General features: G+C 44.3%; 1 protein-coding gene across 1 annotated transcript; it reads right to left on the bottom strand.

Moving 5' to 3' along the window:
• Positions 1 to 15,611: 15,611 nt before the first annotated feature.
• LOC147445838 (Vacuolar sorting protein 39) lies at positions 15,612 to 66,843 on the bottom strand. Its single transcript, XM_086525214.1, has 15 exons — positions 65,274 to 66,843; positions 64,882 to 65,163; positions 33,624 to 33,844; positions 33,338 to 33,479; positions 32,956 to 33,231; positions 32,782 to 32,854; positions 32,057 to 32,105; positions 31,811 to 31,968; positions 31,631 to 31,734; positions 31,494 to 31,549; positions 31,349 to 31,417; positions 31,157 to 31,268; positions 16,528 to 16,617; positions 16,268 to 16,438; positions 15,612 to 16,140 (listed from the first exon to the last, which is right to left on the bottom strand). The coding sequence occupies exons 1-15, from the start codon at positions 66,657 to 66,659 to the stop codon at positions 16,057 to 16,059; spliced, it is 3,273 nt and encodes a 1,090-aa protein (XP_086381340.1). The 5' UTR covers positions 66,660 to 66,843; the 3' UTR covers positions 15,612 to 16,056.
• Positions 66,844 to 72,089: the final 5,246 nt, after the last annotated feature.

Genomic DNA, 72,089 nt, shown 5'->3' with positions numbered 1-72,089 from the left:
GGGAGAAGTAGCAGTGGAAAACACAAGCCACTCCACGTAAGTACCTGTACCAATCCAATCCCCTGCATCTTCCTAAGGGCAAGAGAACCTCAAGGAGGGAAGATCTGCAATGTCGAGGGAGATCCGTCCGTTGTGCCAAAACCTATATCTGAGGCCACGTCTCAATGTTGAAGAAGAAAGATCAAGGGTGAGAAGAGGATCTGAATAACCGCGCCAGATAGAACGCCAAATGATCACGAAGTAGGGTGTAAGTGACGGGAGAGGCAAGGAAAACCCGAAGGGATGTTGAAGGGGCAAAGTAGAGGTGTTGTCCAAAACTTGAACACGTAGCAAAAGGGAGCTCGAAACACCGCGAGAATGTAGGGGTTTGAGCAAAATGCTGGTGATGGAATCACCGGATGCCGAGAGTGGAAGCGCCGGCAAAGTCACGTGATGGTTCAACTTCAAGAGGGAAGACCAAGGGGCAAGGAGCAGGGCGGCTTCGGCTGTCCAAGATCGGCAAGTAGGAAGGCTTGAAATGAAAAATGTTGGTCAAGCTGCTACTGCTGCCAAAAACGCTAGATCCAAAGGCTATCTCCTACACAAAATGCAGGGCCTTGTGGTTGAAAAAATGCTGGTGCAGATGGAGAAAATGCTAGGCCAATGCTGGCTAAAAAACTCTAATGCAAGGAGGAGCAAGAAGGTGACGATGAGACAGAGGGAGGGAGGGCAAGAGCAAAGGCTTGCAGAAGATGATGCCCCCCACTAAAAACGTTAGGGCTGCCAAAAAAAACGCTAGATCCCAAAAAACGTTGATGGGAAAGAAGCACTTCTTTGCGATGGAAATCTTCGCAGTGTCCTCCTAGGTGTAGGCGATGGCAGATCCAAGCCTAGAGCTCTGATACCATGTCAAGAGTGTACAGTGGAAGGTGAGAGAGAGAAAGAGAATGACACGAGCGAGAGAGAGAGAGAGAGAGAGAGAGAGAGAGAGAGAGAGAGAGAGAGAGAGAGAGAGAGAGAGAGAGAGAGAGAGAGAGAGAGAGAGAGAGAGAGAGAGAGAGAGAGAGAGGAGACATGACATGAGACAAATGGTGGAAAGATTGGCAACCCAACAAGTCCAGATGGTGAACTCTATACAAGACAAGACAATGATAAAGAGGGTGCCCCCCCTCCTATGTATGGGAGAATAGGGGTTGGTCATGCAATAATCCTCAATATAGCCCAATGACCAAAAAATATGACCCTCCAATATAAATGGGGGAATATGTGACAGTTCTAAAGTGGGAAATGTGCTGAGCAACCCTAAGTGTGCCTGAGATCCCTGTCCAGCAGGTGTACAGGTGGCCAACGTACAACCAAGGGCCAATGCACGTAATGTGTGTGAGCATCCTGTAGGCAGTGTGTGAAGCATCTAGAGATGAAGAAAATCTAGTAGTAGCTTGATATACAAGCTTGACTTGTCCCCAATGGTCCTCCATGTAGTACTAGGTACACTCCTCAAGAGTATCCACTTAGTAGGTGATACACAAGTCTATGTCATCTTCGCAGCCCACATAAGTACTAGATGGCTCACAACTCTGGAATGCCGAGGCTACGGTCCTAGCACTGGAGGGGGTAATGGTGTGGTTTGGATAAGATTTTTGGTTCTAAGGACCATATGCTGTGATGGTTTCTCAATGGGTGGGACATGCATTGATGCATGAAATCGATGCAAGTTTATCCATGCTAAAGGTGGTCTATTTCTATTATGCATTTAAGCACTAGGCAATCCTTAGCTTGATGGCCATACCTACCACACACATTGCAAGTTCCGTTAAACTTTAAAGGTAGGGCATTAACTGGTGCCATGTGGTCCCAAGAAAACAGAGCACCATTGTTGCTCCCTTCTTGGATACATATGATTATTTTGGGAGTATGATTACCCCAAAGGATTTCTTGGATAGCCTTGGTGAGATTGGCCAAAGTCATCTAAGATATCTTTGGCTCTTTCACGATTGGCTTTAGGGTCACTAGCTCATGCCCAATTTCTTGCAAGTTGGTGGATTTTGGCTCAACAGACACTCTTTCACCTTCATTCATTAAATTGTCTTCCAATTGGATTGCATTGGTGGTGATTGCTTCCCAAGTAGTGATACCTCTAATGACTAGGCCATTATAGATATCCTCATGTCGCAGTCCCCTAATGAATCTATTAAGAAGTTTGTCATTGTTGAAATGCTTGTTTGGATTACAATGAGAATTCAAATGCTTCAATCAACTAATAAAGTCTCTCACTGACTCACCTTTCTTCCGTTGGGCTTTCTGGAGCTGAGATGCTACACCCCAAAGCACTCCCTCTCGTATGTACTCTTTCAAGAAGAATCTCCTAAGAGTAGGATAGTGTGTGCGCTCTTCATTTCTTAGGATTCTATACCAATCCCCCATCTTCCCACTTAGAGTCAAGCTTAAAGCCTTGCACTTATGTAGTTCATTGTTCTCTTCCAGGGAATCACATACGTGTTCAAATACCTCAATATGCTTTCTAACATCTCTGTCTCCATTGAATTTTTGTGTGATCTTGGCCACTTGTATTGCCTTACTTCTAGGCTCTCTATCAGTTGTGCTACACATATTTTTCAAAATAGATCGACCGATAGCTTGAGCAAACGTTGCCAGGTCACCCAAATGAGTAAGTATAGTGGGCAGAGGTGCTCTTAGGACTGCATGTGGAATGGGAGTTGGCGTTGGGTTTGGCATATGGGCAATCCTTGGGCTCCAAGCTTGGTACAATGTTGCGCCATGTGGTGGCCCAAAGTTCATATGTGTGGCCCTAGGCATAGCAGACACATGATGTGACATGTTAATGCTAGCTAGTATGAATCCACTAGAATAGGGGCTTGGATTGGGTGGTCGTGGAGCATAAGTTGTTGAAACAAATGGGGGTGTAGGAGCTACATGGGCATGAGGGCCCAACATGTATATATGATTGATATACACTTGTGGGTATTGCTATAGCCATTTTGCTCCTAGGTAGTGGTGCTTTACTAACGAATGAGGTCCTGGGTGTACTTTTTGTCATGCTCATTACTAGGATAGACACAGTAGTCGTAGTGTCTTCGAGGGAAAGATGAACTTTATTTGAAAAGGTAAAACTATTGCTTGTGGGCTCAGAATGTATCAAGACTCTAGGCAAAACAACATATAAAGGATCCATGGGACTTACTGAGGGAGTCTCCATTCGTGATAATGTCCCCTGTTTTGCCTTTTTTGTATCCAAGAATTTGATAGGACCCATCGCATATATCGTTCAACCTCTTGTACTTTAGCAAGACTCCTACCATCAGATAGTGGAACTTCAGAGGGTGATGGCTTGGTAGGGTCTTTAGTGAATGCAAGTGTAGGATATAGACATGGAAACTCTTGGGGAGTATAGGGTCTGTTAGAAAATAAGACGTAGCTAAATAGATTTTTTTTTAGTAGATTACTTAATGGAGAGAGATAGATTTCACACACAAGAGATTATAGAGTAGAGAGAGAGAGAGAGAGTACACACGATATACGTGGTTCACCCAATGTGGGCTACATCCACGGGAAAGCAGCCACTCAATGGCTTTAGCACTTCAAAAGAAGAAGTAGTTTACAAAGGGATTAAACCCTTGATAGAGCTCCCGCCTTGCTTCACACTCACCACCTCACACTCACCTTGTTGAATCAACTTCACACTATGAAATGTGTGTAGAAATGGCCTCCTTTTATAGGCCAGAAGGGCTGCCCTCTCTTATGAGAGACAGCCATGTGTAGCCGCTCTTGTACGAATAAGTCCAAATCGGACCCTCCGATCCGCCCATGTGTGGCCGCCCTTGAGAAGACAAGTCCACTTTTGAATTCGGCCACCGGCCATTGAATTCGGCCACCAGCCACCGGCGATTGACTTCCGACCACTGGCCATCGGCCATTGACTACCGGCCACCGGCCACCGGCCAACCGACTGGTTGTTTTCTGACCACTTTCCGGCCGCCCTCCGGCCATAATATTCCGGCGAAAAGGAATATTCCTGTCCGTGAAAATTTTGGTTTCCGGTGAGTGATTTTCCTTCACGCACAATGGCTTCTCCTCATAATGGGGGCCTTACAAATGTGCGCTTTTACCATAGAAAATTACAAGGGTAAATCAGGTTCCATACTTAACAATCTCCCACTTGGAGACTGATCTCCAAACCAAACCTATGACTGCTTTCCATTCTGGCTTCTTATCCTTGAATGCCGATTGAAGATGAGCAAAAGCTCTTAACTTCTCCTTGTTGACCACCTTTGTAAACATGTCTGCAGGATTTTCACTTGTATGCACCTTTCCTAGCTTTAGCTGTCCCTCTTCCAAAAGAGTGCGTATGAAGTGATATCTCACCTCAATGTGCTTTGTCCTTGAATGAAAGGCCGAGTTCTTTGCAAGATGGATAGTGCTTTGGCTATCACTGTACAAGACACAATTGTCTTGTTTGAATCCAAGCTCTTCTAAGAATCTGTGAAGCCACAAAATTTCTTTGCTTGCCTCCGTCATTGCTATATACTCTGCTTCCGTGGTAGAAAGTGAAACCACTTTTTGCAGCTTTGAAGCCCAGCTTACTATTGTGCCTCCAACCGTGAACACATAGCCAGTAGTGCTCCTTCGAGTATCTTTGTCACCTGCCATATCTGCATCAGCATACCCTTCTAGAAAAATATTAGTTCCTCCAAAATACAAAGCATTTGTTGTTGTCTCTTTTAGATACCTAAGTATCCACTTCACAGCTTGCCAATGCTCTTTACCTGGGTTGTCCATGAACCTACTCACAACTCCCACTGCATGTGCAATGTCAAGCCTTGTCCAGACCATAGCATACATTAGAGAACCTACCGCTGCAGCATATGGAACTTTAGACATATAGGCTATCTCCTCTTGTGTCTTTGGACACATATCCTTCGTTAGTTTAAAATGACCAGCCAAAGGTGTAGAAACTGGTTTTGCATTTTGCATTGCAAACCTTTCTAGTACCTTCTTGATGTAATCTTCTTGAGATAGCTTTATTGTCTTCTTCGTCCTGTCCCTTGATATTTTCATACCAAGTATCCTCTTTGCAGCACCTAAATCTTTCATTGAAAAAGATTTGGATGGCTCCTCTTTTAGGTCTTTGATGTCCTGCATGTTAGCACTTGCAATCAACATGTCATCAACATACAACATTAGGATGATGAATTTCCCATCTCCCAAATTCTTCGTGTAGACGCAGTGATCCGAGTTGCATCTTGTGAATCCATGATCCAACGTCCATCGATCAAACTTCAAGTACCATTGTCTTAATGCTTGCTTTAAACCATGCAAGCTCTTCTTTAATCTGTAAACCATTTTCTCCTTACCTTTTACTTCATACCCCTTTGGTTGAAGCATGTAGATTTCCTCCTCTAAGTCACCATGAGGGAATGTCGTATTTACATCCATTTGCTCGAGATTTAGATCATGAGCAGCCACAAGGCTTAAGACAAGCCTAATTGAGTTCATTTTTACAACATGTGAAAATATTTCATTGAAGTCAATACCTTTCTTTTGAGAAAAACCTTTTACCAGAAGCCTAGACTTGTACCGTTTCTTCCCACCTTCTTCTTCCTTCAGCTTGTACACCCATTTGTTTTGAAGTGCCCGCTTACCTTTAGGCAACTCAACCAATTCCCATGTTTGGTTGCGATGTAGTGAGTCCATCTCCACTTGCATGCTCTTTGTCCATTCTTCTTTGGATTCATGTTGCATAGCTTCTTCGTATGATTCCGGCTCTCCAGAATCTGAGATCAAGAGATGGTTGAAGGAAGGAACAAACCTTTCTGGAGGTCTACTTGCTTTTGTAGATCTTCGGGGAATAGGTTGAGGCTCCTCATTTGGTTGACATTGTTGCACATTGTCACCGTTTGCAGTCCTTGAGTCTTCACCATCCTCAAGCTCCATGTACTCATCACCTTTCTTTTGTTTGTTTTCTTTCCAAGTAATCTTTGTACAAATTTGGTCGTTAAAAGTTACATCCCTACTCCTTAATATTTTACCATCTTCAGGATTCCATAGGCGGTACCCAAAGTCTCCTTCTCCATAGCCAATGAAGAAACACTTTTTGGACTTTGCATCTAGCTTTGATCTTAGGCTTCTATCTATGTGCATGAAAGCCTCACACACAAACACTTTGAGAAATGCATAATTCACCGGTTTACCTGTCCATGCCTCTTCTGAACTCCCCCATCCAATGCCGTTGAGGGTGACCGATTGATTAAGTACACAGACGTACTTACAGCTTCCGCCCAAAGCTCAAGCGGTAGGCCTGCATGTAGCCGCATGTTTCATGTTCGTTCCATGATTGTCATGTTCATCCTTTACGAAATCCCATTTTGTTGAGGTGTCCTTGGGGTTGTCCTTTGCCTCCGAATGCCATTACTAGCACAAAAGCTTTCAAAAGCTTGGCTGCAATATTCGCCTCCATTGTCGGATCTGAGGCATTTAACCTTGGTGCCTGTTTCATTCTCCACAAAGGCTTTCCACCTTTGAAATATGGAAAATACATCGGATTTATTCTTCATGACATAAACCCATGTTTTTCTAGTCGCATCGTCTATGAATGTTACATAGTACAATGAGCCACCAAGTGATGGTGTACTTGCAGGACCCCAAACATCAGAATAAACCAACTCAAGTTTTTTATTTTTTCTTTCATTTCTTGATTTTTGAAATTTTACCCTCTTTTGTTTACCATAAACACAATCTTCACAGAACTCTAAGTCCACTTCTTTCAAATCTGGTAGAAGCTTCTTTGTTTGAAGGATTTGCATTCCTTTGGCACTCATATGCCCAAGTCGGTAGTGCCACATCGCACTGTCAACTTCTGTAGTTGTTGCACAAGCTGAAGGTTGCGTGCTAACAGTACACAAGTAAAGAGTACCGACTTTTTCTCCCTTGGCAACCACCAAAGATCTCTTTGAGATCTTCCACCGTTTGTTTCCGAATGCAATGTTGTGACCTTCATCGTCCAATCGTTCTGTAGAGATCAATTTTTTGCGAAGAGAAGGAACATGCCTAACATCTTTAAGCTTCCATTCATTTCCGTTAGCAGTTTTGACAGAAATTGTACCTTTGCCGACAATCTCACAAGCTTCATCATCTCCCAAGTATACATACCCAAAATTACCTTTAGTGTAGTCTTGGAAATGTTGCTTGTGTGGTGTCGCATGGAATGAAACCCCGGAATCTACTATCCAGGAATTAGACACATTGTCTAATAAGAGAATTAGAGCATCTTGCTCTACTTTACCTGCCACATTGGCCTCCGATGTTGGCTTGTTGTCTTGAGACTCTGTCTCCTTCTTCTTTTTGGACCAGCAATCCTTCTTGACGTGGCCCTTCTTGCCGAAGTTCCAACATTCAAGAATTGACTTTGTGCGTGACTTGCTCCGCCTTGAACGATCACGACCCTTTTGGTTTTTGAACCTCTTCTTAGGCCTTCCTCTTGTTTCCACTGATAGTGCAGCACTTGATGATTCTCCTGTGCTTCTCCTTCGCATTTCCTCGCTTAGGAGAACACCCACAACATCATCAAACTTAAGAGTATTTGTGCCAGAGATAGAATTACTTACAGCCATCACAAGGCTGTCCCATCTATCCGGTAGAGATGATAATATAAGGAGAGCTCGCACTTCGTCATCGAAATTGATTTTCACTGATCGAAGTTGACTTATGTTTGTGTTAAAGTCATTTAGGTGTTCTGCAACTGAACCATTCTCTGCCATCTTTAGATTGAACAAGCGCTTCATAAGAAATACCTTATTGGATGCCGATGGTTTCTCGTAGAAGTCGTCAAGTGACTTCATCAAGTCCTCCGTGGTATTCATCTCCGAAACATTGAAGGCCACCGTTGACGCCAAGCTTAACCGGATTGTTCCCAGTGCCTTTCGAGCAAGGACGATCCATGCTTCATCTACCATTATTGCGGGCTTCTTCGCAAGACCGCCTAGTGGCAAATAGAGGTCCTTCTGGTAGAGATAGTCTTCAATATGCATCTTCCAATGTTGGTAGTTTTTGTCGTTGAACTTCTCAATATTGAGCTTCCCTTCCTCGGCCATAACTCCCACTCAATTCAACGAATCCTTTCCTTGAGATAATTTAGCTACGAGTAAACCTTGCTCTGATACCAGTTGTTAGAAAATAAGACATAGCTAAATAGATTTTTTTTTAGTAGATTACTTAATGGAGAGAGATAGATTTCACACACAAGAGATTATAGAGTAGAGAGAGAGAGAGAGAGTACACACGATATACGTGGTTCACCCAATGTGGGCTACGTCCACGGGAAAGCAGCCACTCAATGGCTTTAGCACTTCAAAAGAAGAAGTAGTTTACAAAGGGATTAAACCCTTGATAGAGCTCCCGCGTTGCTTCACTCTCACCACCTCACACTCACCTTGTTGCATCAACTTCACACTATGAAATGTGTGTAGAAATGGCTCCTTTTATAGGCCAAAAGGGTTGCCCTCTCTTATGAGAGACAGCCATATGTAGCCGCCCTTGTGCGAATAAGTCCAAATCGGACCCTCCAATCCGCCCATGTGTGGCCGCCCTTGAGAAGACAAGTGCGCTTTTGAATTTGGCCACCGGCCATTGACTTCCGACCACCGGCCATCGGGGTCTACATGAGAATTTAAAAGCGAATCTACCTCCCCATCACTTTCGTTTACTTCACTAGCTGTAGGCATCAAACGAGTGGCTCGACTAATGGTTTCCATTATGCGACTAAACACTCTAGCACTTGGTTGTGGGGAAGAGACAAGTACATTTCGGTTTGTATTTTTCGAGTATGGGTAGGGTGTCTCTCCATCATGTCAGAATCGGACGAAGAGTCACTAGCCACTGCAATGTGTGGGTCTTGGGTTGCACTACATTGGGTCCCAGCCAAAGGCCCAGAACCTAATGTGGGTGGATAATGGGTTCTTGTGTAATTTGAGTCACTCTCTAATTGCTCAGACTCTAGCACTCGTGCAGAGCGTAAATACATGTGATGTGTGTGTCCTAAAAGTGTTGACAAGTACTGGAAGAGGCCTTGCCACTAGCTATTTCGATCGTTTCTACTTGATTTTTCTCGTTTTTAAAACCCTTTTTTATGTGTGTGATGTTGAATGGGTCATGTGATAGCTCAAAACGAGCGTATCAATCGGAGGGATGTGGCGTGCTTTATAGCAAAAAAATTGGCTATCAAAACTCTTGTGACCTCCAAAATAGTCGATTTCTACTTGGGCGTGAAGGCATAAGAGGGAAAGCCTAAGGAAGATAGTGGAGCAAAAAAAGTGAAGCCTAGATCCCACATGCTTCCTTTTGCCCTTGAGAAATGGGGTATATATATAACATGAGACACACTATTCTTTCACTTGGAAGGAAGCTATGGAGGACCCTACTTCCTATATATAAATCAAGATCGAGACGGAGGCCGAGGCCAATGGGGCTCATTCTTTTTCTCGCCTAGGGTGTCGTTTTTTTTTGTCAATTCAAAAATCCCAGTCAATTGCAAGGCGTTTCTGTTTTTTGTTTGTTTTTTTGTTTTTTTTTTTAGTTGACCTCAACAAGAACATATATTTATAAAAAATTTGAAATTACCATGCCTTAACACAGATTTGCAGAAAAACAAAAAATAGCGGATCGTTGAAATACAAATAAACAGTGAACAAAAATGAAGCAGAGCAATAATTGACCAAAAATAGCAGATTGTCTGATATCATCGTATCCAGATCTGCACACACAGACAATACACAATCACTTCCCAACCTCTCTAACATGTAAAAAACATGACCTCAACACAACATGCAGACTGCGGTTGGAGCTTGGCGTAAAGCGGTTCCCCAGCAACGGCGCCAAAAATGTCAATTGCTGGGGACTTGCTAAACACCGTGTGCGAGCCACATGTCTACAAGCACACAGCCTACGCATACAAACAAGCTCTACGACTGCACATTGGCGAGTCACTCACCTCCTGCTGCTCGTCGAGGGAATCCGTGTGTGTGTGTTGAGAGGAAGAAGCTGTCGCGCTACTGATCGCCCTCCTCACTGTCACCGTACTCCTGCTGCTCTCTCTCTCTCTTACGCCCTCTCTCTCTCTCTCTCTCTCTCTCTCACACACACACACACACACACACACACATGCTCACAAACAGATAGAAGAAGAAGATAAGGCAAGAACAAGCTTCATACGACTAGTTGTAAAATCTTATCTATGGGTTGGGTCTGTCCCTTTCACATACGAATGCCCACATTTAGACAATTGACAATAAACAAGTTTGGTGTGCAGTTTAGTGCGCCTCTCATCAGTGATCATCAACCCTAGACTATAGACCTACGGGACCGACAAGCTCGGCCCATAACTGAATACAAATAATAATAAAAAGGATGACACGTAAACTTAACATATTGGAAGGCCTTCACAAATGAGAGGCATCGTGTTTGGGACTCACTTGAAAGCACCAAACATGGCCACAATGTTTTGATTCATTGCTTTCCTTGCCATTTTGATGTTGTATGGAGTTGGAAGCAAAGGTATTAGAATACCTTTTGCACACAATGCTAAAGTGATTGAGCGGTATATGGCTTTGTAGCCTCCTTGAGACTGATACCTACTAAATCACACACAACGAGCATCTTCCTTGGAATGACAATGTGTTATACCTCTAGTAAGAAATGTGCTCGTAAAAAATTTTGTAGCCTCTCATTGGATGGATTACAAACTAGCATTACTTAAGCAGATTCTCTATTGCATAACATCCAATTTTTGATCCACACAGAATTATATAATGCAATGATGTTGAATCAAATCAATCATCGTTTACCTTAGTAGCTCGAACTTGTTTTTTGCATGCCCCTCCATTTTTGGAAAAAAATTCTATTGCTTTGCACTTCCTCTGCCTTGCATGAAAGCCAATGGGAAGGTGTGTGAGGTGGTCTAAACCACCGTGAAGGTTGCAAGTGGAAAATTGGAGGCGAATGTTGTCTGCACCTAGTCAATTGTGTGGCTACAATCTTCGAGTTTCCTTCTTTACATATCCACCTCCTCCATGAGATCACCGATTCTTTATGTCATCCTTTTGTACTCGCCAATAGAAGAGGTTTGAAGTTGATCCAATGCTTGCATTTTCCTTCATTCTTGCAAGGCCTTCTAAGTAGATATGTACAATCTTTTACTATATCTAAGTAGTGAGAATGTGAATGTCCTTTGGCTTCTTGAGTTTGAAGATAGACATGAAGGGAGACAAAAAATTTGCTGAGGATGGAGGCCAAGAATGATGGTGGTGGGAATCAAGATGGTGTCGATCTGCTATCTATGGCTTCCAAAGTGAGAAAATGAAGCATTCTTCCATATAGAAATAGTGTAGGGCGTTTCAAAGTGAGTACAGAGAGAACACAAATCTGCAAACCCCTCAGAAGAAGGGGAAGAGTGATGAAAATTTCAAATCTAAAGGGGGAATAAAGAGAAAGATATGATTTGAGAGAATGTGCGACACCCATGAAAAACCAAAAGTACCTTTTAGGTGATTCAAGCCACATTCCTTCTCCATGTGCTTAAATGCAATTGTAAAATTACCTTTTATCTAGGCTCATTTTTGTTAAACAATAATGTATTTGCAGAACTATATCTTTAGGCTTGGTCAAAGCTAAGTTACGATTTGAGTATTAATTTTCATTAAACGTCCAAATAAAAGGGCCCATGAAGACTCTATGGAGGTCTTAAGGTACCAAAAACAAAGATAAATTTCTCAACCTATCTCAATTGTGGTAGACTGATTACCCGTTTCCTACACACTCAAGCTCAAGAAACACTAGAAAATTTACCAAATTATCTATGTAGTTCAAGTGCAATAAATTGGTTATATTTCCATTTTGAATAGGAGGTCTTGAGTTTGAGACTCATTAGAGATATTTAAGGTCTTCTAACATTGTTCCTATAATGTGAAAAAATCCCCGACCCCTCTCTTGCTCTCACTATCTATCTCCTCCCTCCCTCCCCCCCCCCCCCCCTCTCTCTCTCTCTCTCTCTCTTTGACGCACTAGAGGGGGGAGGTGCTTATCCCTTCCAAATATTAGCTATGAAACATGGTCGGGCAAGGGCTGTACCATTGGGCAAGATGCCACGCATAGGCATCACCATGGCCACCTAATTGATGCACCATGTGTTGGGACAACAGAGAGAACTCATTGCAACCAGCTAGGAACCTCCTCCTCAGGTGACCCACCCCACGAGGAGGATGTAGTCAAGTGTCCAAGGGCAAGATCCCTGGCAACGCGAACACTAGGTGAGAACAAGGTGTCCCTCTAGAGCTGACCCAACCGAGGATTTGAACCCACAACCCATAGGTTGAGAGGCCAAGTGAACAATGCAAAACCATGAGAATGACCTATATACAGGATTAGGGGTTATTCTAGAAGCTTGTTTGAAAGGTTTTATTAAAGGGTGTACACAAAAACATAAGCATGCATAACCACACCTTAGTAGATGAAAAATTCAACACTAGTAAGGCACTAATTAACTAGGAGGTTAGTGGTTCAAAAATGTTAGCTCAAGGATGTGCCCAATCTAGCGAATTGAATGATAATAAGGCATTGAGATGTAAATGCAATGACTAAGAGGTTAACTAAATATGACAGGATCAGGGAATGCCAATCCCTTATTTGTTCTACTACCAATTGTTGGGACTAGGGAGGATAATCAAGGAGCCGTTCATAATGACACAAAGAATGCAAACAATGCTTGCATTAACTTGAAAAGTGTGTATAAAGTAGCTCTTGCTGCACAGCCAGGGTCACTTTAAGTGGTTGTATTTCCCACTTTAAATAACAATTTTAAATGAAAATTGTTATAAAAGAACTAAAAAAAGCTCATATCGAACAGTTTTCACACCTTTCATGAATTTCAAGGTAAACCAATTTTCATTTGATGTTCTTGTTTTGGATTGTGTTCCGCTATTGGCCCTCTTCATGTAGCAACTTACACCAAGACTCCACCTAAACAAGTAAAGTCATTTTGAAATCAAGTTATGCAATGGTAAAGTGATACATAAATAATATCAGTTAATTTCACATAATTGTGCCTCATGCATGGTCGCACATGCACCAATTGTTTGTCTTTTATTCAACTATGCGGATTTTTGCATAGTTGCATAAGTACCATATTACTGGTAATTGATGCATGTGTGACCGCATCCTTAATAAAGACACTCTTTGGGAAGTCAATGCATGCTTGCATGACACAAGCCACATAACATGAAATTATTGTAATTATTGTATGGTAATCTTGTTTGACTTTGGTATGTGATTGGTCACATACCAATCACATATCAATTATTGTAATTACTGTATGGTAATCTTGTTTGACTTGTTTGGTATGTGATTGGTCACATGGATGACATGGGTGCAATAAGAAGGTGTTTGAAACCTTCAGTAAAGTAGGTTGTAAAAAATAGTTGTAAATAAAGATACTAGCTTACACTTAGGCTACACCTAAACAAGTATGTTCATTTTCGATTTGGGTTAGCTAAAGTAAGAGACACTCTTGGCGAAAGTCAATGCATGCTTGCATGATACATGACACATGGCACACAAAAATTTGTATGGTAACCATAATCTTTGACTTTGCTATGTGATTGGTGACATGGAAGTCGTGGATGGCATGGGTGCGATAAGGTGTTTGGAACCTTAAGTGAAGGGGATTGTGACAAATGGTTGTAAATGAAGGTATTGTTTATTTTGAATCCAGATTTTGCCATATAATTAATTGTAAGGAAATCTGCCATGTCGAGGGTAATCAAGAATAACCTTCTTGGTAGGGGTCCAAGATGAAGTGACATGGGTGGAGTACCTTCCTCGGAGGACACCCATAACATTACTATATCTTGCACATGCACGTTGAGATATAAGGATTCCACAAACCAATCTTAAGGTGTCAAAGACCTTCACTCTGGCCAATTCTACAAGTGTAATAGTTACACCGCTTATAGGTCACAAGTTGGGCTTACCCCAATAACTTCCCCTTTAGCCAAACTTGAAACTTCTACTTGGTCCTCGGTCTCTCCAAAGAGTGTAGGATCATCCTCCTCTTGAACTAATATGTGTGCATAGGATGGATTACCTTCTGTTTTAGACTAGATCCTCCCACTACTGATGTCCTCATTGGGTAAAAGACAACAAGACTCCTCACCATGCCTCTAATAGCGGTTGGTTATTTGGGAGGGAGCACTTCCCTGGGAGGTCTTTCATCCTAGTACTATTCTTGCACATGTCTGCTTAGCTACAAGCTGGTCTAGCCATCAAGACCCCCAAAACCTCAAGGTGTTGGGAACTCTAGTCTAGTCAACTCATGGAAGCCTCATAGTAAGGCACCACTTATATGTCAAAAGTTGGGCTTACTCCAAACAAAGAAGAGTAACAATTGCTGAGCTCGAGAATTGGAGTTACAACAGAATATTCCTTAAACCTGCAAGGTAACTAACACATACACAAAAGATCACATTGAGATAACTGCCTACGGGTCGGACCCAGATCGGACCCAGATTACAAGAAGGTACCCAAAGAGGGAATCACCACCCATGGGCCACACTACATCAAATCTTCTAAGCACACCACCCGAGGGCCACACTAGAGGTTGATGTGCATAGAAGATTTGATGTAGTGTCGCCCCTAGGTGGTGGCTCCCTCTTTGCGTACCATAATGAGATTGCTTGGTCTTCATTGGTTATTGTGCAAGGGAGGACAATGTACATTTATCCCAATGCACTACCCTACAATCGTTACCCCTTCTTGGCCCTTGCCAAGCAGTTTACTTTTGACACCCTTAAGTTATTTGATAGCTTAACACTAGAAACAAACTAGCAATCAGGTTTACAATCACCATTTCACATTTTGTTGCTAGGATCAACTCATGATATCATGCACACTTTCCATAATTAGGCATTTAGTGCAATTGATGGCTTAAGCCTAGCTTTTGCCTTTGTTTGTGTATCCCTCTAGTTGCACAAGCGTCCCATTCATCACAAGTAATGTCAAAACCATGTGATAGCCATAAGCTTTACCAAGCTAGGATGATGTGCTTTATGTGATGTGTAACCTCCCGTGACGTATCCCTTGATCTCAACCAAACCTTTCTAATGCACGCTCAAAATAGCGTAGGTCATCCTGGAAGATTTCAGTAACCACCACTCTGGGCAATTGGCCACCACAGCCAATAGCTATGGAAGAAACCCTTAGGAGTCTCCTTTCTGATGCACGTGCTCTAGGAATGCTTGAAATGCTTGGGGTATGAGTAACAGAGCTGATATATAGCCACCAAACCACTAGGGACCAATAGCATAGTAGCACACGCTTAACAATACAGTAGCTTAACCATTTGAGATGATATGCATAGATTCGCTATGAGCACACCGCAATGCAAGCACAGTTCAACAAACACCCGCACTTCTGTATACGACCTCACTAGAAATCATGTGACAAAGGCATCATCAACAATGTAGCCACTCCCTGCACAAAGGATACCAAACAACAAGAGAAAGGTGACACCACAATCAAGATAAAAAAAGGTCTAGTAGATGGCCTTTTTTAGGAGCAACAAGATGATCTTCAGAAAGCAAGATTCAGAACTTAACATTCATGACAACACCTGTGAGTTTTGACTCGGTTAAAGGATTGGGACTACCCTGTTTTCTGCAAAGTTATTAGACGTACACATAACACCCTGCAAAGGGGAAAAAGGTACCTTGCCTTTGAGATGGCAAGAAGAATGACGAGTAATTACAAAGTAAGATGTTGTAGACCCTACTCTACCTTTTCTTCATCAGTTCAAAGCTGCTTTTGACTGTCATACACAAACATGATTTGGAGCTAGTGGAGTTGCCACCGCATGTTTCCCTATCAGGGCGTTCCTGGAGAACTCCCATGACCAAAAATGATACCGCTAACTCGTTCGACAATGTAATTGAACTAGATATAGGATATACATGGCCTTGATATACATGAGCCTTGCAGCAAAGCCAAGAAACAAATGTGCAAACTGACTGATGACACTCAGCTACCGCAACTGGAATGAATATCCGTTTCAAAGTTGTGTCCTGTTACTGGATCCACAGTGCTTCCCGAATTCCGAAAGCACTACATTATACAGAGCAAAAAATTCACTTAGTGTTGAATGGGTATTTCTGAAACCCCAGAAACACGACAAGATGCAGTGCTGGATACAACAAAAGGGGGAGGGGGGGTGTGCAGGGCAGAGAAAGACCTTATAGCAAACAACTGAATCGTTTGGATATAAAGCAAAGAGCTTTGTTCCGAACCTCGCAAAGCATGAACCACACAAGCTTTGATCAGTTACCAGTGTATGCCTACTCCGCTGCTCTAGTCTTGAAAGTCGAGCCTTGAAGTTCTCAGCACGTGTCAGGTGCCTAACAATCTGCAAGCACAAAAATTTGACGTGCTAATGGACCTTCTATGCACTATCTTACAAAAAAATGTTCACACCCTTGATTTTGACTTGTTTACCTGTCCTTGGCGATGTTTGTGAGCTCCAGATCTGAACATCCGAGCAATGGTCTCGTAAGCAAGTTGAAGAGGCATATCTGGCGACAATGCCTAAACAAGTGCATGCCAGCTCTCTCTCTCTCTCTCTCTCTCTCTCTCTCTCTCTCTCTCTCTCTCTCTCTCTCTCTCTCTCTCTCTCTCTCTCTCTCTCTCTCTCTCTCTATATATATATATATATATATATATATATATATATATATATTTGCTCTTTTCAAGATGACGATTTTATAAAAGCATCAACTGCTTGTCATCCAAATGACTATAATATCATATTTCCATCGATGAAAACTAGAGCAAAGCTCTAAAGCCTGCCCTACCAAATGGAGTTGATGATTCAATGTTTCTTACTATCATAGACATCTACTTAAACTTGTCATCCATATAGGGGTGTTGAATTTGTGGAGGAAGTAAAAAAAAAAATGCCCGATATTAGAATCTAACATATCCCTGCCATTTTGATGCAAACTCGTGAAGCTAGGATGCAAAATGTGGATACGACGGTGACGACGACGACTGCGGAATCTGCTGTTTGCTGCGGGTATGCTGTCTTAAAAACGCGGGATCTGCTGCCCTTTCAATCGCTGGTTTGCTGCTGTTTGTTGATGAAGAAAACGCTGCTTGCTGCTGTTTTATTGCTGAATAAAAACGCTGGTTTTACTGCTGAGAAAACCTGATCCAAAAGGCTGAAATCGCTGATCTGCAGGGGCTGGAAACGCTGGTCTGAAGGGGCTGTAATCGCTGAAGCTTAGTGTTGAAAACGCAAGGCCATCAAAGCTAAAAACGCTGGCTATGATGCTTGAAAAACGCTGAAGTGGGGGGCCTTCAAAACGCTGGGCTTTGATGGTTCTTGCTTGAGAAGTTGCCAGTTGAGCAATGCTCCTGCTGCCTCTTCTGCCAGAAAGTGCTAGCGCTAGGTTTTTATACATACAAACTTAGCAAATTTGCCCTACCTAGTTCCCAACAAAAGTCACTTAAAAATAATAAGTGAAAAATGTCAAAAATAGGGAAAATAGGTTCTGTGCACTAAAAAATGCTCCTGATGGGTTCTGATGGAAATCTGATGATCATGCTATGTGCAACCAGAGGATATGCATCTAATCTAAGTGTCTGGACATGCACGGTCTGCGAACAGACTCACAAAAGTGCCAGATCACTTCCTAACCATGTCATGAAGTAGCTTGTCCACGTGCACATAGGGTTAGACTATCTGCTTGATCTTCCGCCGTCGTCTCCTTTTGCTTGACCCTGCCTGCTCTTTCCTCTCGTCTACTTTCTCTCTGCCCTTCCTAGCTATGGTTTCCCGCTCCGTCTTAGTCTCCCTCTCTCCTCTTGCTCTTTTGTTGGCCATAACATCGACCTCCTGCCTGTCAACCCCGATAATGTTAACTCTTTGCACTTCATCATTACCCGGTGGGGCCGGTGGTGCCTGAATTTCAATCGCTTGTTGCTCCCTTTGACCGTTGAACTGTGCTTGTCCTCAGCCTCGACCAAATAGAGGGTATATGCCACCTCTCTCCCTCGGTGGATAAGGACAATCTAGAGCATAATGGCCCTCTTCTCCGCAATTATAACACTTGCCCGGCAATTGCCTAGCCTTGCCTCTTCCTACCCTCGCATGTCCTCTGTCCATAACACTTAAACGCAACTCTTGCATTTGCTCACTCAAATCTTGAACAGTACGTACCCATTGTTGAGGAATTGCCGCCACTCCTCAGCAAGGTTGTCCACGTCCGTCGAATGGAACGTCCCGTCCGGGTTCCGTCCGATCAAAAAAAAGTGACCGTTGGCGGATTTTTTTGACTGTTTTTACAGCCGTTTTGTAGCGCCACGTGCTGGCAGTTTTTGAACGTTAAAAATTGAACATTGGGGGCCTTGGAGCCTTGGCCCTTGGGGCATCATAAGCCAATGTGCCATCCCACCCCCCCACCCCCCCCCCCCCCCCCCCCCCAACATCCACACACACACACACACACACACAAAGCCACATGGGCTATGGCCATGGCACATGGAATTTGAATTTTGAAGCATGCTCTCTCTTTAACCCTCTTCTCCCTCTCTCCTCAAAACCTATATAAGGTTGCCCACCCTCTCTTCTTCTCCATATATCCCTCAAGCTCTCTCATTCATCTCCTTCCCTACTCAAGCTCCCTCAAGCTCTCTCCATTCATCAAGGGCCAAGGCTTCAAGCTTTGGCACTCCATCAAGTCTTCAAGCTCTCCATTACTCCTTCAAGCTCCCTTCATCTCCTTCAAGCTCTCCATTGTTCCTTCAAGGCTCAAGCTTTCTTCATCTCCTTCAAGCTCTCCATTATTCCTTAAGCTCCCTTCATCTCCATCCATCTCCTTCAAGCTCTCCATTACTCTAAAGTTCTCTCATCACTCCCCATCCCTCAAGCTCTCCATAATGCCGCCCGCTCTTCATGAAGCCTTCAACAAGCATTGCCGCTACTTTGAAAGGGTGAAGAACAAGCAAAATGTTTGCAAAAGGTATTGCAAATATTGCCCGAAGACCATGACCTCAAGCTCCACCCGCCTTATCATCCACTTGACCAAGGTGGGAGGGGAAGCGGGTCCTTGTCCGAATATCCCCGACGACATTCTCCAAGAGTGCAAAGCAAAGTATCTCCCCTTGAAGACGCGCAAGGCGGTTGCAAAGGCATCGGAGGAGGTGGTTCCGCCCGACCATGATCTCTCCGATTCGGGAGAGGATGCTTCTCCATCAATGTCCGTTGCATCCGGCGGCGCTACCATGGCCTCCACCGAGGGTGGTAGCGTCTCAAAGAAGAGCAAAAGAAGTCATGGTGAGCGGCCTCCAAAGCAAGCCTCGACTCGATTTTTGTCACTTGTATCTCTCGAGCCTCGACTCTCTACTTATGTAATGAATTATGAAATCAAATGCAATCATGATCATCTTTTTTCGAACATTGCCGTTTCCAATGTCCATGGCCAAATCTTTAATGTTCTTACTTGTTAGACATCTCCTTTGAGTTGTATGTACTTAATACTAAGTAGTTACTCATAATAGAGTAAAAGCTCTGAAAAATATATGATTTATTTTTTTGCATCATACGTTACGTCAACGTACGTCTAATTTTTTTTAGTTCGATTAGTACCGCACGTCTTCGTACGTGACCGTACGTGTCAACTATGCTCCTCAGTTTGCTTGGTTATCCGCTTGAACTTCCTCCCTTGGACTTGGAGCAGGGTTAGGGGCCATCAACTCATACCCCAATGCGCCTTGCTCGATCTTCTTCTTTATTTTCCTACTTTTGGCTCGCGCAATAGCAACTGCCCCGTTGTAATTCTCCCGGCTTTCAAAATCCACTTTCTCACGAACCCTGGGATGCAAACATGCCATAAATTTTTCCAATTTAAAATACTCACCGCCACCTGCCAGCTGCATGGCTGCTGCACAATCCCTCCAATGTTCTTCAAAACGGGCGAGAAAAGCCCCGAACTCCTCATTCACATCCTACTTCAAATTCTTCAATCTTGTATCTAAATCAACAAGAGATACCTCTTTTTGAAAGTCCTGAAGAAACCAAGTCCGCAAAGCTGGCCACATGAACCTCGGTTCACCTTCCAGAGCATAAAACCAAGTTTTTACCCTCCCTCGCATCAGCAATGGAATCGTCTGCATCTTGTCATCCTTGGTAGGCAACGACAGCATATATAGCTCAAAGTCGGCCATCCACTCTTTCGGATCTTCTTCTCCGGCGAAAATCGGCCCATAACCTCTTGCTGCCATCTTTTCCCGATGAAAAGTCCGCTTCTTTGATCAAACCTGATTAGCAATCAGATGCTCCTCCGTGGGGGCACCAGAAGATGGATGGGGGGAAAGGGGAACACATCCAGCACACAAACAACACGCCTCTCTATAGCCCAGGATAATCATTGCACCCCGATCCACTAGAGTTCACCTTCAAAACTCGCACAATTGACAACAGACGACACCAGACTTCGCCCGTTTACGACCCTGCTACCGCACACACCGCTCTCTCTCTCTCTCTCTCTCTCTCACACACATAGAGGCCCAGGGAGGCACACGCATCTCAAACACCGGCACCAACTTGTTGGAACAGAGCAAAGAGAAGAAGGGGGAAAAGGGGAAGAAACTGCACAAAAAAATCAATATGGTTTGCTTCGATTGCGGCAAAGAACATCGTCTACAAACACCCTTGAAAAAAACTACAACCGACTCTTTCAGCACGAGCCTGAGGAGCGCAAAAAGACCCTATCACTTGATGGCTTCGCCTCCGTGAGACTCCCTCACTGAGGGCGGCACAAAAAACACTATTGTCGATGTCCTTGTTGGCTCTGACCTGCTTCTCCAAAACTCCTCCGAGCTTCCCCTTCAAGACGAGCTCCAGTCGAGCCCCGCCTTCCTACCCAAGAGAGTCTCAAAGCTTCTTCCCAAGCTCTCCAAAAGAACCTCTCCCCAATCTACAAAAATCTGCCCCCTTAGAGTTACAGCATGTGAGCGTCCTCCCTATTCTCGGCTCCACCCTCCTTTTTTTAGCTCCCAACCGCGTGTATCCTGCCCCTCTTTTTCGACTCCTTTGCTTGGGCACCAAGGCATGTGGGAGGGGCCCCTTGGATGTCACGGCGGCGTGACAACACCGCCGGAGACCCCCTCTTGCCTCCTTTATTCAAAAAGACCGCGGCCTCCGAAGGCCTGCGTGAGAACCCCGCTTGACACATCACCCCTGCGCAGGAGCAATGCCAACGATGGCCGACAGCGCATTAATAGCGCCCAAGTACGCCAAACATTTGACATCATCAACAACTGCGGAAGCAAGAAGACGGGCCGCCATAGCTGGAGACCCTCGAGCTCGTGCTCCACCCACTTCGATGCCTTAGGGGAGTGCGCCATCCAACCTATGTACCACGCGCCTCCAGCTCTCTGTTTTGTATATGGGGCTACCCCTCGCCACGTAGCGGCCCCTAAATCCTTGGCCCTTCACAACCTTCAAAAAAAAAAAAAAAAAAAACCCCACCTTGCATAATAAGAGCACTTCTTCCCCACCAACTTGCCACAAGGTGCCCAAAACTCCCGTGATCCGGGCGTAAAGCCCGCGTGAGAACCCTGGTTGCCACCTTCCTCCTCACAATTCCCCAAGTATTATGAGGCTTTCGAACCCGCTAACTCACTCAATCAAAACGAGGTAAAACCATTTAGCATCACACCGCCGCCACTTGGCTTCAACTTCAATTTGCAATAACTTGCCGTCTCGAACTCCGTTTGATGCACCGTCACTTCCTGCTAACTCCGTATCCCGCATAGAATGCATAGAACCCTTGACGAAGCTCCAAAATTATCAGATGGCACATCTCCTGAGACGGCAAACCCGGCACAAACCTGGCCCCCGGCAAAACTTCATCTAGCAATAACTTGGCATCCGTAACTCCAAATGACGATTTAAAAAGACCGACACACTTCACATGATGAGCACTTCGGGCCCGTGCACTCACATCAACTTTGACCACCTCTCCCCCATCGGCCACATCCGTCTCACATCTGCAATGCACTCCCGCTTTGAACTGCCATATCTTTTGCCCTGTAGCTCTGTTTGACGAGCCGTCTGGACTTGTTCCTTCAGCACTTCAAGCTCTATATTCCCAAGCGAAAAATTGGCGCATCGGACATCCTTCACCTGCCACCCTGTCAAGCCCTATCTGGAGCCCTTTTGGCCTAAAAAACCACATAAAGCATACATCTCCGTTGTCACTTGCCTGCACAAGCTCTTCCCATTATGCTCTAGCCCTCTGACATGCATCTATAAGCATACACATCACTGTCTATGTCCTCTGTTAGGATCGACACACTTTGGTTGTACCAACGTCCCAGTCGAATAGTGTACTGAAAGAAAGGGACACCTCGATGGTCGGCTGAGGAGAAAGGGTCCCTCCAAAACCACTCTACAGGATCCCACTGCATTCGTGCCAGTGGACAGCTCTCCCAAGCCCACAGCCTCCAATGGCCAGTCTCAAGAGTTGTTGGGTCAAGATCTATGACACACGTCCTCCCACAGATGCCCACCACTCGGATCCTCTAAAAACAGCACTCTGCCACCTATGGGGCCTCTATTGAGACTCGGTGTAAACGACCCTCACCCTATAGCTCGAAAAACAGGGAGGGTACAGTCTCTAAGCAAGCCCGAACTGCCATGAGAACCTCCAGTCGCATAAAGGCCCCCATCTATCTGGGCGCTGCTAACTCGAGAGGTGTGAGCCACTCAACTGGTACTCCTCTGTGATGTCCTGACACATGCTCTGCACCCCTCTCATGCCTTGTAGCTAGATGCTCTACAGCTCCTCTGACAAGCCTAAGAGTTGTAGCCAGTGACCTAAATTGCGTGCTGTACTTGCACAATGCTGTTACAATGATCCTAGATGATGAATGCTGATGGATACTTGACGGGGATGCTAGGGGGTACTGCGGTAGATACTTGGTACTTGAGAGGCTAAGTGCTGAATTCTGAAAAAGCTGATGCATGCAAGCTGAAATCTGCAACTTGATGCGATAAGGCTGAAAACTGATGCTGAAAAGCTGGTGCTTGTAGTTTGAAACGCTGACGATGCTGAGGTTTAAAACGCTGAAGTGCTGCTGGTCCTTATGCTTGAATAATCTGGTTGACAGGGCTGAAAACGCTGGACTGGTGCTTGAAAACGGTGAGGGGGCTGATGGTGTTGCGGGTGCTAGGTCTTGTGCTGCTGGTTCTTTTGCTTCTTGCTTGAAGTGTGACCCCCCAGGTTCACCTAAATAGTCAATCAAAGTTGGGTTGTAGCCCATCTTTGCAATCATAGCTGAGTCTCCACGACCTTGCAAAGATGGGCTACAAAGTCACTTATTAATATTAATGACTCAAGGGACTATTCACATGCTCATATGTTGGAATGACTGTACTATGCAAGAAAGGGTATGCAACTACGACTATGACCTGCCTGAACATGCACGTCTTGGTAGAGACTCACAAGTGCCAAGCTAGGTCCTACGCTAAACTAAGACTGATGCTAGACTGTAGCAGAAGCTTGTACACATGGCGCAAGTGCAGTGCACACGTGGTACGCATACTCGTACACCTCCATCGATATAAGCCTCTCCAATGCACTTCCTCTTATGCCATGCATCCGCAATAGGGCTTATATCGGGTAGCTCATTCAAAGATAGGACTCTCACAGACTCCCTAGCAGGCTCCTTCTTCATAGGGTTGACCACATACTTCCATTGCCTCTTTAACTTGGGACACATCTCCATGAGTGTTTAAAGGTAACATCAACCTTTCTGCTCACCAAATTATCCCTTAAACTATAATTCGGTTGCCCTTCTCCCAAAGGAAAATCGGATGCATTGTAATGTTGTGTAAGGTGCAACGGAATGAAGGTTGTATTTTCTCAAGATTAGTGATCTTTATTGCTCAAGGTTCCTTTTAGTTCTGAGGGAAAGAGAGAGCTTTCCGTCTTATGGAGAGTGCTATGATCACGAACAAAGTGAGTGGATATTGTGCGTGCAAGTGAATGAGACTGAGAGAAGGAGAGAGAAGAGATACGACACCCGAGAGGTTGTAAAACCCTCCTCCGAAGGCCCCACTCTCGTCGGCGAGAGTGGTCTACTTTGATTGCACAAAGGTGTACAATGCGTATGCAATGGACTGATGCAATGGGACTATGCCGATAACGACGACGACTTGATGGCTGAAATCTGAGATCTTCTAATCGCTGAATTTTGGGATTGTTTTGGTGGCTGAAAATGACTGTTTTGGCTGCGTTTTTATGGCTGAAAATGGGGGAACATCTGCAACCATCTTGGGGCTGATTGTGTCATAGGGTGAAAACACTGTGGTTCTGATGCGGTAAGGGGCTGAAACTGAAAACGCTGATGAGTCCTGCTGCTAGCCAAAAACGCTAGGCTGATCTGAATCTGCAACTCAAAAACGCTGATGGGCTGATGTGCAAAAACGCTAGCAATGCTGAGGAACCTGCTGGCGATCACAGGGATCTGCAAACACTAGGGTGTTGTTGTTGATGGCGCTAGCCTGCTGTGGAAGGGAGCGCCAATGATGGGGTGAGGATGCAAAAACGCTAGAGGGTCATGAGGGGGGGTACTGCTGAGAAGTTGCCTGTTGAGCGGGAAGCTCCTGCTGCCTCTTCTGCCAGAAAGTGCTAGCTTGGGTTTTCTTATATATTAACTTAGCAAAATTGCCCTACCTACTTTTGTTGGAAAGTCACTTAAAAATAATAAGTGAAAAATACCAAAAATAGGGAAAATAGACTAAATGCACTGGAAAATTCCCTTGACTGAATCTGATGGATTTTGAAGGGAATACTGATGATCATGCCGTGTGCAACCGGAGGATATGCATCTATGCTAAGTGACTGGGCATGCACGGTCTACGAATAGACTCACAAAAGTGCCAGATCACTGCTAAATCTAGACTGACTGGACTGACTGAACCCTGTTGTGGTGTAGCTTGTCCACGGACACATAGGGTTGGGATGTGTCACGTGACATCCCCTCCTTTTCAAAGTGAGGTACTCGTACCGAACTGTATGGCGTCGAGGAAGATCGCCAACAGCATCCGGAATCCTGGAAGGGACTCTTCGCCGGCCCACTCTGATGTGTGGGTCGGGCAGTACTTGAACTTCATAAAGGTCTGCAAGGCTTGCTTCTTTGGGCCGCGCCGAAAGCGACTCAAAGTCTTCTGTGGCTCCTTTGATGCTTCAACTTCGTCGAGTATCCTGCTTCTTTCGTCTTCAAGAATCTCCATGGCTGAAAATTCCTGAAACCGTCTCCAACACAAAACCATGAACATACCCATTCCATGTAAAGTGAAGGAAAAAAATCTTGTCTTCTCTAAAGACTGTGTATGCAATGTAGATGAACATAGAGACAAAGTGACAACCCGTTCATCAAACACATGCAAACAATGCGCTCGAATCTTTTCTGTTTGATCGAAATCAATCAACTATGGCAAATCACAATGAAAATGCCCATGTTTGGTGCTCATACTATCATGTGCTCGTTCGGAAACTGTGTCATGCCAAGGAAGAGACATGGAATGTGACTTCCTGACATACAAACTTTTCAGCTTTTTACGAAAAATCCGCATACATTCGTGCTCATCCATGATAGAAACGTGCTCAACATACAATATGTCATGCCTAGGAAAAGGGATCACATAACGATACTAACTAAAATACAGGAAACCGTCACGAATGAAACACTCGAACAATGCGTGCGTATCAATCATGCGAACACATAATACTTCCTGTGAGGGCTCTTTGGACCAAGGCTCCAGAGCCAAGATCGGTTCGTCCTGAATGATCAAATCGTCCTATGGGGGTTCTTTGGACCTCGACTCAAAAGTCAAGATCGGATCTTCGTGATTGATCGAATCTACAACGAGGTTAGCTTTGCTAGAAAAAGCATCCACTAACACATCATCCTTGTGAACAATCACATCATCTTCATGCAACGCATCATGCTTGTCTTTATCATCCAAATCATCATGCTTGTCTTTGTTATCCAAATCATCATGCAAATCATTATCCTTCAAATCATCATGCTTCTCATAATCATGCAAATTTTGTGTGTCATGCTGTGGAGACAAAGAGACTGAGAGAGTCTCTTCCTCCTGAATCCTTCCAATCTTGTCCTGCATATTAGCAATGAGAGATGGAGAATGAACAATGTCCACTCCATGAAAGACAGTAGGAGAATCACTTTTGGCATTGAGAGTTAAAGTGTTAGCCTCCCAATCAATGAGAGGGTTCAGTTCACGAAACCATTTCATGCCTAAAATCATATCACATCCTAAGAGAGGAGAAACAACAAATCTTCTAGTGAAGACAGTCTGTTGAATTGCAAACAACACATCAAGGCACTCCTTCGTGATGAGAGCGTCCATACGAGGACGAAAGCCAGAGACCTCGATAGGAGATCTCTTACTAACTTCGAGGCGGGCTCTCTCAACAAGAGAGGGACTGATCACATCATGCATACTACCTGGGTCAAACAATATGACAAAACGGTGCCCCGACGTACGACCATAACATTTAATGAGAGAATCATCAATGGGAGGGTCCTGAGAAACTTTGGGCACACCCGTGTTATCATTCATTGCATTGACAGATGTAGTGGGTGCTGTGGGTTCTTTAGATTCATTCGATTCAAGCTTAGGACGTGTTCTTTTTATGTGACCCTTAATGTGACAATGAAAACAACGACCTTCCTTAGAATAAGTGCTTTGTTCTTCCGAAGTGATGTATCCTCCTACAATTCCTTGTGCTACCTTTTCATCTAGAGTAAGCTTAGGTTTAGCAGTTGTGTTAACCTTACCCTTAGATTCATTGGAAGAATTCTTTGATGAGAGACTGTTGGAAGATTGGTTAGAAGAGTTATCATTCTTACCATTCTTACCGTTCTTACCGTTCTGCGGGTTCTGAGAAGTCTGCGAGGTACTTGTGGAAGTCTTGTTCTCCTTAGGCTTTCCCTTGTTGTGCTTCATCTCCTATGCGAGAGCAATCGCTACCGCCTTGTTGAGATCGATTGGATCGAATACCTCGACATCCTACTTGATATACTCGTCCAATCTAAAGAGAAAAGCCCTTTGTGCTCATCATCCGACATGCGTAATTGGGTACCTAGCTGCAAAACACGATTAGAAAAAGACATAACCGGCATACCATTTTGCTTGAGAGCGCACCAATCATCCTTCAATCGTGCGAGGTACTGAGGTGGCATAAACCGCGCCTTGAGCTTGTCTTGGAAATCAGCCCAACTAAAAGAGAGAGGCGTGAAATCGTCGGCTACCTCTAGGTGCGCAGCTAGCTGTGCCTCTTGCCATGCGTGGTACCAATTGATGGCATCACCGGCAAGGTACATAGCTGCTGTCAAAACTTTGTTGTTTCCTGTCTTCTTAGTTGTCGCAAAATAAGCATTAAATTGACCAAGAATGAATAACTGTAGCATCCATCTTACCGTCATACTTACTGAAAGTCAACTTTTCTGTAACTGGATGGTTGGAATCCGCGTCGTGGCTTGCGCCACTTGACGAACTCCCACGATCTTTGGGTGGTTCGGTCTTCGAGGCTAGCAATTGGGAAATAAATTCTTGATTGCGAATCTCCCTTTGAGCTTCTCACTCGGCGTCCCTTTCTGCTTTGCGTTCATCGCGCTCGCGTTCGAGAGCAAGTCGATTTTCTTCTTGTTGTGCGGCAAATCTTGCGTTTCTTTCGTCGCGCTCGCGGTCCTTGGCTGCTTGGTCTGCGGCCATTCTTGCAATTCTGTCGTCGCGCTCACAGTCCTGAGCAAGGCACTCGCGTTCTAAAGCAAGGCGCTTGTCTTCCTGTCTATCCATCATGGCCATCATCTGCTTGACCATTGCCTCCATAGGGGTCTGGTGCACTTGGTGGCGTAGATGGCGAAGGGGGAGGGTTGAAGAAATCATCTCCGGGTGGAGACGAGTCTTTATCGCCTCTCTCATGCTCATCACCTATATGCGAAGTATCCATTCCGCTTCGGGTGACGACCATGCACTATGATCTTGGGGTCTTAAGCTCGCGAGGAACTTGGTTCTTGAGGTTCTTGAGGTCCTTGATTCGTGAGAATCTTGGGTTCTGGAGGTTCTTGAGTCTTGAGGGTCTTGGGTTCTTGGGGTTCTTGAGGTTTTCTTTCGCTTGCAAATCGCGTTGGAGAAGGATCTTCTCTTCACCCGAGTTCTACTCCTTTCTGCGGGCGCACCCCTTAGCGGCCTTGCGCTCACACCAAGGTTGCTTTTTCCCACCTCACGTCAATTGACCGGCCCCTAAGTGCACGGTCCGCTCTCAATGAGTGAAAAGAAACACAGCCCTTCTTTCTTGGAATTCCTGTCACTCTTCAACAAAACACGATTAGGAATCGCCACGCCCAAGTAAACTTGGGTTTGTGCGATTGCAACAAGCAAAAAAATTCTTGTGGTTCTTTCCTTGAGTAATGCAGAACACTTCCAAAGCTCTGATACCAATGAGAGAGCTTTCCGTCTTATGGAGAGTGCTATGATCACGAACAAAGTGAGTGGATATTGTGCGTGCAAGTGAATGAGACTGAGAGAAGGAGAGAGAAGAGATACGACACCCAAGAGGTTGTAAAACCCTCCTCCGAAGGCCCCACTCTCGTCAGCGAGAGTGGTCTACTTTGGTTGCACAAAGGTGTACAATGCGTATGCAATGGATTGATGCAATGGGACTATGCCGATGACGACGATGGTGATGACGACGACGACTTGAGGGCTGAAATGTGAGATCTTCTAATCGCTGAATTTCGGGACTGTTTTGGTGGCTGAAAATGACTGTTTTGGCTGCGTTTTTATGGCTGAAAATGGGGGAACATCTGCAACCATCTTGGGGCTGATCTGCTACTGTGTCATAGGCTGAAAACACTGTGGTTCTGATGCGGTAAGGGGCTGAAACTGAAAACGCTGATGAGTCCTGCTGCTAGCCAAAAACGCTAGGCTGATCTGAATCTGCAACTCAAAAACGCTGATGGGCTGATGTGCAAAAACGCTAGCAATGCTGAGGAATCTGTTGGCGATCACAGGGATCTGCAAACGCTAGGGTGCTGCTGTTGATGGCGATGGCCTGCTGTGGAAGGGAGCGCCAATGATGGGGTGAGATGCAAAAACGCTAGAGGGTCATGAGGGGGGGTACTGCTGAGAAGCTGCCTGTTCAGCGGGAAGCTCCTGCTGCCTCTTCTGCCAGAAAGTGCTAACTTGGGTTTTCTTATATATTAACTTAGCAAAATTGCCCTACCTACTTTTGTTGGAAAGTCACTTAAAAATAATAAGTGAAAAATACCAAAAATAGGGAAAATAGGCTAAATGCACTGGAAAATTCCCTTGACTGAATCTGATGGATTCTGAAGGGAATGCTGATGATCATGCTGTGTGCAACCGGAGGATATGCATCTATGCTAAGTGACTGGGCATGCACGGTCTACGAATAGACTCACAAAAGTGCCAGATCACTGCTAAATCTAGACTGACTGGACTGACTGAACCTTGCTGTGGTGTAGCTTGTCCACGGAGACATAGGGTTGGGATGTGTCACGTGACATGTTGCTTGGGTTTTCTCTTCTTCTTCTCTTTACCTGTACCTGTTTCAACTAGTTTCCCTCTTTTATGGCTAGGACTTGCATCACTCATGTCATGATCTCTAGTAACCCTTACCTGCAGGCATGACCATAGCTCCTGAATTATCCTCGTTCACAATCAAAAGAATCGACGAAGGAGTATTAGAAGCAGAAGAGTTTTGTGAAGCTCCCTTGATTGCCTCTATTGAAAATGAAGTTGGCTTAGGGTTAGCCTCCGTCGTAGGTGATCGTTCCTCTTGTAAGAACAAGAAGAAAGCTGAGCTCTGATACACTGTAATCACCGCTAGTCGGATAAATTCCTCGAACAAGAAAATTGTAATCGAAAGAACTGAATGGATCAATGCAAGTCCCTCCAAAGAGTATTGGCCCTCAAGTCAAGGGCCCCTAGCGGTATTTCTTTCTTGATAAGAAATCAAGTTCACAACTAATGTGCGACCACGCACTCATAATATGAATCTTATAATGGCCTCTATCCTTTTATTTATGGGCACGTGGCCTTACAAAAAGAAACTTTTTTATGGGCACTTGACCTAAATGCCATCCTCAAGTAAACTGCTTTCAATTGCCCCAAAAAGCATAAAAGTTATCTGCTTTCAAGTACTTGTGCCCAAAGCTTTCACAGCGCAACACTGTCACTTCAACTACTGCCCGTACGACCCCAGCGCAACATTGTCACTACTTCAGCTGCTGTCCCTACAGCCCCGCGTTTTGCAGTGGAATTTGCAGCCGCCTCCACTCAAAGCTTGGTCCCTTGCACCACTTGCTCCATCTACTGCCATACCGGATGCCCCATATGTTGTGTGCCACTGGCCAGGTGCCATGTGTACAAGCTCGTCGCTCACTTCCTCTTTATGTGGCCGTCGCCGCCAATGTGCTGAGGCAGTGCCTCGTATGTTATGGCGGTTGTTCTCATGCTCAAGATTCTTTTTATTAGGTCACACAAAGGCTGCAATATCGTTTCCCTCTCTGTTGTTTTGAAAGACTCTTCTGGATTTTTGGTCAATTGAATCCACCATTATTAGAGTACACTACGAGTACCTTCTTGCCTGAGGTGCACTTTTGAGCCCTTTGGAGTGTTTCTCATACATGTAATCACCTTCAACAAGCTTTTGGTCATGGCAACACTTATTCAGCTTTACCCTACCCATACTACCGTACTCAGCTCTTTCAATCTCTCCATGATTGTTTTCATTTGGGAGACATTTCACATCAGCAGTTCGAGGTTTCTATAATTGTTTCTAGTTTTTTGGTATGGCTTGTGTTGTACATTATTATAATTGATGGAGCTTTAGTATCACCAAAAAAGATGTGCGTGTGTGTGCGAGAAATTCTTTTATGACTGTTTCCAGCCTTCTTGCATGGCTCGACCCATTTTGGGTTATGTCTAGTACGCCTTGTAAATTTGTAATTAAAGTAATCTAGTTTTGCCAAAAAGAAAAGAGTGTGTGCGTATGACACACACCTCCAATACTTGCAATGGGTCAAGTGAGGTCCCATGTGACTGTAAAAGATGAACTGCAGCATTGTACATGGGCTCCCTCCCATCACCTGGCTTCAAATACATGTCGAGTAGCCTGTCAAAGACAAATATAAAAAATGAAAAGCAAGTTATCAGTGAATTAAGAGATTCAACAATCAATTATAGAGTAGTAACCTCATGTATGCATCCGGCCTGCCAAGCTCTGCACAGTAACGCTCAGCTGCCTCAATATCCCCCAGTTTCCTGACATTTAAAAGAAGCAGAAGTCAAAACACTGCCTTGCATATACTTCAATACTAAGCTCAGGAAACAAATTTACAAGGCCAATATCTGGAAAACACGGGTCTCCTCTCCAAGCTTCCGGTACAAGATTGCCTGGCATCCGTGCATCAAAGTTGTCAAGCCACCAGGCTATATTGAAAGGCAAAACTTGAAGCTGCTGAAAAGATTACAAACCTGCTCCCTCCAAAAATCAGAATCCAGTATCAATGCAAGAACCGTACTTGGATCATATTTCTCAGAGGATTCCAAAAATACTTGAAGCCTTTCCCTACTGCCACCTGGAATGTTCAATGATAGTCTCTTCATAAAATGGGACACAGCATTTCTATGTTTACTTTGCATTGTTATTCTCACTTGAACTTTCTCTAGTAGGCACTCTCTCATCAAAATTGCTAGCATTGACCACGGCATTTTCTGAGCTTTCCATCGCAGACGTTGCAAGGGAAACAGCCAACATGGTGTGATAGCGAGAATCCTCCTCTGCTTTTTCTTGGACCAACCACTCCAGATACCTGCACATGCAGTCCGCAATGTAATATTGCCACTTGCCAAATAAAACATAAACCTCATTATGTCGCTAAGATCTACAAATCCCCTCACCTCTGTCGCACATACACCTGACTCGGATCCAACTCAGAGAGCACAACATCTGTCCATCAGAAAACGATAATATTTTAAATCCCCGTCTCTATCACTGCTTGAATGTTTTAAATCGTAACAGCAAAAACAGCATCACACAAACAACGGACAGGATTTGAACAGTGAGGAGGACGAGAGGTGTTTGATAGGAATGCATAGACTCTCATTTATCACCATGTCACAGAGTGACTCAAGAGGCTCAAGATGCCCCTTTTGCACAGGAACACCTCTTCAATACGTCTCTTGTAGTGAAAGATCTTGGGATAATAGCCCAAGGGCCTCTGCACCAGGATTCAGTTGAAAATCCTTGATTGGAAGAGTCCCCCCCCTCCCCCCCCACCACAAAGAAAGGGCACTTACAAATATTGAAGAGGTAAAATTGGTACAAGAGATTACTCGCTTCGAAAGATGGAAATGATGATGCACGTTGACTCAACTAGATACAATGACCAGAACATGGCATGTATCTTGATGTTTAAGCTCGATACTTAGAGCAAGACAAGTGTGACGAACACTACACTCTAACATGTAATTGCTACTTCTCAGTCAAGCTGCAGCCAGCAACCTTCATTACTATTTTGAATCAGTCCAGCTTGATTAAAAGAACAGAATTTCCTGAATGATTGCTCAAAGGTACCGAAAACAAACAAATTATTCTTAAAGCTCCTTGAATTCGTGAATCTCACCAGGAGGAATTGATCTTTCACGCTTTGATGAGCTTAAAATCTGAATTCCAAGATCCTGGCTTACGTTTAAAATCTGACACAAAAAAGAAACGTGTTTGTTATATAGTAGTTTGAAAAATTACATCCTTTGTAATCACATCCTTGGACGTGTACAATAAATGAAGTGAAACTAACCCATTTAAGATGTTTCAGCACCAAGACTCCATCCTGTGACGCCTCCAATAAGCGTGACGCCTCTCTTGCAGCAGCTAGTTGTAGACCTGGATTTTCCGTCTCATTAAAATTCTTGATCTCCTGCATCCTTCGTGCAGGGACCGAAATGCGAGTATTGCTGCTGTCAGCCAAAGTTTGCCACACCTGAAGGGCCTTTTCTACCATCCCCTTTGATTCATAGAGAAATCCAAGAGTGCGGAGCCTCCCACTCTGATGTAACATATCTTCCAGCTCCTCCTGCACAACCCATCCAAGGTGGGATGATCATTCAGACCTCATACAGTAGGTGTCATGTAAACTATTGAAAAGTTCAATGTTCTTCAAAGGAACAAGAAATAAATACCACATGACAGCTGTTCTCAGAAGCCGCAAAAGATTCCATTTCATCTGTGGCGCCTAATTTCAAAAACAAATGCATCAGTAGAGTGTCCACTCCTTCCTGTAATGATGGTGTCATTGGTTTGGCCCGTGCAACTCTAAGGTAGCTGAAATAAGATATAATTTGTCAAATAAAGCATCAACCAATTTCCTTAGGATCTATTTCAGCCATTTACTCTGATTTAGCCCATAATAGGCTTTATGCAAAACAGGAAAGGACCAGAACCTGCAATATCATAAGAAATACTAACCGTATCACTTGTGCCATTGCCTCCGTACTATACTCCTGTATGATGGCGCTTTTGCTTCTGGATGATGTTGGCATAAGACCATCTTGAGCATTGGGTAAATCCCTTTGGTCACTGACGGACTGCAGGACAAGACCCCTCTGTACAGCTCGTAGCTTGGTCTGTACAACATTTTGTACAGCATGTGGAGGAGGATGCAAACCCCAATATCGGATTCTAGGAACCTGAACAAAAGGATATTTGAACTTTCAGACAAAACTCAACGTGAAAAGTGGACACTTTGCAACATGTTGAAGCACTCTTAACACCTTCCTCTTCTCAGGATGAATCCCACTGAGAACTGTATTTACTTAACTTCCCCTATTGTGGTTAAGAATTACAATTGCCAAGAAACTCGTTTCTTCTATCAAAGAAACTTACGATACATTTCAAACGTTTAGAAACTTCTCTTGAACATCTCAAAGACTGCTTTCTACTGCTTGACACTCAAAGATTTTTGAGTCTCCATTGTGGCATTTCATAAACTAGTTGAAACCATCTCGAGAGTTTTGAAACTCGTTCCATACAAAACGTTTTGAAACTTCAGGGCTATTACGTTAAGAAGGCATTGATGAAACACAAAAACTACAATGCTATCAATCTTACAGGGTCACAGCTAGCATTCATCGGGTATGCATTGCAAGAGAGTTCAGTGGCTGAAAGCTTTCTCATAACACACATATACAAATGGATGTTCATTGTTTACTTCTTGGTAAGCTGCCTAGGTGATGCCACCCAACCAAGCAGTACCAGGAGTAGAGAGAGAATCCATAAAATATCTCCAATATGCTAGCCTGGGGCCTTGAACAAGTAATGTACAACAAAGAGTTGAATTTAATCATCAGAATAAAAAATTAGTAAAGCCTATAGCCTAGTTAGTGGGCAGTGAGCTAAACCTTCATTCTTCTAAACATACATCTCTACACAAAAGACTTTTATCAGTATGACGACGCTGTCAACCTCAGGCATTCATTAGGTGGTCATGTGCTCATTACAATCATCAATGCAGGTAATACACAAATAGGATAATGAGAGTACATAGACCTCACCTAGACATCGACATATACAAGAGATTTATAACATGCACACATCGGAGAAGTGAGTAAGCGTAATTGTACTGGAAAAACCATGCATGCTGATAGGTGGGTGGGTGTGAAAGGAAGGGCTTCACATTCTCTTCTGGCTTGTGTCGGCACTAGAAAACTATTTGAGGCGTGAGTGATCCAGCAGTTCGGACACATAACAGTCTTTTGAACTACACGTGCACAGTCGATTTTGCATTTTGGGTGGCACGCTTTGGCCTCTTTTTTTAAGTTAAGAGTGCAATACGAAGATAGTACTTCTTTAAAGTAAACTCCAGGAAGCAAATTTGGGTGCGTATACATTGTGGGGTTACTCAGCAGAAGTGCAACAGACATATTGGGGTGGCACGCTTTGGCCTCTTTTCTTAAGTTAAGAGTGCAATACGAAGATAGTACTTCTTTAAAGTAAACTCCAGGAAGCAAATTTGGGTGCGTATACATTGTGGGGTTACTCAGCAGAAGTGCAACAGACATATTGGGGTGTATATATGCATTATTATTATGGTGACTATTTGAGATAGTCTACACGAGTTAGGTGCCGCTGCAAAAAATACAGGCAGTATAAACACACAGTAAGTTGATTGACAATGTTAACCAGATTACAGCTAAGTTTCTTCCAAATATGAACGCAGGCAAGCTCAAGTTAAAGAATAAGCTCCATGCTTGGAAAAGAAGAGCAAGCCTATCGGTGAATATGCTCTTAAGATTAAGAGCATTGGTGAGTCCCTTGCATTCATGAGGTGGTAGCGGATGTCACGAGACAAGCACTGTATGCCAACGGAAAAGAATAGACTGAACAGACTTTTAGCACTTCAATAACAACTAAACTGAAAGGGATAGACGACACAGGGAGTGGCGAAGTTCCACCCCAGAGAGCACTGGCCCCAAACCTTGGCGCCCCTTTCGGTATTTCTTTATATTACTTGAACTCGGTACAATGCGGGTACTCACGCTCTGAACCTTCACCCAGAAGAGTGCTAGAGAATGACCCCTCTGCACATATTTAAAGACCCTTGGCCTTGAAAAGAAGTTACATGAAAAGCATTCAAAAGTTGGCGCTGAAAAACTGCCCAGCGTAAATCATGGAAATCCATACAGGCTGCCACGTCAGCAGGTCAACATGAAACACGGAATTCCGTACAAGCTGCCATGTCAACAGGTCAAGGCAAAGTGCAAGCATCCGTACATCTGCCACATCATCAAGTCTTTACGCGCACGTGTGTGTGTGCCGGCTTTACTTTAATGTCTTTAGGTCCCATAAGTTGGTGGGAACTCCTCTTTAAAAATAAGCCACTAGGCAAGACTTTGCAAGTTGGTAAAGCTTCTTCTGCTGCTTTTGCTTCTTCACTTAGGGTTTAGGCCTCTGAGCCGGGATTTGCAGGTTGGCTCCGTTCTTCAGGTGGCTTGACACGTCAGCAATTTGTGACATCCCCCCTTCTTGAAAGAAAGTAATCGTCCACGATTACAGTATATCTGCAAAACAACTCAACTTAGCTCAAAACATTTCGAGGGTCATTTCGAGGGACAATCAATTTTCTCATTCCAAATCGGAACTCTTGATTTCCTGAGTCGTTGGCTTCCCAGAAGAATCTCATCCAATAAGGAGTCCCATTCCAGATCGGAACTCTTGATATCCTGGGTCATTGACTTCCCAGAAGTATCTCATCCAAAAAGGAATATTCAGAGGTTGGCACATCACAATGCAACACAAATGCTCACATATGCATGTTACAAGACACAACGAACAGCACCGCTGAGCACTCCCCTGAGACAAACGGTCTGCGGTATGAAGCTACTCAACAACTACCTCCTCACTCCCCCCGTAGATAACCTTAAAAGGTCCGGGCCATGAGTTCAAAAGACTGGTATAACCAAACGCTCCCCAAACCGCAGTCTGCATCGCTTGGAGGTTCAAGCATACAACCAAATGCTGCCCACACATCCCGTCTGCGCTGTTCGGAGGTTTTCCAGCATACAACAAAATGCTCCCCTAACATCCCGTCTACGTCGTTCTGAGGTTCAGACAATACCAAAATAGCACTTCTCACTACTCCACCCGGGAGTAAATTACCAATCAATGAGACCAATATTTAAAACCAGAGTCAAACAGTTTAAATCACTACCAAGACAGGTTTAAAACAGATACCATCCATTTCAAACGAATTTCAAACAATGCTTCCTCAAACAGAGTTCAAAAGTATCTTACTACAAAACAACTCGAAAATTCATTCAACTATTTGTTTGGACAGTCGAACTTTGAGAACAACTAGCTTGTCCTTCTGCATCAGGGTAATGGTTTGGTTCCAAATGTGGAGAATCGCATCATTCTTGTTGTACCAAGCCATGCCCAAGAGAACATCGCAATTGCCCAACTTCATAATGTGGAAATCAGCTTTTCCATGATAATCTTGGATAGTCATTGAAGAGCACCAATGAACGGTACCACTTCCTGAGTTTGCCCTGTGACTAGCTTGGCTCCTACTTCTCCACCCTCTGCATCATAATCAAAGTGCATCTGCTTCAAGAAATTTGGATGGATGAAGGTCTATGTAGCTCCGAGGTCAGAGAAAATAAGGGCTTTCAAGCGGTTGACTTTGCGATATGCTCGACATAATTCATTTGTACTTTCAAGGCGTATGCCATAATAATCAAGGACTAGTCCAATGGCGGATCTAGATCTCTTGCTGGAGGTGGCCCTGAGGATCGTTCTTTTGTGGGAGCAGAAGGTTGCTCTAGAATCGTCAAGGCTCGCTCACGACATGTAGTGAATGTATGCCCTGTTTGAAAACATTTGAAGCATCGGCATTCTTGTAAAAGGGTTTCTCGTTGACGCTGTGTCAAACGAGGCCTTTGAGCTACGTTCCTTTGCATACAATGCTTGTTCTTCTTTACTTAATTGACCACCTACAATTCCTTGAGCAACTTTCTCATTAGGTGAGAGTTTAGGTTTATCAGATTTTCCTTTACCCTTATCCTTATCTTCGTCACCCTTAGATTGAGATGTAGATGGAGGATTAGATTGAGACAAAGAATTTGGACAGTTCTTTTTATCGTTACCATTCCCACTATAATTTGTGTCCTTGTCTTTAGAGTCATGAGAGAAAGAGTTACCATTATTGACGGCCGTCTTGAGCTTACCCTTATTGTACTTTATTTCTTGAAGTTGAGCCAAGCGTATCGCCTCTTTTAATGTCTTTGGATCGCCGGCTTCCATGTCAAACTTGATCAAAGTAGTCCAATCCAAAGAGAAAGACCTCCAACCTTTTCTCATCGGATTTCCTCAATTGTCCACCTAACTGGAACACACGGTTAGCGTACGACATCACAGGTTTACCTTGTTGAGACAAGCCCGAAAATCCTCCTTCAATCGCTTCAGGTACTATGGAGGCAAGAAGCCAGTCTTTCGGTCCTCCTCAAACTCCTCCCAACTAAGCTCGTGAGAGGAGACAAGGAGAGACTCGGCATGGGCCGCCTTGTGGGCGTCATCCCATAGTTACCAAGAACGGGGAAGGTGGAACGGCAACTTCCACAAAATGCCATTCCTTGTTACGGGTACTCACGTTTGAAACACGGAACACGGATTCGGAATGAGAACTTAGAATGGGAACGGGGAACGAAGACCCGAAAATGGCCATTCCCTGTTACTATGTGTCATCCTTCTTTTCCATCCATTCATCCTTCCAGGTGAGCATCACACGTGAGATGTACGGAAGCCAAGAGAACTTTGCTCTCATCAGACTTTTTAACAATCGCAAAATAAGATGTAAATTGATGCAACCAAGAATAGATGGCAAAAGCATCCATCTTATCGTCATACTTACTAACAATCGCAAAATAAGATGTAAATTGATGCAACCAAGAATAGATGGCAAAAGCATCCATCTTACCATCATACTTACTAGACGTAATCTTCTCCGGAACTCGCTCATTGATGGTTCATGTAACATTGGTTACCTCCGCGATGGTCTTGGCAAGCTTTTCATAATCTGGCTCTAAGGATGGGAAATCGAATTGAACCACAAGCGAGGTGATGATATCAAGCATGGCTGGCCTCCGCGTCCATCTCGCGCTCCCGCCGTCTACGAGCCTCAGCTTCAATTGCCACTCGATGTTCCTCTCCCTCCGCCCCTTCCACACGCTCTTGCCATCATGCCTCTTCTTGCCGCATCATGATCTCCATCATCATCTGCATCATGGAATCCATGGGATTTGGTGGCAATGATAGAGGCTAGGGGGAGGACTACTTGGAGAATCCAAAGAAGGAATTTGCTCGCCTTTTGAATTGGGGGAGGTCTCCATACTGTACAAGTCTTGACCATGCAGGGATTCTGCTCTTTTGCTCAAGGAAGGTCGCAGACTTATCTTCGGGACAGCTATCTACCCCCTCGTCGGCACAATCCGCATGCAACACCCAATATACAATTGGTTGCTATTTTCCGACGCTCAAGGCGCACAGTCCTACGCGCAATGGCAGGTCTATTGTTCCAAGAGTGGGAAGAGTGTCCCGAAACACTGCAAAACACAACCTCAAACACTAAACAAAAAAAAAACTTTTAAAGGATTAGCGGATTAGTACAAAATCTTCAAGCTCTGATACCAATGTCAGGTGCAGCGGAATTGAAATGGTAACAAGATCGAGACTTTACACTTCCACAAATCTTTACTTCTTTCCTTGCTTGAATGTGTGCTACTTAGCACGAATGATGGTTCCTTTGTGAGAGAGAGAGAGAGAGAGAGAGAGAGAGAGAGAGAGAAGAAAGCAGGGCTGAAAACGCAGATGATGATGGACAGCAATGGGAGCACTCAATGCGGTGAGGCAATGGCTCAAAAGAGGCTCATAGGGCTGCCGAAGGTCCGGGGTGCAACGGAGAGATCAGCATTAGCAAACGGGAGGCTTTCCGGCGAGGAAGATGGGCCGAAGCTGAAACGCTGGCTGCAAGGCTGATCCGAAGCGGGCTTGCGATGGAGATCCAAAACGCCAAGGGCTGAAATTGCAAAACGTTGGGGCTGATCTGCAAAACCATTGGCTGAGCTTCTGGCGCTAGCTAATCTGATGGAAAAACACTGGGTTGATGCTCCTTTTATATTGGATTTTTTGGTTCCAAGTCGGGAAATTGTGTCAGTTCGGGAAAATGCACAAATGTGCACACATTGGAGTCTTCAGGCCATAACTCACAGTTCTATGACCCATTTGACGAACAGACTAGGGACTGACACGTTCCTCTAACCTAAACCTACATGCACGTCATGTCAAATGCGCACCAAAATGTGACAACATATGCCAAAACGCGTGTACAAACCATTTATGCAAGAGGGTTCTAAAATAGAAAACCTAATCTAATGGACTCGTCCGGACATGCAGGTCCTACAAGCAGGCTCACAAAATTGCCGGTACTAATCCTCCTAGGATTCTAGACACACCTATCTAGGGATATGTACACAATTGGCTCTGGAAGTCGATGAAGCATGTCCAAGTGGCACACGAGCCATGTGCACGTGACACAAAGCCAGATTAATGTGAGGCGCATTTTTCTTGAGGTACCTTGAGATGCTAAGGATTATGCCTTCTTTAATAAAGCAAATAGAAATGCATTATCACATAGATGTGGATTAGGGTGTAGCATTCCAGACGAGCGACCTACCACCATGTTTATGTTCTCATTGGGGAGTGTTGTTGTCACTTGCAACAGTACGAGGCAATCAATCGTTGCTTTAGTGTCAAGCTACAGCCTTGACGAGGAGCTGCAAACACAATGTCCCAGATGGCATTTGCAATAAGAACATGTTGCATAACATATGCCCAAAGTGGGTAGTTGTCTCCATCCATGGTTGATGACTACACCTGATGCAAAAGTTGCCTATGTAGAGGAAAAACTACACAAGCCCAACCTGTCCTACATGGCACGACCCATAGAAGACTACAAGCTGCATGTTTTGAAGGCATTTCCCTGTTGAAAAACCTGTATAAAAGGTCAAAATTACCCGCGCAATTGCAAGTACTGGAAACGAATGTCGAAATAGTCCGAATCAAAATTCTGGCGATACCGAGCTTTACAAGCTCACCCGAAGGTCATCCCTACAAATACTCACCAAATATCACCTCTATCTTAGAAACTCAGCCAAGGGGGTGCTGGCGACAATACTCCTGATGCTAAAGCCTGCTCCAGAAGATGGAAGCAGGGAATAAACCTCCTAGCCAGGGAAAAAGTGCCCAGACGGTACTAAGTGTGTTCACAAACATCACTACCATACTATGGTAATAGCTAATTAATAATTAGACTCAAATTTGGGCATTCACATGAGATGCATAATTTTATAAGGGACTGTTGAAAGAACATGGTGGATGGCTCAAATTGGCAGCACTAAAGATCTTCATCAGCTTATAATTTTGGGGTGTAGATGGCTAGCAGTTGTAACAAACTTGGACACCCCAAGTTAAGATTCTACCGCGACACAGCAAAGATTCACTTCAAAACAGTTCACAATTTACACTCGAGTCGAAACGGCCCGGCGTAGTTCCGTGCCTAGAGATATTGGCCCCAAAGACTAGCACCCCTTTCGGTATTTCCTTTTGTATCAGAGTGGGTAGGTGCTCTCTCTCAGACTCTGCGTCCACATGCTCTGAGAAGTGAGGCTCTGCCCACTTATTTATTGATACAGGGGATGCCCAAAAGCAGAACCCCAAAAGCATTCAACTTAAAAGTCTTTAACTCAAAAGCTCATATCCAAAAGCTGCCAACGAATTTCAGCCAGCGCAAATAACGCAGATCCGTACAACCCGCTTTTTGCGCCGCAATTCGCGAAAATTCTGTACGGCAACCCTGCCACGTCAACCTGTCCAGGATTTTTCCGTACCAACCTGCCACGTGTCACTGTCCGGGTCTGTTGCCATATCACCCATTTGTGACATGCCCCCCTCTTGAAAGCATTGTAATCGCCCTCGATTACGCCTGCAAAACAGACAAAGGCCATAACCAGTCTTAGAAGACACTGACTGTTAGTACCGACGCATTAGGCACAACACATCTAGCACATGTACCAATCGATAGTCACATCACAGGACATCACATGACAAATCACATTCAAAATTATTCCAAATCTCAAACCATGATTAATCGGCAACGTATTTGATAATCGCATCTAGATCCGATCAAGACCTCACACATGCCCAATTAACTAATCCATATTGCAATCATGTCTATAGAAATTTATGAGACAGAAATGCTGCGGTCATTTCGTCTATCAATTCCTACACTCAAACAAGTCAAGTACAAATCAATCAGTATCATATTCATTTTCGAGAATTCCAGGTCATAAAGTCATACAGCACAATACTGTTGGCTCAGCAGTATCCCTGAAACCCAAAGGGACATAATGTGACTATATCAAAAATCGGGGCAATCTGTTGACAAAGGAACAGAGTGACTCTGAAACGAACACAAGGAGGGGATCTCTCGGCTACACGGACCGCCTACAGACACACGTCGGACGAACCACCCGACCATAGCCACCATCCAACAGCTCCCCCATGCTGGGGCCAACATCCGAGGACGTAGGCGTGCACCTGTAAGACGAGCGTCCCATACCACCCGGCCTCACCTTCTCGAGGTGACTTCGCACACTCCTAGCCTCACGGGCTAACCACTGGCACTCTGTCAATGGGGGTCGATAACTGCAAATGAGGCCTTGGCCTCCCTTTTATAATAATGGCCGGCCACACTGGCTTGCTTCACACTACGTTCGCCCGGACACTAGACGCCCATCTTGATGGCGTCTGGGCTAAATCCCCTCTCCCATGAGCGGGTTTGACCAAAAACTCATAGTGACCATAACGCGTATGTAAACATGTCTTAGGAATATCTTCTAGTTTGATCCGTATCTGGTAATAGCCTAATCGCAGGTCTATCTTCGTAAAATACAACGCTCCATGGAGCCGATCTATCAGATCGTCCATGCGCAGGAGCGGATACTTATTCTTAACAGTGAGCTTATTCAACCCCTTGTAATCCACGCAAAAGTGCATAGTGTTATCCTTCTTTCGAGAAAGTAACACTGGCGCTCCCCACGGGGATTTGCTTGGCCGAACAAAACCCCTGTTGAGATAATCTTTCAGTTGCCGCTGAATCTCGTCCTCCTCAGTTTTACTAAACCGATAGGGTTGCTTTGAGAAGGGCTGACTACCAGTCACCAACTCAATGCCATGATCTACTCCTCTCGAAGGCGGCAAGCCAAAAGATAGATCATCAGGAAAAACATCCTCGAAATCAGTCATGATTTCTCGGATAAGGTTGGATTCGTCGGAATCCCCAAGTTGAACAGAAGAACGTGAAACGTTCTTACGAAATTCAATGACAAAAGTACTAAGCACTAATGAATCAAACCAAGCAGATGGTACACAATGATAAAAGTCAACATCAGAAGACTTTGTATCTTTATACATTTCCAAAGCAGTAACAACTGGTATTGCAAAACCATTATTTGCAAAATTCTGATTACAAAGCGATATAGATACATGAGGCATGTCCTGCTTAACAAAAACAAGAGAGTGATGTACATAGTCTATATACAATGAGTCTTGTTTATCATAAAACCATGGAATTTCTAAAATAACATCTACTCTGTCTAAGCGCATGATGTGGAAATCCAGGTTCTCTTTGTAATCAGCTAGCTCGAGCGACAAGTCTGGAACCATCCGATTCCATACATCCGTGTCCTCGCCACGGGCCATCTTCACGCGATACTCATGGTCACTGTCCCACGTCCGCAAGCTCAGTTTCTGCACCAATTTTGCATCCACAAAATTGTGTGAGCTTCCATTATCAAGGAGTACAGTCACGTCGTGACCATTGATCTTCCCGAGGAAACGGAGAAGATCGTGCTTACCAAACACTTTGGTGCTAAAAGTAAAATTAGTGCATGAACTGTGCGTTAAATGATGGATTTCAAATTGAAATGAGCTTACCAAAAATTTGGATATTAACTGCTGGAAAGGCTACGAGTGGATGGATGGGTACAATATTACTTTCTTCTCTTATCTTGTAGAGCATCGTGGCCTTAGCCACAGCATCTTCGACATCCGTCAGAGGTTTACCTCTGAGTAATGCCCAACGGTACTCCTCGCTGAGGATATACATGTGGACAGCATGTTCGGAGTCCAAGCGAAGGGCTTCCTTGAAGGCGGTAGTATATTATATACCTTCATAAGTTCAGAATAGTCTGCACTCACGAATTATAAGAGGGAATAAAGCACTCATGAAACTATAAACGCAAGGGACACAAGAAAAGAAAAGAAAAACAAAAACAAACAAACAAACAAACTAAATCACTTTGTTTGCTACGAAACAAAACTAGATAAAACAAAACTTTGTTTGAAGGCGGTAGTATATTGGTCGAATGACATTGTTTTCATCGATAGGCTCTGAAGCCTAGCATATGCCTTCAACGGATCCCTTATGGTGAAGTAATCAAAGAACTTCGCACAGAAATCAACCCACGTCGCGGGTTTTTCTATCATGTTACACCACCAGATGAGTGCGGCACCCTTCAAGTACCGAGGAAGCATCTGCATCCTTTGTGCATCTGATTCTTCAAGGAAATCAACATAGGTTGTCCATTGGCGAAGCCAATTAACTGCAACCTATGTACACTCTCTCTCCTCAGCAGAGAATTGAGTGATTCATCCAACCTGTGGACGCGCATTATCGGCAATTGTCGATTGTCAAATCCGCTCACAAAAAACATCACAATCGTCGACTGAGATGTGTTTTTGAGAGCAAAATATGAGTATCAAAAGGCTATATAATTCTCTCGAGATGACAAATATTAATGTTGGTATTCCATGAGAATGGCACGCAAAAACAGAAAATAATTTCTTACCTCGAGTGTGTTCGTCTGATAAATCAAAACTGGAGGACTCCATTGCGAGAAACTCAGAGAAACATTGAAATTCAATTAAATTCGGATTTTTCGCGTCGCGAAAAGATAAACTTCGAGGAGCTCTACGCGTCGACGTGAGCTTCCAAAGGCGAGCAGGTGACGGCGGGAGCACGGGAGTGCGAACGGGTGAGAGAGAGGAGCAGTGGGAGAGGAGCAAAAGACCCAAGAGTGGAGTTTCTGCAAAAAAACTCTCTGTAAGTGAGTTTTAATAAAGTACACGTTTCAAACCTTACTTAAAAAAACCCCAAGTGACCAGGCCACTTAAAATAAATGGGCCGCTTATTAAACTTCCCAGCACATAGCGTTAAAATAACTCCAACGCAAAGCTGCCAGTGATAAAGGAAATCGAACGCAAGCAGCGAGTGGGCGGCAGATGACGCGTGGGAGGGGAGAGAAAAATCTTGGCGTGTGCCCGCTTGTGCAAACTACGCGAGAACAGCCACGCTGGCTTTCTCTCTCTCCTTGCGCTTTCTCTCTCCTCCTCTTCTGCAGTGCAAGAACTCTTTGCTACATACCAAGAACAGCCCCCTCTCTTCGCTCCACACTGGAGGCAACAGAGAAGGAGAGCCAAACTTCTTTTGTCTCTCTGTTTCACTCTCTCTCTCTCTCTCTCTCTCTCTCTCTCTCTCTACGCTTCGCACAGAGAACATTACAAAGAGAGTTTTACTGTATGCTGAATTTTAATCTAAAATCAGCAATTCAATAAGAAATTCACTAATTTTTGTCAAAAATCAGTAAATTTAATGAAAAACTTGCGCTTCCCAGCTTTTCCGCCCGCTAAATGCTGAAGTTTATCAAAAATCAACAAAACACACATTAAATTTCACCTGCACCCACACTTATGAGAAGAAAAACGATTAATCAAATAACCATTTCATCAAAAATTGCATGAAACAAGTATTATCTGACTCGAACCAGTCTATAGGTGTGCACGCAGTCCTTCGTGCAACCAAGCCGGCTATGATACCATGAAACGAACACAGGGAGGGGATCTCCCGGCTACACGGACCGCCTACAGACACGCGTCGAACGAACCGCCCGACCATAGCAACCATCCGGCAGATCCCCCGTGCTGGGCCAATGTCCGAGGACGTAGGCATGCACCTGTAAGACTGAGCGTCCCATACCTCCTCGAGGTGACCTCGCGCACTCCTAGCCTCGCGGGCTAACCACTGGCACTTTGCCAGTGGGTGTCGATAACTGCAAATGAGGCCTTGGCCTCCCTTTTATAATAATGGCCGGCCACACTGGCCAGGTTCACACTACGTCCGCTCAGACACTAGACGCCCATTCCGACGGCATCTGGGCTAGATCCCCTCTCCCGTGAGCGGGACATAACAGACTCCCCTCTTGTGCAAACCAACTGCACTAGATTCGCCCATGTTGAAGTCGGGGTTCTATCAGAGTAGACTATGCTAAACCAAATGCTTCAAGGTAAAGGTTCACAATCTGAGCATCTGCTAGGTCCTCCTCCTCCTCCATCCACTTTGCATCCAAAGCAGGATAGTTCTTGAATTTAACCAAGAACTGCCTTATCACTTTACCTTTAATCTTTCTATCTTTATGTGCCAGTATCTGATCTGGAACGAGTATCTCCTCGCTTTCCTCCACTTTGGGTTGCTCATTTAGCTCCCCATCATCGGGCACATCGCCTTTAAAAGGCTTCAAAAGACTCGCATGAAAAGCATTGTGAATTCTCCAAGTATCGGGCAGCTTCAGTCTAAAGGAGACATCATTTATCTTTTCTTTTAACTGGAAAGGTCCATAATATCTCATGCTAAGCTTTGGAAAAAGCCGCTCCTTTCCCTTTTTCTTTCTCAGGCGTGCCTTCTCAAAACATAAGAGCACCCAATCATCTTCCTTTAATTTCAAATCGCAACGGTGTCGATCTGCTACCTTCTTGTGTCTTTCCTTCTTGTGTCTTTCCTGAGATTTTGCTAAAGCCTCCAAGCTCCCAAACCTTGGCAAAAGCAGTCCAAGTCCCTCGTACTGGTCGGCTTCAAAAATCTTATCTTTCGTGCTTAGGAAGGATGGTCCAACCTTCGTAGCACCTTCAATAATCTCAAATGGCACCTTCTCGTCGAAGAGTGGATTGTGTCATTGTAGGCAAATTCCACCAAGGGCAAAAACTTTTCCCATTGAGTCTTCTGATAAGAAATGTAAGACTTCAATAAATCCAATACGACTAAAGATTGCCCATCTGTTTGCTGGTAGAAAGATGACGAGAACTGCAATCATGTGCCAATGTTCTCCCAAATAGCCTTCCAAAACAAACTCGTGAATCAGGGATCTCTATCAGAGACTATTGTCTCAGGCATGCCATGTAATCTAAATATCTGGGCAATTGTCACAAACTGCTGACGTGTCAAAGCCCTGAAGAATGGAGCCAACTTGCAGATGTCGGCCGAGGGGCCTAAACCCTAAGAAGAACAAGTAACAGAAGAAGAAGTCCTACCAACTTATGGGGACCCCGTTCGATGGGGCCCCAAGTGACATAAAAGATTAAAATAAAGAAGGACCCACAAAGAGCCAAAAATTGATGACGTGGTAGATTTTCGCAAATTCCGCTGACTGCTGACGTGGCAGAACTGTACGGATTTCCGCTTTTTATGCTCGTAGTGCTGACATGGCAGGAGTCTACGGATTTCTGTGATTTACGCTGGCAGCTTTTTTGCCATTGCTTTTGGACCAAAAGCTTTTGAGTTTTAAAGGCTTTTCACTGTAGCTGCTTTTTAGGCCAAGGGCCTTTAAATATGAGGCTAGGGCTCATTCTTTGGCATGCTTCCAGGAGAAGGTGCAAAGTCTGGAGTACCGGCTTGTACAGAGTTCAAGTAATATAAAGAAATACCGAAAGAGGTGCCAAAGTTTGGGGCCAATACTCTCTGGGGTGGAATTCCGCCACTCCGTGTCGCGTGTCGTCTCTCTCTTTCAGTTGTTATTGAAGTGCTAAAAGTCTGTTCAGTCTGTTCTTTTCTATTGGCACGTGGCGCCCGGTCTTGTGACAGCAATGAACAGTCTCGCTAAATGATCTGGCTTGATTGTTTTCTTCACTGGGATGAAATGAGCTTGCTTGGTAAATCTGTCAATAACAGTCCAAATACCATCGTGCCCACTCTGTGTCTTTGGGAGTCAAAAATGAAATCCATAGCAATACTTTCCGAGGGGCGGGTGGGAATGGGTAAAGGCTATAACAAACCCTGTTCTTTATGCCTGTCAAACTTGATCTTCTCGCATACCAAGAACTGCGTACAAAATCATCCACATCCTTCTTGAGTCTCGGCCAAAAGAAGTATCGCTCCACACCTTTCAAGGTGGTATCATTGCCGCTGTGACCCGTAAATGGTGGACAGTGGCATTCAAGTAGAGCCTTTTCCCTCAACGGCTGTATAACACACAACATCGTTTTCTTCATCAAGTAGCCATCCTGAATGGAATATCCTGCTACTACCTCCCCATTCTGTATTCAACTGAATACATCTGCAAATCCTAGATCTGTGGCGTACTGATCGACCATGTCCTCGAAGCTCTATGATAAATCGCGGAAATAGCAGAGACCAACGACTTCCGGGACAAAGCATCTGCCACCAAGTTCTTCTGTCCTTGTACATGGACAATCTGGCAGTGAAATTGTGACAAGTTGTTAGCCCACCGCATCTGCTTTTCCGATAGTTGCTTATGTGACAAGAAGTAGCGTAAACTCTGATGATCAATGAAGATCGTAAAATCCGTCCCGAGTACGTAATGTCGCCACTGGTAAGAGCATGGATAACCGCCAAAAGCTCTTTCTCGAAAATCTGTGTTGTCAATTCCGGCCTTGAAAACAATCGGCTCTCAATAGGCAATGACATGGCCTTCTTGCATTAAGACCGCACCCAGATCACAAGCATCACAATATAATTCGAATGACTTTTGCAAATCCGGCAAAGTCAAAACTGGTCCTATAGTCAATTTCGATTTCAAAGTCTGAAAGGCAGTCACCTTTGTGGGTCCCCACCAGAAAGGGACTCCTTTCTGTGTCAAGATATCCAAAGGGGAAGCAACCTCTGCAAACTTTCTAACGAACCGCCGGTAGTAAGAGCATAAGCCCAAGAAGCTTCTAACTTCATGGACATTCTTCAAATCGGGCCAATCATGTATAGTCTCAATCTTGGTCGGGTCCATTTATACTCCTGCTGCTGCTGAGACGTGTGTCCCAAAAAGTGTATCTCCGGTAAGAAAAATTCACTCTTCTTAGCATTGATCACCAACTTGTGATCTCGCAATGCATGAAAGACATGTAGCAGTTGTCATCTATGTTCTGCCTCATCCTTGGAGAAAACTATAATGTCATCAAAGAAAGTGTCAACAAAAGATCTGTACTCTCTGAAAATTCATCAAAGAAAGTGCCAACAATAGATCTGTACTCTCTGAAAATCTTGTCCATCATTCGGTTAAAAGTCGTTGGAGCATTGGTAAGGCCAAAAGGCATCACCAAAAATTCATATAAACCGAAGCTCGTCCAAAAAGCTGTCTTATAGACATCTCCCGGCGCGATTCAGATCTGATGATATCCGCTCTTCAATTCGATCCTGTTGAAACAAGCCTTGTATAGTCGGTCAAGAATATCATCGATCCTCGGAATCTGAAATTTGTTCTTGATGGTGATTCTATTGAGAGCTCTATAATCAATGCACATTCTCCAAGATCCGTCTTTCTTTAAAACAAACAACACCGGAGAGCAGTAAGGTGAAGTACTCGCCTTAAAACCCTTTTCCAAGAGGTCTTTCACTTGGTTCATAATCTCTTCATTCTAGGCTCGCTTCACGCGGTAAGGTGGCCGGTTCGGTGGTGTGCTTCCAAGTATCAGATCAATAGTATGATCCTCAAGACGAGCTGGTGGCAACTCGCCTGGACGGCTCTCTAAAAAGCAATCGCCATGAGTGTGGAGAAAATCTTGGCGTTCTTTATCAAGACATATTTATCCTATGTTCATCATTTAACTCTTTCAAAAAGATCGAGTAAACAAACAGACCGGATTTCATTAATTTCGAAACGGTCGAAGCCGATATAATAGGGACAGACTCGCCCTTCAATTTCACATCAAGTACAATTTTTCGGCCCTTTCCATTTGTCAATGTCGCTTTCTTCGCTCGATAATCGACCATGGCGTTGTTCTTATGGTACCAAGGGACTCCCAGGAGGACATCACAACCTTCCAAGGGCATTACGTAGAAGTCCTCGTGCCCCAAATACCCTTGACAAAGCAACCGAAGTTTGCCAATGACAGGTGTAATGGCCACGTCCCGTCCGGGTGCCGCTAGAACTGCCTCTGCTTGTGGTCCCATCCGATCAGGTGTAATCTCAAGCCGCGCCGCCAATTCATGTGAAATGAAGTTGGCCTTGGCTCCTCCATCAAAGAAAATCAGGGCTTCTTGATCTTTCACTTTGCCCCAATCTCGGCAAACTTCTGCACTTTCATCAATCATGCTTCGGTCAGTACCCATGCAATCTGGAACCAGTCCTGCTTTCATCTTGCCTTTTCTTCCACGTTCCTCAACTGCTCTCGAACTCTCTAGCCTGTCTTCATTTTGTTTTGTTGTGCCTTTTTAAGGCACTTCGCGGAGGCATGCCCATGTTCCCCACATCCAAAACACTTCCCCTCTTTGATGTAGTTGGCCCTCTCTCGAAAAGTGAGCCGAGGTCGTGAATCCTTGTCTTTATTTTCTTGGAAACTCTTTCTCTTTCTACTTTCATTATTAGAAGTCTTTTGGGTTCTCTGAGTCGAGATCTCATCTGTGGGGTAGGTCAAATTGCCCGAATGTATGGCAAAACCCCGTTTCGCATGACCCATCAATTCTTGAATAGAACCTGACTTTTGTTCCAAGCAGTAGTCTCGGATCTCTGTAGAAAGTCCGCAGCAAAACCGCTCAATCTGTTCTTTAAACGAGACCTTCTTAAATGAAGAGGCTGGTAGAAAAGAGCTCCAAAATCTCTCACAATAAGCGTCCGGAGAATCTCCCTTGGTCATCCGAAGATAATTCCAAGCGGTTCGTATATCTCGTTCATACTCTTGAGCCTGCCAAGAAGAAATAAAAAGCCTTTTGAATTTCAGCCATTTAACCGGAGCTTCCTTTCTCAGTAGAAGGGTGGACCACCATGTTCGAGCATTTCCCTTGAAGAAAGATGTAGCCCTCCGAATCTTGGAGTGCTCTGAGTAATGCCCTCCAGAGAAAGCCAAAGCCCTCTGGCATCTCGAAATCCAGAACTAGAAGAGTCAAACTTAATTGATTGTCCACCTTCTTTGAATTCTCTTACTTTCTTGCTTTTATCTTCAAGGAAGTCATATTGGTTGGCTTTATAAAAATGCTTCTTCTTTGCGTAAAACATGTGATCGTCGGAGTCCGAACTATCTGAGGATGAGTCCTCCGTAGAACTGTCAAAAACTGGGCGAAATTTAGGCTTCTTTGCCTTTTTCTGCCCTTTCCGAAGCTTTGCTTTTTGCTTCGTTTTTTTCCTTTTCTGTCTTCTTCGCTCGAGTCAGAAGAGCTAGAAGAGCTGTCAGAAGAAGAAGAAGAAGAAGAAGAACTGGGTAGTTCTTCAAATCGTACACGCTTCTTCTGCTTTCTTGCCAATGCAAAAGTAGATTGACGACCCAAATAACTCGCAAGTCAGTTCCTTTCTTATGCTTTTTGCCTTTATTGTTTGAGTCCAAAAGCCAGTTGATATGTGTCTGAACCACCTCTTCTAATTCTTGTTCTGTAAACATCCTCGGAGAAGGAGGTTTCTTGAGTGCCGGTGTGATGGGTGGCTCTGTGGCCTTCTGCCACTGGCTATGCACTTCTTCGAGGGATTGCTGAGTCAAAAATTTTGCAAATTTTGGATCCTTCGAAATTTTTATCATCATCTTTGTTGCTTCATCAACCAATTATCGACGTTCCATCTCTTCAATCTCAGCCTGAGTAGACCGATGTAAGCTGCAGCGGAAGTGAATGTTGAACTTTGCTCAAGATGAGTGCTCCGAACTGTGCTCAAGGTTCCTTTTACTTACGAAAGGGAGAGCCTTCCGTTCCTTTAGTGAGAGAGTGCAAATGATCACAAAGGAAGTGGGTAAACACTGTGCATGAAGGTACTGAGACTGAGAGATAATAGAGAGGGAAGAATACGACACCATAGTGTTGTCAAACCCTCCTCCGAAGGCCCCACTGTCTATGGCGAAAGCAGTCTACTTATGATTTCACAAATCTCGACAACAATGAGGACGACGATGAGACGGGCTGAAATCTGAAAATGCTAAGGGCTGAAACCTGCAAATCTTTATCTACTGAATTCTGACTCTATGTCGATGATGATGTAGATGGCGACAATGTGACGATGACGCTCTGAAAATGCAAATGCTAAAATCTGTGTTTTCCGGGCTGAAACTGTAAACTTTGACAGATCTGACCATGCGGCGAGGATCTGTTGCGGGAAGGTGAGATCTGCGAGGTTCGGGACTTGTTTTGCGGTAACAGACTGCTACAAATTGACAATGTTGGTTCCTCTTGTGGTTCTATCGCGAAGATCTGCAAAAACGCTAGGCTGAATTGGGATCCTGCTATGGAAATCTGCTAACACTAGGGCTGATCTGCTGGTGCAAACTGCTAACGCTAGGCTGGTCTGTCTTCTGTTGCTGCCGGGCTGATCTGCAATGCAAAAACGCCAAGGGCTGATCTTGTCCAAAAACGCTAGGCTGGATCTAGGTCTTGATGCAGAAAACGCTAGGTAAACTGCAGGTGGGGGGTCTTGTTGAGAAGGTGTCTGTTGAATGCGAAGTCCCTGCTGCCTCTTCTGCCAGAAAGCGCTAGCGCTAGGTTTCTATATATACAAACTTAGTAAATTTGCCCTACCTAGTTCCCAACAAAAGTCACTTAAAAATAATAAGTGAAAAATGTCAAAAATAGGGAAAATAGGTTTTGTGCATCGTCAAAATGGTACTGATGGGATCTGACTGGAATCTGAAGGTCATGTTGTGTGCAACCAGAGGATATGCATCTAATCTAAGTGTCTGCACATGCACGGCCTGCGAACGGACTCACAAAAGTGCCAGATCACTTCCTATTCTAGACTGACTTGACTGAATTGAACCCTGGTAATGCTGTAGCTTGTCCATGGACACATACGGTTAGATGTGTCACGTGGCATCCCCTCCTTTTCAAAGTGAGGTACTGGTACCGAATTGTATGGCGTTGAGGGAGATCGCCAACAGCGTCTCGAATCCTGGAAAGGACTCTTTGCCGGCCCACTCTAATGCGTGGGTCATGCGATACTTGAACTTCATAAAGGTCTGCAACGCTTGCTTCTTTGGGCCGCACCGAGAGCGACACAAAGTCTTTTGTAGCTCCTTCAATGCTTCAACTTCATCTATAGTCATGTGTCTACCTTCTTCAAGAATCTCCGTGGGTGAAAATTCCTAATACCACTTCCAACACAAAAACACGAATATACCCATTCCATGTAAAGTGACTGGAAAAATTCTAGCTTCTTGAAAGCCTGTGCATGCAATGTAGATAAACATAGAGACGGAGTGCCAAACCGTTCATCAAACACACGCAAACAATGGGGTCGAAGCTTGATTTTCTGATCTACATCAATCAACTGTGGCAAAACACAATGGAAATGCCTATGCTTGATGCTCAATCCTTCTTGTGCTCTTTCTGATACTGTGGCATGCCAAGAAAGAGACATGGAATGTGACTTCCTTGAATGCATACTTTTCAGCTTTTCAAGAGAAATCCGCATACGTCCGTGCTCATTCATGAGTGAATAGTGCTCAACGTACAATATGGCATGCCTATGAAAAGGGATCACATAAGGACGATAACTAAAATAAAGGAAAGCATCGCGAATACAACACTCGAACGATGAGTGCTAACTAATCATTCGAACACATTATACTTCCTGAGAGGGTTCTTTGGACCTAGGCTCGAGAGCCAAGATCGGTTCTTCGTGATTGATCGAATCTGCAATGAGGTTAGCTTCACTAGAAAAAGTATCAACTAAACCATCATCCTTGTGAACAAATCACATCTTTTCCCTACAAATCATCATGCTCGTGCGAAATCACATCGTGATCATGCAAAACATCATGCTTGTGATTGTCATCCAAATCATCATGCTCATCATTATCATTCAAATCATCATGCAAATCATGTGTGTCGTGCTCTGGAGAAGAAGAGATTGAAAGAGTCTCCTTTTCCTGATTCTGTGCAAACTGCGCCTGCACAATAGAAAAAAGTCGCCACAACCCTTTCATGTGTTGGTCGCCCTTCTCTTGTCTTGCTTTGTTCTCGCGATCAAATGCTGCTTGTCTTTCTTTGTTCTCGCGATCAAATTTTGCTTCTCTTTCGTCGTGCTCACGCGCTATGGCTTCCATTCTGTCTTGGTATTACGCTCTATGGCTGCCATTATTTCGTCGCTTTCTAACTTCCTATCCATCATCCTCTTGTCGAAAGCCTCCATAGGAGTTAGTGCAATCCTTGGCGTAGATGGGGAAGGGGGGAGGTCAGAAAAACCTCCTAGTGGAGAAAATTCTTCTTCGTCACTCCCATGCTCACCACCTCCGTGCGAAGTATCCATTCCGCTTCGAGTGATGGCCATCCACTGAAGTCTTGGGTTCTTTAGTTCACGAGGAACTTGGGTTCTTGTGGGTCTTGGGTTCTTGAGGGTCTTGAGGTTCTTGGGGGTCTTGAGGTTCGGTTAGGTGCAGCGGAATGAATGTTTGAACTTTGCTCAAGATTAGTGCTCCGAACTGTGCTCAAGGTTCCTTTTGTTCTTATGGAAGAGAGAGCCTTCCGTTCTTAATGAGAGAGTGCAATGATCACAAACAAAGTGAATGGACACTGTGCGTGAAAATGTATGAGACTGAGAGAGCGGTCTACTTATGATTGCAAAAATCTCTACAATGCTTGGACTTGCCGACGATGATGAGGACGACGACGAGACGGGCTGAAATCTGAATCTGCTAAGGGCTGAAATCTGAAAATTTTATCTGCTGAATTCTGACTTTATGTCGGTGACGATTTCAATGACGACGATGCGACGATGACACACTGAAAACACAGATGCTGATATCTGTGTTTTCCGGGCTGAATCTGCAAACTTCGCGGGATCTGACTGTGCGGCGAGGATCTGCTGCTACGGGAAGGTGAGATCTACAAGGTTCGGGGGTTCTACAGCGGGTACGGACTGCTGAAAACTGAAAACGCTGAGTCTAGGGCTCATTCCGTCGCGAAGATCTGCAAAAACGCTGAGGTTGATCTGCAAACCAAAAACGCTAGGGCTGAAAACTGATCTGCTGTAGCCGGATGTCCTACAAATGCAAAACGCTAGGCTGATCTGTGGTTCTGTTTTGTCGCCGCGAATCTGCAAATGCAAAAATGTTGGCTGATCTGGGGTCTTGATGCAAAACGCTAGCTTCTCTGCTGTGTAGCAAAAACGTTAGGCCTTACTAGGGGTTCCTGCTAAGAAGATGCCTGTTGAGCGGTGCTCCTGCTGCCTCTTCTGCCAATTAGTGCTAGTCTAGGTTTGCTTATATACAAACTTACTCAATTTGCCCTACCTACTTTCCAACAAAAGTCACTTAAAAATAATAAGTGAAATATGTCAAAAATAGGTAAAATAGGTTAAATGCACTGGAAAATTCCCCTGAAGGATTTTGATGGATTCTGATGGAAATGCTTATGATCATGCTGTGTGCAACCAGAGGATATGCATCTACACTAAGTGACTGGGTATGCACGGTCTGCGAACAGACTCGCAAAAGTGCCAGAACACTTCTAAATCTAGACTGACTGGACTGACTAAACCCTTGTCGTGTTGTAGCTTGTCCACGGATACATAGGGTTGGATGTGTCACGTGACATCCCCTCCTTTTCAAAGTGAGGTACTAGTACCGAACTGTAAGGGATCAAAGGAGATCGCTAATAGTATCCGGAATCCTGGAAGGGACTGTTCGCCGGCCCACTCTGATGTGTGGGTCGTGCAATACTTGAACTTCAGAAAGGTCTGCAGCGCTTGCTTCTTTGGGCCGTGCCGAAAGCGACACAAAGTCTTGTGTGGCTCCTTCAATGCCTCCACTTCGTCGAGTGTCATGCTTCTTTCTTCTTCAAGAATCTCCATGGCTGAAAATTCATGAAACCATTTCCAACACAAAACCATGAACATACCTATTCCATGTAAAGTGAGTGGAAAAAATCTTGTCGTTCTAATAGACTATGCATGCAATGTAGATGAACAAAGAGACGGAGTGCCAAACCGTTCACCACACACACGCAAACAATGAGATCGAATCTCTCTTTTATGATCCAGAGCAATCAACTGTGGCAATTCACAACGGAAATGCCCATGCTTGGTGCTCATACTTTCATGTGCTCTTTCTACAACTGTGTCATGCCAAGGAAGAGACATGGAATGTGACTTCCTTGAATGCATACTTTTCAGCTTTTCATGAACAATCCGTATACATTCGTGCTCATTCATGAGTGAAACGTGCTCAACGTACATTATGTCATGCCTAGGAAAAGGAATCACATAAAGACGCTGACTAAAATACAGGAAACGATCACGAATGAAACACTCGTACAATGCGTGCGTATGAATCATGCGAACACATAATACTTCCTGGGGGGTTCTTTGGACCTAGGCTTGAGACTCGTCGAGAGCCAAGATCGGGTTCTTCCTAAAGGGGTTCTTTGGACCTAGGCTCGAGAGCCAAGATCGATCCTTCGTGAGTGATCGAATCTGCAACGAGGTTAGCTTCGCTAAAAAAATCATCAACCAACACATCATCCTTGTGAACAATCACATCATCTTCATGCAACTCATCATGCTTGTGAGAAATCACATCTTGATCATGCAAATCATCAAGCTTGTCAGTGTCATCTAAATCATCATTATCATTCAAATCATCATGTAAATCATTGTCATTCAAATCATCATGCAAATCATGTGTCTTGCTTTGGAGAAGTAGAGAGAGTCTCTGTCTCCTGAATCTCTTGCATCTGTGCCTGCACTTGAGAAAAGAGTCGCAAGAACTCTATAATGTGTTGGTCACTCTTTTCTTTTATGGCTTTGTACTCGCCATCAAATTCTGCTTGACTTTCTTTGTTTTCACGATCCAATTTGGCTTGTCGTTCTTTGTCTGCCAAGTCGTACTTACGCTCTATGGCTGCCACGCTTTCTTCATATTCACGATCTATGTCTGCCATTTCTTCTTCGTAGGCCTTTCTGTCTGCTTCTCTTTCTGCTTTCCGTGCTCGGCGGTCTAACTGTCGTTCCATAAACAATTGCTCCAAAGCCTCCATAGGAGTTAGTGCAATCCTTGACGTAGATGGGGAAGGGGAGCGTCGGAAAAACCTCCTGGTGGGGAAAATTCTTCTTCGCCTCTCTCATGCTCATCACCTCCAAGCGAAGTATCCATTCCGCTTCGAGTGATGACCATCCACTGAAGTCGTGGGTTCTTGTGGGTTCTTGTGGTCTTGGGTTCTTAAGTTCACGAAGAACTTGGGTTCTTGGGTCTTGAAGTTCTTGAGGTTTTCTTTCGCTTGCAATCTGTGTTCGAGAAGGATCTTCTCTTTACCCGAGTTCTGCTCTTTTCCGCGGGCACACCCCTTGGCGGCCTTGCGCTCACACCAAGGTTTCTTTTTCCCACCTCACGTCGATTGGCCGGCCGCTAAGTGCACGGTCCGCTCTCAATGAGTGAAAAGAGGCACAAGGGGAGGTTGGACAAGCCCTTCTTTCTTGGGATTCCTGTCACTCTTCAAAATCACGATTAGGAATCGACACGCCCAAGTGAACTTGGGTTCGTGCGACCTCAACAAGCAAAAAAATTCTTGTGATTCTTGAGGTTCTTTCCTTGAGTGATACAGAACACTGCCAAAGCTATGATACCAATGTTAGGTGCAGCGGAATAAATGTTTGAACTTTGCTCAAGATGAGTGCTCCGAACTGTGCTCAAGGTTCCTTTTGTTCTTATGGAAGGGAGAGCCTTCCGTTCTTAATGAGAGTGCAATGATCACAAACAAAGTCAATGGACACTGTGCGTGAAAATGTATGAGACTGAGAGATAGAGAGAGAAGAGAATACGACACCAGAGATGTTGTCAAACCCTCCTCCAAGGGCCCCACTCTCTATGGCGAGAGCGGTCTACTTATGATTGCACAAATCTCTACAATGCTTGGACTTGCCGACGATGTCGACGACGAGACGGGCTGAAATCTGCAAATCTTTATCTGCTGAATTCTCACTATGTCGGTGAGGATGTCGATGACGACGATGCGACGACGGCGCTGAAAACGCAGATGCTGAAATCTGCGTTTTATGGGCTGAATCTGCAAACTTCAGGGGATCTGACCGTGCGGCGAGGATCTGCTGCGGGAAGGTGGGATCATGGAGGTTCGGGGGTTCTACAACGGGTATAGACTGCTGAAAACTGAAAACGCCGAGTCTAGGGATGATTCCGTCGCGAAGATCTGCAAAAACGCTGAGATTGATCTGCAAACCAAAAACGCTAGGACTGAAAACTGATCTGTTGTAGCCGGATGTCCTGAAAATGCAAAACGCTAGACTGGTCTGTGGTTCTGTTGTCGCCGGGAATCTGCAAATGCAAAAACGCTGGCTGATCTGGGGGCTTGATGCAAAACGCTAGCCTCTCTGCTATGTAGCAAAAACGCTAGGCCTTGCTGGGGGTTCCTGCTGAGAAAGTGTCTCTTGAGCGGTGCTCTGGCTGCCTCTTCTGCCAATTAGTGCTCGTCTAGGTTTGCTAATATACAAACTTATTCAATTTGCCCTACCTACTTTCCAACAAAAGTCACTTAAAAATAATAAGTGAAAAATGTCAAAAATAGGTAAAATAGGCTAAATACACTGGAAAATTCCCTTGAAGGATTCTGATGGAAATGCTTATGATCATGCTGTGTGCAACCAAAGGATATGCATCTACACTAAGTGACTCGGCATGCACGGTCTACGAACAGACTCACAAAAGTGCCATAACACTTCTAAATCTAGACTAACTAAACTGACTGAATCCTTGTCATGCTGTAGCTTGTTCACGGACACATAGGGTTGGATGTGTCACGTGACAGGTTCTTGGGTTCTTGAGGTTATTGCGGTTATTCTTTCGCTTGCAACCTGTGTTAAAGAAGGATCTTCTCTTCACCCGAGTTCAACTCTTTTCTGCGGGCGCACCCCTTGGCGGCCTTGCGCTCACACCAAGGTTGCTTTTTCCCACCTCATGTTGATTGGCCGACCACTAAGTGCACGGTCTGCTCTCAATGAGTGAAAAGAGGCACAAGGGGAGGGTAGACAACCCCTTCTTTCGTGGGTTACCTGTCACGCTTCAATAACACGATTAGGAATCGACACGCCCAAGAGGACTTGGGTTACGTGCGACCGCAACAAGCAAAAAAAATTATGTGGTTCTTTCCTTGAGTGATACAGAACACTACCAAAGCTCTGACACCAATGTAAGGTGCAGCGGAAGTCAATGTTGAACTTTGCTCAAGATGAGTGCTCCGAACTGTGCTCAAGGTTCCTTTTACTTACGGAAGGGAGAGCCTTCCGTTCCTTTAGTGAGAGAGTGCAAATGACCACAAACGAAGTCGGTAAACACTGTGCATGAAGGTACTAAGACTGAGAGATAGAGAGAGAAGAATACGACACCAAAATGTTGTCAAACCCTCCTCCGAAGGCCCCACTCTTTATGGCGAGAGCGGTCTACTTAGGATTGCACAAATCTCTACAATGCTTGGACTTGCCGACGACGAGACGGGCTGAAATCTGAAAATGCTAAGGGCTGAAACCTGCAAATCTTTATCTGCTGAATTCTGACTCTATGTCGGTGATGATGTAGATGGAGACGATGCGACGACGACCCGCTGAAATCGGAGATGCTAAAATCTGCGTTTTCCAGGCTGAAACTGTAAACTTCGATGGATCTGACCGTCCGGCGAGGATCTGCTGCGCGAAGGTGAGATTTGCGAGGTTCGGGACTTGTTCTACGGAAACTGATTGCTAAAAATTGAAAAAGCTGGTTCCTCTTGTGGTTCTGTCGCGAAGATCTGCAAAAACGCTAGGCTGAATTGGGATCCTGCTATGGAAATCTGCTAACGCTAGGCTGATCTGTCTTCTGCTGCTACTGCCGGACTGATCTGCAATGCAAAAACGCCAGGGGCTGATCTTGTCCAAAAACACTAGGTTGGATCTAGGTCTTGATGCAGACGCTAGGTAAACTGTCGGTGGGGGGTCTTGTTGAGAAGGTGCCTGTTGAACGCAAAGTCCCTGCTGCCTCTTCTGCCAGAAAGTGCTAACGCTAGGTTTCTATATATACAAACTTAGTAAATTTGCCCTACCTAGTTCCCAACAAAAGTCACTTAAAAATAATAAGTGAAAAATGTCAAAAATAGGAAAAATAGGTTTTGTGCACTGTAAAAATGGTACTGATGAGATCTGACTGGAATCTGATGGTCATGTTGTGTGCAACCAGAGGATATGTATCTAATCTAAGTGTCTGCACATGCACAGTCTGCGAACAGACTCACAAAAGTGCCAGATCGCTTCTTATTCTAAACTGACTTGACTGAACTGAACCTTGGTCATGCTGTAGCTTATCCACGGACACATAGGGTTAGACGTGTCACGTGACATCCCATCCTTTTCAAGTGAGGTACTAGTACCGAACTGTATGGCGTCGAGATTGCCAACAGCGTCTGGAATCCTGGAAACGACTCTTCGCCGGCCCACTCTGATACGTGGGTCATGTTATACTTAAACTTCATAAAGGTCTGCAACGCTTGCTTCTTTGGGCTGCGCCGAAAGCGACACATAGTCTTTTGTAGCTCCTTCAATGCTTCAACTTCGTCTATAGTCATGTGTCTACCTTCTTCAAGAATCTCCAAGGGTGAAAATTCCTGATACTACTTCCTTCACAAAAACATGAACATACCCATTCCATGTAAAGTGACTGGAAAATTTCTAGTCTTCTTAAAAGACTGTGCATGCAATGTAGATGAACATAGAGACGGAGTGCCAAACCGTTCATCAAACACAAGGAAACAATGGGGTCGAAGCTTGATTTTCTGATCTACATCAATCAACTATGGCAAAACACAATGGAAATGCCTATGCTTGATGCTCAATCCTTCTTGTGCTCTTTTTGATACTGTGTCATGCCAAGAAAGAGACATGGAATGTGACTTTCTTGAATGCATACTTTTCAGCTTTTCATGAGAAATCCGCATACATTCGTGCTCATTCATGAGTGAATAGTGCTCAACGTACAATATGGCATGCCTATGGAAAGGGATCACGTAAGGACGATAACTAAAATACAAGAAAGCATCGCGAATGCAACACTCGAACGATGCGTGCTGACTAACCATTCGAACGCATTATACTTCCTGAGAGGGTTCTTTGGACCTAGGCTCGAGAGCCAAGATCGGTTCTTCGTGATTGATCGAATCTACAATGAGGTTAGCTTCACTAGAAAAAGTATCAACTAAACCATCATCCTTGTGAACAAATCACATCTTTTCCCTACAAATCATCATGCTCGTGCGAAATCACATCGTGATCATGCAAAACATCATGCTTGTGATTGTCATCCAAATCATCATGCTCATCATTATCATTCAAATCATCATGCAAATCATGTGTGTCGTGCTCTGGAGAAGAAGAGATTGAAAGAGTCTCCTTTTCCTGATTCTGTGCAAACTGCGCCTGCACAATAGAAAAAAGTCGCCACAACCCTTTCATGTGTTGGTCGCCCTTCTCTTGTCTTGCTTTGTTCTCGCGATCAAATGCTGCTTGTCTTTCTTTGTTCTCGCGATCAAATTTTGCTTCTCTTTCGTCGTGCTCACGCGCTATGGCTTCCATTCTGTCTTGGTATTACGCTCTATGGCTGCCATTATTTCGTCGCTTTCTAACTTCCTATCCATCATCCTCTTGTCGAAAGCCTCCATAGGAGTTAGTGCAATCCTTGGCGTAGATGGGGAAGGGGGGAGGTCAGAAAAACCTCCTGGTGGAGAAAATTCTTCTTCGTCACTCCCATGCTCACCACCTCCGTGCGAAGTATCCATTCCGCTTCGAGTGATGGCCATCCACTGAAGTCTTGGGTTCTTTAGTTCACGAGGAACTTGGGTTCTTGTGGGTCTTGGGTTCTTGAGGGTCTTGAGGTTCTTGGGGGTCTTGAGGTTCTTGGGCTCTTGAGGTTATTGCGGTTCTTCTTTCGCTTGCAATCTGTGTTAGAGAAGGATCTTCTCTTTCCCGAGTTCTGCTCTTTTTTGCGGGCGCACCCCTTGGCGGCTTGGCGCTCACGCCAAGGTTGCTTTTGCCCACCTCACGTCGATTGGCCGGCCGCTAAGTGCACGATCCACTCTCAATAAGTGAAAAGAGGCACAAGGGGAGGTTGGACAAGCCCTTCTTTCGTGGGTTACCTGTCACTCTTCAAAAACACGATTATGAATCGACACGCCCAAGAGGACTTGGGTTACATGCGACCGCAACAAGAAAAAAAAATTATGTGGTTCTTTCCTTGAGTGATACAGAACACTGTCAAAGCTCTGACACCAATGTAAGGTGCAGCGGTAGTGAATTTTTACTTACGGAAGGGAGAGCCTTCCGTTCCTTTAGTGAGAGAGTGCAAATGATCACAAATGAAGTGGGTAAACACCGTGCATGAAGGTACTAAGACTGAGAGATAGAGAGAAAAGAATACAACAACAGAATGTTGTCAAACCCTCCTCCGAAGGCCCCACTCTCTATGGCGAGAGCGGTCTACTTATGATTGCACAAATCTCTACAATGCTTGGACTTGCCGATGATGTCGACGACGATGAGGACGACGACGAGATGGGCTGAAATCTGAAAATGCTAAGGGCTGAAATCTGCAAATCTTTATTTGCTGAATTCTAACTCTATGTCGGTGATGATGTAGATGGCAACGATGCGACGACGACGCGCTGAAAAGGCAGATGCTGAAATCTGCGTTTTCCCGGCTGAAACTGTAAACTTTGATGGATCTGACCGTGCGGCGAGGATTTGCTGCGAGAAGGCGAGATCTGCGAGGTTCGGGACTTGTTCTACGGAAACTGACTGCTACAAATTGAAAACGCTAGTTCCTCTTGAGGTTCTATCGCGAAGATCTGCAAAAACACTAGGCTGAATTGGGATCCTGATGTGGAAATCTGCTAACGCTAGGGCTGATCTGCTGGTGCAAACTGCTAACGCTAGGCTGATCTGTCTTCTGCTGCTCCTGGGCTGATCTGCAATGCAAAAACGCCAGGGGCTGATCTTGTCCAAAAACGCTAGGCTGGATCTGGGGTCTTGATGCAGAAAACGCTAGGTAAACTGCCGGTGGGGGGTCTTGTTGAGAAGGTTCCTGTTGAACGCGAAGTCCCTGCTGCCTCTTCTGCCAGAAAGTGCTAGCGCTAGGTTTCTATATATACAAACTTAGTAAATTTTCCCTACCTAGTTCCCAACAAAAGTCACTTAAAAATAATAAGTGAAAAATGTCAAAATAAGGGAAAATAGGTTTTGTGCACTGTAAAAATGCTACTGATGGGATCTTACTCGAATCTGATGGTCATGCTGTGTGCAACCAGAGGATATGCATCTAATCTAAGTGTCTGGACATGCACGGTCTACGAACAGACTCACAAAAGTGCAAGATCACTTCCTATTCTAGACTGACTTGACTGAACTGAACCCTGGTCATGTTGTAGCTTGTCCACGGACACATAGGGTTAGATGTGTCACGTGACAGCCGAGGTGGGCCGTACTCTTCGACTGATTGCTCATGAGAATCTTCTCCGCGATCTCCTCCCGCACTTGCAGATGCAGAAGAAGTCGATTGATTTCTATTGGAATCCATAAGTGTCGTGAGAAAAGGATCGGATTTCCTGGCAGAAGAGAAATCGGTCGCGCTGTGATACCATTGTAACAAACTTGGAGACCCCAAGTCAAGATACTACGACGACACAGCAAAGATTCACTTCAAAACAGTTCACAATTTACACTTGAGTCGACACGGCCCGGCATAGTCCCGTGCCTAGAGATATTGGCCCCAAAGACTAGTGCCCCTTTCGGTATTTCTTTTTGTATTAATCTGTGTTCAAAGTACAAGAGAGTGGGTAGGTGCTCACTCTCAGACTCTGCGACACGGCCCGGCATAGTCCCGTGCCTAGAGATATTGGCCCCAAAGACTGGCGCCCCTTTCGGTATTTCTTTTTGTATTAATCTGTGTTCAAAGTAAAACAGAGTGGGTAGGTGCTCACTCTCAGACTCTGCGTCCAGATGCTTTAAGAAGTGAGGCTCTGCCCACTTATTTATTGATACAAGGGATGCCCAAAAGCAGAGCCCCAAAATCATTCAACTTAAAAGCTTTTAACTCAAAAGCTAATATCCAAAAGCTGCCAACGAATTTTAGCCAGCGCAAATAACGCAGATCCGTACAGCCCGCTTTTTGCGCCACAATTCACGGAGATTCCATACGGCAGCCCTGCCACGTCAGCCAGTGCGGGATTTTTCCGTACCAACCTGCCACGTGTCACTGTCCGGGTCTGTTGCCACGTCACCCACTGTGACAGCAGCAAATTCATGGCACACGTTCTAGTTAAAAGAAAACTCGTTGAGGTCAATCTCTGACAAGTATGAACGACAGGCCCCCAGTATGCCGAACTCTACAGAGCACATACAAGTGACTGGAAAACAAAAAGTTTGTTAGATCCATATTACTACAGCTATTAGAACAACACAACCATGGGTAGTTCAACTACAAGAGCAAGAAGCAAGTCCCCAAAACCACACCAAAAGGGACTCCTAGGAAGATAGGCTAGGAGCCCATTGGCGTATGTCTTCCAATGCATGACAAAGTAAACATTAATGGGCAACATTTTCACATTGAAAACAATCTGTACTACCTACACTTGCCATGTGTGGAGGCCACTTGTTCAAGCACAAGAGGAGATAAATCCCAATCACATGCAATAAACTAAACCAAACATTGTAAGCCAGAATAGCATGTCTAACACATTTTAAAACCTCCCTCCAGGTGCAAGCTTGACAACCATTCGTGCCTTCTTTCCTTATCACTCTAAGCAAAACTGTTGATTTGAAAAAGGAACATGCTACACTGATCCCTGCATTCTGCTACCTAAAAATTACAGACTCTCTAGTCAAGTCTATCGTACCATTGCACGCCAGCGATCAGTCAGACTTGGAAAGAATGGAAAGATTTCCACAGGGTGCATTGTAGATGATTGCAGAAAGTGATCCACTGCATCTTTAAAACGAAGATCAAAAAACAATAAAAAACCAGCTTGTGCATGAACATTTCCTAGCTTTTCCGCAGCACTTTCCACGTCCAATTCAGAGGCGCACTCCTCTGCCAATGCTACAGCCTCATCAAACTGTCTCTGCCTCAACAATTCTTTTAACTGCTCATCCAAAGGTACTCTTTCCAAAAAATAAACCTGCGCAGAAAATATTGCAACACAAGGATTAAAGGTTCACTACAGACACGAAAGAAACCTAAAAGTAGTCATTTCTACAGCCATTGAAGCAGAAATTTCTTCTGAATTACCTTGAACGCACTAGCAAGCATCAGAAACTTCCCTTCTTCATCTTCAGACAAAAGATTTGGTCCCAATGTTGCATCTGATAAAGTTATAGATTGAACTTTTGCACCTGTTTTACGATGGTACAATTCAAGAACGCCTCTTTTTACCAGAACAGCATAAGCTGAGCTTTGCCCAACCGCATCTGGAATCTCCCTAAAAGCTAAACTGCTAGATGTCGGATGGCCTGCAGCATTCACTGCAACACCAACAGCATCCATCAACAAAAGCACTTCCAGCTCCTTGGGAAAGACCTTCAATAAAGGCGGACTGACAAGGTCTTGTGGAAGAGAGAAAAGAAGCGATGCGCGTCCATCAACAACAGAAAACAACATGTATTCCTGGTAGTTTCCCGTAATAACCACATTCTCTATCCAGGCCATTGTCACTACTTCCTCTGGCCCTACCATCTCCTTCAAGTTGATGGTGATCGTGGTGCCATTACTGCTTGCTGCTTTTAGCACCTTGTTTTCTTTGCTAACGGTGAACAGAAGTAGTTTCTGCTTCACAGCAACAGCAAACTTTTCAATCCGAGAAGACTTGTCACGGGCAAACACCTGTATTTGTGAAGAAGATTCTTCTGAAGGGGAGAGAGACTTTTTCTTGAATGACAGAATGCTCTGGGAAGATTGAAAATTTGCAACTGACTCTCCAGTTGATGCAATTGGGCCTCCACGTCGAGCAGAGAGCCTGCCTGCACCAAAAAGCCTTCCAAGTTGTCCATGGTTACCACTTTTCCTAGGAGTTTGAGGAGATACTGGTGAGTCTCTTCCTGAGACGATGCCATGGCTTGATATGCTTCCATTAAGCTGCTGCAAGCTGCCAAAAGCTCTTGCAAGAGTGAAAGCTCCCTTTGATGAAGGAAGCCACTCCAAAACAGCAAGAGTGAACAAGTCCAGGACAACTACCTGCTTGTCCAAAAGAGCAGCAATGGCACCAGCTCGCGGAAGCGGACAGAGGCAATCCACAGGACTTAATCCAAGATTTTTGTTGAGAGTAAAAGACAAACCTGCATTGTCTGCTTCCCGCTTAGGGCTCTCTGGAAGAGAGATAGTAGCAGGAGAGGATTTTGCAGAGGGCAGACGATGCCAAGTGAAGAGGTAGACGTCACCTGAGTCAGTGCCGAGGTAAATACAGGCACGATCGTCCCGACTGCCAACATTGGCTACAGCAATGGATCGTATGTTGCAAGGAGGAGCTCGAATTTGCTGCAATGGTGAAGCTTCGAGGGAGACCTTGAGAAGGCCTCTGCGGAAACCAGGTTGCTCACGATGTTGTGGCTTCTCGCGCACGATATGGTGAGGTTGCTGCTGCTGCTGCCGCTGATGATGACCCCCTTGAAAAACCTCCATGGATCAGAGCCCTGCAGCAATGATCGAGCAGACTGCAGAGCACCACCATAGCTAAGGAGGCAAACGAGATCACAGGTTGGCTAAGGAACAAAGCTTCTAAGCAGCGGTACAAACTCCTTTTCCAGCTCGCGCGACTTTCTCTGATCGATTTGTGAAGCCAAAGGAATCTTCCGAGATGCAAATATTCGTAGTTGCGTTAACAGTGAACATATTTCGTAAAGTTCTTCTGCGCCAGTTTGGGGACAAGGGCCATCCTCCAAATTGATAAAACACCTCTAAACGGGTAACCAACATACTTGCAATGCGGAAATGATCGAAACCATTTGCCTACAATAGCAAAAGCCACTAGTTGAAGGCTACCGTATGGGAGTGCACAAGCAAAGTGAGGTGATAGTAGAAGGCCCACTAAACTCAAAGGCCCTCTTTGCGGAGGCGATAATAGCAAGCATATGAGGAGGCGCTATTGAGGAGCCTTGTCACAGGCGGCAAGGGGAACATGAACTGCTGGAATAGGCAAGCTTGTGTTTTTGGACTTACCACAACCCCCCTCAAAAACAATGTACATCCATTCCATTTTTGCATCATTAAAAGCAGGTTGACGCTAGATCTTGGATGCACAAGAGAAAAGGCAAAGGCCGCCGAAAGCTCTCTAGATGGTCATGCGCAATGTGAATGGGAAGAGCAATGGTTGTGAGCTTCATGTGATCCCTCTGTGCATTTTGAATGATCTTGAGCAAGCACGAGCACAACACTCCATACACATTGTGAGGACCAAATGGGTACTGAGGCTTGAACTCCCAACCTAACAAATAGGAGAATTTCTAAATGGAGTAAGCTAAACATTTGACATGGTGTACGTAGCTAAACCATTGGTACAAAAAATTAATCATACTTAAGGGGTTTTTTTTGCCATATTATGGTAGTGATGTGTGTGAACACACTTAGGACCGTCGGGACACTTTTTTCCCTCGCTAGGTTTTTCTTCCCCCAACTTGTACATACGCCCATCACTCTAGGGCAAGCCTTAACTTTCTCATAGCACACTCAGTAATACTACTTCATTTGTTTTGTGCTCTTGAGCTTCCTCTTTGTCTTCTCCATCTTTGTGTGCATTCTCGCAATTGTATTTTTGAATAATTGCTTTCATTGTAACCTTTGAGTAAGCTCGTTGAGCTTAATATCATCAAGATTTTGATTCGGACTCATTTCAGCCTTCGTTTCCACTACGGAAGCATTGCGTTGGCAATTTTATCCTTTTGTACAAGTTTTTTTATTGTATAGATTTCAACAAAAAAGAAACTTTGTTGTCTTTTGTGGGTTATAATATATAGCATAGGTTAGTTTTGTGGAGTTTTTCCTCTACACAAGCAACTTTTGCATTAGGTACAGACACCGCCAGTGCGTGACAACAATGATGTTTTTTGCATATTGTCTCTTGAGGAAAAACTAGTTGGGGACCACTACCTACTTTGGGTATACATGATGCAGCATATCGTTGTTATAAAGGGAATTTGGAACATTGTGAGGGGTTATTAGGTTGTGTTGATACAAGTTATGTGGATGATGGTGCATGTTCTAGTAGCTCTACTCCTACAATGGTTGTGAGGGGTTATTATTAGGTTGTGTTGATACAAGTTATGTGGATGACAATGCATGTTCTAGCAGCTCTACTCGTAGAATGGTTTTTGACTACAATTGAGCTGGCTGGTTGGGTTGCTAAGGATGTGCATGCATAAGTGTTAATTGTGCTTTTTGTTAGGCGTTTTGTTTCTCCACACATTTGCTCGAAATGAATAGCAAATCAAGCATTTGATGGACTAACTTATTTGCATACATACCTAATCATGCAATAATAGCTTACTTGTTTAAGGAGCTAGAGTTCAAGGTTATGCATGAGAAAAATAATATGCAGATATATCTTGTAGAAATTAAAGAGCTAAAAGAGCAATTAATTGCCATTGGTGAGGTCAATCCATATAGTTCTCTTACACAAAGAATTATTGAGGCTTTGTCAGATTCTTATCAAACTCTTGCCTCCACCTTTAGGCTTGTGATGGATAATAAACCTGATGATGTGAAGTTTGATCATCTTATCTCTGTTTTTTTACAAGAGGCCCAATCTAATTTTTTTTTTAAGGGTAATCAGCATGTTGTTGAACATGTACATGTGGCTACACAACAAAACAAGAATACCACTATGGCCACCTCCAATGCTTCTGCAAGTAGCACACCTACCCCCTTAGCTACCCCTTCAAACAGCAATAGGTGTGAGACGTCCAGCGATAAAGGCAAGAAGATAAAATTTCATTATCATAAGGAAAATAATAATCTCGTTAAGCAATGTCATAAGGTTAAGGCTCAAGAGGCTCAAGAGAAAGAGGTAATGCTTTGTCAAATGCAAAGTCATTAAATGTTGTGTAAGATACAAAATGGGCTTTTAAGGCATGGTGTTAGTATGATCCATATGCTTTGTTCTAATTTTCACTAATTCCATTCTAAAATTCATTATCTATTGTGACTAACAATTGACTAATTTTGCTAAATCGAACATTAACATTGATGTGATATGTATGCATAATCTCCTAATTAGAGGTTGACTTTTGAATCAAGACATTTTGAGGGCCGTAGCTCACATGCGGTCAAGGGGTGCTATATATAGACAAGAACGAGCCTATATATAGGGAGGTTGGGAGGAGAGTTGCATGGTCTGCTCCCCACGGTCTTAGATTGGTATTATAGCTTGGAGGAGAGGAGCAGCAAGAAGGAAATACATGGAGGTCATGGCCGATAAAACCCTAGGACTGGTTATCCTCTCCAAAGATTGGTATAATAAGGAAGCCCTTCGCCACCCCCTCTTACCTACTCCAAAAAAATTTCCCCTCCCCTATATTTTGTTTCTTTCCTCCTCGCCTCCATTGTTTTGAATTACCCCCTTCTTCTCAACAATGAACGAGACTTCATCCTCTCCTCCTCTCTAGTTAAACCCAAACCTTGCCCTTTTATTCTCTTTGTCGACCGCCCCATTTGCTCTTACAAAGGTTACATTTTGGAAAATGCTTCTAAACGGCTGCACGTGCAACTCTACCCGGTTCTCTTATCCAAAACCCAACACCTCAAAGATTCCCACTCCCTTATCTTAGACCTAATATCCACCCCCTTTCCTCCCCATATTATCCTTTTCTTTTGACGTAGAATCCCTCTATCTAGCATACCCATCATGGAGGGACTCTTAGCTCTCAAGAATTCCATACAATACATATTTCCCTCAGCCAACAGAGCAATCATTTGGGAGCACATGAAAAAAGTCATCCCAGATGAGGATGTCACCTTGATTGACTCCCCTATCTGTCAAGCTGAAATTTTCTTAGCCATAGAAGCTCTCAAACCTAGCAAAACTCCTAGATTGGATGGGCTTCCATCAGAAATTTTCCAAGTTTACAAGGAAATCTTAACTCCTGCTTTGCTGCTAGTTTGGGAAGAGGCTTTCAGATTTAAGGCTCTACCTAATCTGATTAATATAGGAGTTATCAAGCTACTACACAAAAGAGGTCCCAAGGAAGATTTGGGGAACTGGAGACCCCTGACAATGCTCACTACTGCTTACAAAGTGTTTTCCAAGGAAGTGGCCAACAAAATCTCCGTGCACCTGTCTAAATGGATCCAATTTTGTAATTGTCTATGCTTGCCTTTTTCTTTGTTCTTTAGAAGAAGGCATGAAGCTACTCACCTCCCCTTCTCTTCTATATTTTAAGAGATTCATAGATGACGCTGTTGGCATTTGGGATGGCCCTTCTTCAAGTTTAAGTAAGATTCTTCAAAGCTATGGGCATCCTTTCCAAGAGCATATGAAAATCTCTTCTTTCATCTCCTCTCAAGAGGCATTTATTTTGGATATCCATCTCTTCAAAGGAGCTTTATTTGCCACCTATGGTATACTTGACTCACATTGTCACCAAAAGAGCTTCAATTCCTACAACTACATCCCTTGGCAGTCTTGGCATCTTACACACCAAAAGATTGCCTTCATTCTTTAGAGCTCAAAAGGTACATCATTTAGGAAAGCTCTCTTTCGGGCTTTATCACTATTCGTAACCTCTTCTTTGCAAGGCTAAGGGCAAAAGGCTATCCCCCTCCCTTTTGGAAGCTAGCTTCTTTTTTGTTTCTTATAAATCTAAACCTTCTCTCCTTCACAAGTTGCAAAAAACCAAGCTTTCACCAACCATTGTACAAATTCCCTTCTCACCCCTTACGCACACTCTCGACCTTTCCCGCTCCATTAACAAACCTCTCACTAAACTTCTCGAAGCTAATCCCGAGCTTGCACACCTTCCTAAACCGATTGTATGTTGGCTTAATGCTCCTAAACTTGGCACCCTTCTCTCAAAAAAGCCCGATCCTACCTAATCTTTTTGTCTTTTTTCACCTCGGCTACCTCCACTCCGCCTCTACCCTTCATAAATTTCCCCTCTTAGATCCTTTCCTAATCCGTGTACCTTACAAGTCTCATAAAACCTTTGACTAGCTCTTAACCAAGTCTCACAAAGTCTTTAACTAGCCCTCAACTTTTTTGTAATCCCTTTTAATTTCCCACGTACTCCCTCCCTTTCTCTCCTTTTTTGCCAGTACCTCCTACAATTTTGATAACTCACCTTTAAAACTAGCCCTCTCATCCCTTAACTATAGTACTTTGTACAGTTTTTTGAACCATGACTCCCTACTTATACCCCCTCCTCCCTCTTTTGTTTACACCACCGATAAGCTAATTTAGCGAAACGCGTTTGGTGAAGACATTGTGTTTTTTCTCCCTCCCCCCCCCCTTTATCTTTTGTCATAAGAAGTTTCGCTCGCTATAAAAATTTTATTTAAAATTTAGCTAATTTAGTGAAACGCGTTTGGTGTAGACATTGGGTTATTTCTCCCTTCCCCCCCCCCCCTTTATCTTTTATCAATAACAAGTTTCCCTCGCTTTAAAATTTTTATTTAAAATTTGGGTGATCTATAGCCTCAATCAAAGAGCATGACGCCCTCTATGCATTGATGTAAACATAAATTTTCAAAGCTATTTTTACATCAGCATTTTTGAAGTGAAAAGGTTTGAGAAAATTGGCTCTCATCTCCTATTTTACATACAATGTCTTCTGGGAATCGCAAGGGTTCTTCTTCTTCAACAAGGGCCACAACCATTGTAGAAAATGATCCAAAATCTCTTAAGTGTGGAGATAATAACACAACCACTCAACCAACGACATCAAAAACCATGATCACGGCATACGTGATATTATTGCAAGAGACCGTAAACAAACAAGGTGAAGACTTGTGGGCACTTGCAATGGAGAATTGCACGCTAAGGGTTCTTGTAATTGAGAATGAGAATCTCAAGAGGACACTTGAGATGCAAACAACACGTTTGAAGCAACTTAAAGAGGAAGT

The sequence above is a fragment of the Adiantum capillus-veneris genome, chromosome 12 (genome assembly GCF_014529385.1).
Source record: "Adiantum capillus-veneris isolate H3 chromosome 12, ASM1452938v2, whole genome shotgun sequence".
In the NCBI taxonomy this organism is placed as follows: Eukaryota; Viridiplantae; Streptophyta; class Polypodiopsida; order Polypodiales; family Pteridaceae; genus Adiantum; species Adiantum capillus-veneris.
Note: the sequence above shows the minus strand (reverse complement) of the source record. Positions and strands in the feature narration are given on the sequence as shown.

Coding starts and splice junctions, on each gene's coding strand:
- LOC147445838 (XM_086525214.1), bottom strand. CDS start 66,659: ATGGAGGTTTTTCAAGGGGGTCATCATCAGCGGCAGCAGCAGCAGCAA. Junction 33,845..64,881: donor CTGATCGCTGGCGTGCAATG/GTACGATAGACT, acceptor CCTTTTGTTCAG/GTTCCTAGAATCCGATATTG. Junction 31,550..31,630: donor CTGATTTTTGGAGGGAGCAG/GTTTGTAATCTT, acceptor CACGGATGCCAG/GCAATCTTGTACCGGAAGCT.